This window comes from Mercenaria mercenaria, chromosome 17 (assembly GCF_021730395.1).
Source record: "Mercenaria mercenaria strain notata chromosome 17, MADL_Memer_1, whole genome shotgun sequence".
NCBI lineage: Eukaryota > Metazoa > Mollusca > Bivalvia > Venerida > Veneridae > Mercenaria > Mercenaria mercenaria.
The window spans coordinates 71,806,051-71,878,139 of record NC_069377.1 but is presented as its reverse complement, the minus strand read 5'-3'; the positions used below and the strand labels follow the sequence as shown (position 1 = coordinate 71,878,139).

At 36.3% G+C, this 72,089-nt stretch overlaps 2 protein-coding genes across 6 annotated transcripts in view; one reads left to right on the top strand and one right to left on the bottom strand.

Moving 5' to 3' along the window:
• LOC123536868 (uncharacterized) overlaps positions 1 to 15,175 on the bottom strand; it is a 16,420-nt gene extending 1,245 nt beyond the window's left edge. Inside the window, exons 1-2 of one of the 2 annotated variants that reach the window (XM_045320356.2) lie at positions 15,104 to 15,175; positions 1 to 8,146 (exon numbers count right to left, since the gene is read on the bottom strand). The exon at positions 1 to 8,146 is cut by the window's left edge and continues 1,245 nt beyond it. In XM_045320356.2, the coding sequence (XP_045176291.2) occupies positions 6,053 to 8,038 (1,986 nt within the window). In that variant the 5' untranslated portion in view covers positions 8,039 to 8,146; positions 15,104 to 15,175 and the 3' untranslated portion in view covers positions 1 to 6,052. Of the gene's footprint in view, positions 8,147 to 15,050 lie in introns of both variants that reach the window. The other variant, XM_045320355.2, reaches the window with a different exon arrangement.
• Positions 15,176 to 25,011: 9,836 nt separating this feature from the next.
• On the top strand, positions 25,012 to 64,519 carry LOC123536632 (uncharacterized). Of its 4 annotated transcripts, XM_053528587.1 has the most exons (8): positions 25,012 to 25,372; positions 26,197 to 26,277; positions 31,338 to 31,563; positions 34,023 to 34,199; positions 36,743 to 36,807; positions 37,698 to 37,749; positions 49,602 to 49,850; positions 59,843 to 64,519. In XM_053528587.1, the coding sequence occupies exons 2-8, from the start codon at positions 26,272 to 26,274 to the stop codon at positions 62,080 to 62,082; spliced, it is 3,015 nt and encodes a 1,004-aa protein (XP_053384562.1). In that variant the 5' UTR covers positions 25,012 to 25,372; positions 26,197 to 26,271; the 3' UTR covers positions 62,083 to 64,519. The 4 variants fall into 4 exon arrangements, with proteins under 4 accessions (XP_053384562.1, XP_053384563.1, XP_045175896.2 ...); XM_053528588.1 differs by having other exon boundaries at positions 25,012 to 26,277; XM_045319961.2 differs by lacking the exons at positions 25,012 to 25,372; positions 26,197 to 26,277 and adding an exon at positions 28,631 to 28,701.
• The last annotated feature ends 7,570 nt before the right edge of the window (positions 64,520 to 72,089 follow it).

Here is a 72,089-nt window from a genome sequence, read left to right as displayed (position 1 = left end):
AAAGGTTGATCTAGTGAATTAGTTTTTGACCCCACGTGACCCAGATTTAAATTCATCCAAGACCTCATAATAACATTCTGACCAAGGTTTATGAAAACTGAATAAAACATTTGGCCCATGGAGTGTAAACAAGCTTTTTATTTGATTTGACCTTGTGACCTAGTTTTTGACCTCAAGTGACCCAGATAAGAATTCATCCAAGGTTTTATGGAGACAATTATTCTGACCAAGTTTCATGCATTTCAGATGAAAAGTGCAGCCCCTATTGCACACACCAAGATTTTTTTATTTGACCTAGGTTTTGACCCCACATGATCTATATTCAAACTTGACCTAGATGTCATCAAGATCACCCTGACCAAATTTCACAAATATCCAGTGAAAAATGCAACCCCTGTTACACACATAGTTTTTCTTTTACTTGACCGGGTGACCAATTTTTTTAACCAAGATGACCCATATTCGAACTTGACCTAGATTTCATCAAGACAAACATTCTGATCAAATTCCACAAAAATTCAGTAAACAACCTAGGTCGCTTACCTGAGTAACACACCATAACAGTGTAAACATGTTTGACATAGTGACCCAGTTTTTGAAACTAAATTACCCAGTTTCAAATCCGTCCGAGTTTTCAAAAAGATAAACATTCTGACCTAGTTTCATGAAGATTGGAGCAAAAATGTGGCCTGTAGAGTGTAAACAAGGTTTTTCTTCGATTTGGCCTTGTGACCTAATTTTTGATACCACATGACCCAATTTTTAAACTTTCGGAGATTTTATTAAGACACATATTCTGACCAATTTTCATTAAGATTGAACCAAAAATGTGGCCTCTTGAATGTAAACAAGCGTTTTCTTTGATTTGACCTAGTGACCTAGTTTTAGAGCCAAAATGACCCAAACCCGTCCAAGATTTCATGGAGATAAGCATTCTGACAAAGTTTATTGAAGATTGGAGCAAAAAGCAGCCTCTGGAGTGAAAACAAGCTTTTCATTCTATTTCACCTAGTGACCTAGTTTTTGACCCCACGTGACCCAGATTCATAATCGTCTACGATCTCGTGATAACAAACATTCTGACCAAGTTTTATGCACATTGATTAAAAAATGTGGCCCCTAGAGTGTAAACAAGCTTTTTCTTTAATTTGATCTAGTGACCTAGTTTTTAACCCCACGTCACCCATATAAGAGCCCATCCGAGATTTCAACAGGTACAAACAATATAACAAAGTTTCATGCACATCAGATGTAAAACAAGAGCTGTCACAGGAGACAGCATGCTCGACTACTTCGATGCTGGATAGTGAAACTGGGCACATCTGAGGAAGCTGGAGTTGTCACTGGAATGTTTAATGACTCCAATGTGGATGAAGATATTAGACAATAACTTGAGTCTGTGTCAAAAGTATTAAGTAATAAGAGAGATTAAGATAAAGTGTATCAAAACATTAAATAAGTGTAATTCTAAGCAAAAAGGGGCACAATACGTGAAATATTGATGCAACAGTGATGCACCTTGTGTTATATGATGAGGTGTTAATGTGGGACAATTACTTTAAGTTTGAATTAAATCCATTTAGTAACAACTGAGATAGTGTGAAAGAGAAAAAAGGGAGATAATTCATGAAATACTGGTGCTAGAGTTATGGTTCTTGTGTCATATGATGTGAGTGATGATGTTGAACAACTATAAATCCTCTCTGTAATAACAGAGATATATAGAAAATGCACCAAATTTAACCTTAATTTCTAAGTAAAAGGGGGGCATAATTCATGAAACATTGGTGCCAGAGTTAAAGTCCTTGTGTCACATGATGTGGGTGATGATGTGGAACAACTGTTTTATGTTTGAATCAAATCCTCTCTGTAATAACAGAGATATAGTGAAAATACATCAAAATCAACATTAAATTCTAAGTAAAAGGGGACATGCAAGAGTTATGTACCTTGTGTCATATGATGTGGGTGATGATATGGAACAACTATTTTATGTCTGAATCAATTCCATTTGGTAATAACTGAGATACAGTGAAAGTGCACCAAAACTTTAAACTGAAATTCTAAGTAAAAGGGGGATAATTCATGAAATATTAGTGTGAGAGTTAAAGCTCTTGTGCCATATGATGTGGGTGTTGATGATGAATAACTACTTTAAGTTTGAAACAAATCCACCAAGTAATAACAGAGATAAAGAGAAAGTGCATCAAAACTTTAACCAAGGTGCAGACGCGCAAGGACACAGACGCTGGGTTGAGTAGGACAGCTCTCCATACTTCGTATAGTTGAGCTAAAACAGCCCCTATTGCAAACACCAAGTTTTTCTATGATTTGACACAGAGTTACCTATTTTTTGACCCCAGATGACATATATTCTAACTTGACCTAGATTAAGTTTCAAACTAAAAATGTGGTCTCTAGAGTGTTAACACGATTTTCAATTGATCTGGCCTAGTGACCTAGTTTTTCATCCAACATGACCCAGTTTCAGAATTAGCCTTAAGATCATCAAGATAAATATTCTGGCCAAGTTTCATGGAGATAGGGTCATAAATGTAGCCTCTAGCTTGTTCACAAGCTTTTCTTTTTATTTGACCGGGTGACCGGGTGACCTAGTTTTTGACCCCACATGACCCAGATTCGAAAGTGACCTAGAGATCATCAAGATAAACATTCTAATCAATTTTCATGAGTTTCAAACTTAAACTGTGGACTTTAGATTGTTAACAAGATTTTCCTTTGATCTGGCCTACTGACCTAGTTTTTGAACCCAAATGACCAAGTTTCAAACTTGACCTAGAGCTAGAGACCATCAAGACGAACATTCTGACTAAGTTTCATAAAGACTGTGGCCTCTAGTGTTAACAAGGCAAATGTTGATGGAGGACAGACGTAGCATGACGCATGATGACAGACAACGGACAATGACCGGTAACAATAGCTCACCTCGAGCACTTTGTGGTCAGGTTTGAACTTAACCTAGATTTCATCAAGACAAATATTCTGATCAAATTTCATGAAGATCCAGAGCAAAATGCAGCCCCTATTGCATACACAAGGTTTTGTTTGATTTTCAATTGGGTGACCTAGTTTTTGAACCCACATGACCCAGATTCTAGCTTGACCTAAAGGTCATCAAGAAAACATTCTGATCAATTCTCGTGAGTTTCAAACTTAAAATGTGGTCTCTAGAGTGTTAACAAGATTTTCATTTGATCTGGCCTAGTGACCTAGTTTTTGACCCCACATGACCCAGTTTCAATTAAAGACTTAAAAATCACCTAAAATAAACTATCTGACCAAGTTTCATGAAGATATGATCATAAATGTGGCCTCTAGAGGGTTAACAAGCTTTTTTTATTTGACTGGGTGACCTAGTTTTTGACCCCACATGACCCAGATTTGAACTTGACCTAAAGATCATCAAGATAAACATTCTGACCAATTTTCATAAAGATTGGGTCAAAACTGTGGCCTCTAGAGTGTTAACAAAGCAAATGTTGATGGACGCCTGACGCTGGACGGCAACGGACAATGACTGGTCACAATAGCTCACCCTGAACACTTTGAAATACTGAGTCCAAGTACAGGGAGACTCTTTACAGCTGCCACATGACACAAATACTGCTGTTGCAATTGTGAATACAATCAAGAAGATAAGACTAGTTTGAACAGATGTATAATGGATCTTTTAGTTGATTGTGACTCAAAAACTTTTGCATGACTTACAATCAGGTACACATTAAATCTAGTTAGAGCACGTATGTAACCTACAACATGTCTTATTTTGGTATAGTTGAGAATCAAGTACATATTATGGTAGTTCTGCATGTTTGGATCAAAATTTTTTCTACAATGTAGAATTTGATAAAACCCTGATTTTTCAAAACTTCAGAATATACTTAGAAAACTTAGCAGATAAAAAAGACAAGGGCGTGTGCTTGATTTTTTGCTAGACTGTCTTAAAAGTTTGGACCTCACGCAATTTTTCATAATGGAAGTTTAAGGGAAACTCACAACTTTCATAACATTTTTTCAAATAGAAATTTTTCTACAATGTCGATTTTAATGAAACTTCTCATAGTAGTAAATAAACATATGGTCTATAATGTGGTGAAAGAAGAGCACCGCCTTGCGGGTGCTGACGCTCATCTGATTTTTTTTTTATAATAGAAATATTGTCCTAACCATGATTTTCTAAGTCTAAAAAGGGCCATCACTCTTGCAAAAAGCAGGATAGAGTTATGTTTCTTGATGTACAGTGTCCACTTATGATGGTGAAAAACTGTTGCAAGTTTTAAAGCAATAGCTTTGATAGTTTATGAGAAAAGTTGACTTAAACATAATATTCAACCAAGAAAATGATTTTTCTAAGTCCAAAAGGGGCAATAATTATTGCAAAAAGCAGGATGGAGTTATGTTGCTTGCTGTACAGGGTCAGTTTATGATGTGAACAAGAGTTGCAAGTTTTAAAGCAATAGCTTTGATAGTTTAAGAGAAAAAGTTGACCTAAACATAAAACTTAACCAAGAAATCTGATATTTTCTAAGTCCAAAAGGGCCATAAATCTTGCAAAAAGCAGGATGGAGTTATGTTTCTTGCTGTACAGGGTCAGCTTATGATGGTGAACAAGTGTTGCAAGTTTTAAAGGAATAGCTTTGATAGTTTAGGATAAAAGCTGACCTAAACATAAAACTTAACCAAGAAAACTGATTTTCTAAGTCCAAAAGGGGCAATAATTCTTGCAAAAAGCAAGATGGAGTTATGTTTCTTGATGTACAGGGTCTGCTTATGATGGTGAACAAGTATTCCAAGTTTCAAAGCAAAAGCTTTGATAGTTTAGGAGAAAAATTGACCTAAACATAAAACTTAACCAAGAAATCTGATATTTTCTAAGTACAAAAGGGGCCATAAATCTTGTAAAAAGCAAGATGGAGTTATGTTTCTTGCTATACAGGGTCAACTTATGATGGTGAACAAGTATTCCAAGTTTCAAAGCAATAGCTTTGATAGTTTAGGAGAAAAGCTGACCTAAACATAAAACTTAACCAGGCAACGCCAACGCAGACGCCGACGCCGACGCTGACAACCGCTCAAGTGATGACAATAACTCATCATTTTTTTTCAAAAAATCAGATGAGCTAATAAAATGTATAGGTCGGTGCGCTTATTTTTGAGATATCTGACCATGATAAAAGTGAACCGCACATTTCAAGCTAATTTTCAGACATTATTTTGAATAATTTAACGTGTCAGATGTTTTAATATCATATTTTAACTTTAGAAAGATAGTAACAGTGCCATTGTAATAAATTTACTCGCAGGTTGCCATTTATTCATAAAATGAATTTCATTTCCGACCGCCTTATCCAGGCTTTATTCTACGATTTCTGGATAAAGGACATTACGCCACCACTTCATGCAGAACTAGCTTTAAACTATATGGGTTTTGTTTTTTTTAACTATATAGTTAAGAGCACAACTGTTTACGTTTCATATGTACCCTATCATAGTAACGTAACAAATACGTCAAAGCAAAAATAGTTGAAAACAAACACAAAACTTTGAACAAAATATATTCATACAATTTTCTTTTTATGAACACTGCAGCTGTCTTACTGTTTTGTATTGAAATATTTATATAAAATCCTTACATATTCCCTGCAGATTCAATCAATTTATTTGATACATTCCATACACTACAGGTATAACTGTTAATTCCAGTTTAATTCATGCACATACAAGTAATGAGGTAGTCTTCCGTACCATTTCTTGATCAACCAACTGAGCGGCTCCCTACAGGTAACTGTACATGGTTTCGAACGTTACATGTGTCACATCAAAGTATACACAAAACTGCTATGTTCTGAATGTACACACATGCTCCTTCAAATATAAAGTCAATCCTATATACACTATTAAGACCTTATGAAACCTACAACTGTCAGCAGACAAATAAACCTGTAGCAGTATTCAATCTCAACCTCACAAGTATATATATGAATGTCTATCCTGTGTGTTCATGTACCTAATTACTGCTATTGTTTTACAATCAGGGGACTTTTTTTAGTTTCTTTAAGAAGGATACAGGTAGCCATGTTTCATGGAAAGATAAAATTTTGGACAAAGGTGGTGCCACATGCTCAGTCACAGTAATTTTCTTCTCGTTGAAATCTGCACTCTTCAAAATACTCAACTTCCGTGGATATACTTCAAACTGCCAAAAGCGATGTGTTCCATTTAAAGGCACGATGCTTGGGTAAAGATATGTTCCGTAGCTGTCATACAGTGTTTCACCTGGAATATACTCAGTGTCAAAGTTGATCTCATCCGACAGGAATATATACTCGCAAATCACGTGTGTTCTATCGTTATCTTCCCTCACAACCAAGAACCTATCATCCATTTCAACTATATGGCATTCCCTCAAAATTTTCTCCTCATCTTTTGTGTTTAACAGCATTGTCACAGTGCAATTTATTTCTCCAAGCTTAACTAAGTAAATTGCAGAAGAAGGGCTTAGGTCAGTGTCAAAAGTTGAATGAATAATCAGCATTTCATTTGTCTTTGAACTGATTCTAATTTCCATATCTCTAACCGGGTCATGGTCTTTGTCATGTCCAACAGAACCTGGCAGTGGTTCCGTTTCAAACAACTTCGCTATATTCATCTCATCATCTAAGCGAAATCCAATTAAATGAGTCTTGGCATTCAAATCAAACTTGCATGAAACTCTGTTAACCACGTAAAATGTGTCATTATGAACTGTGGAAAAACTGTCTTCTGGTCCGAAGTAATTGTGTAGATTCACCCTTATGTCTTTTACTGCTGTGGAGCCTGGTTTTCTCTTGGTGTGATGGAAAAGCAGACAATGGTCATCGTAACTATAGCTGACGAAATAATCTCTGAACATAAAAAATTCACCAATCTTCTCTTCAACAAAGTCGCTGGTAAATGCAATACTTTCTACAGGAACTGTGCAATAACTGAACCAACACTGTGAACTAGGCACGTAGATACAGACATGTAACGGCTTGCCAACGTATGGTCGATAAGACTCTTCACAGTCATCGGAATCATCAATATTTTCATCATCATCATCATCCTCCTTGGTTTTCCCCAGAGCAACTAGGACCATTTCTTTTTGTTTTTTGTTAGCAGGTTTTCTCGACTTCCGTCTTCTCCCTTTACGCTTTGGGACACTTTTAGCTTCATCAGCTAAGGCTTTCTTAAAAGTTTCTACGAATTCAGCTACCATTATGTTATCTGCAGGAGTCAGTCCAGCATCTTTCAAGTTTGACAGCATCACTGTAAATGATTTTGTAACCTGTCTCTTCGTGACTGAAGATTTTCGGCTGATGTTTTTGCTTTTGACAAAAGCTGAAATAACATGACATGCCACTGTAATGTGTGTCTCTGTGTGATGTCTTCCCACCCATTTAGTTATGAAATCCAGAAATTGTTTAATTTCACAGAAATTAAAAAATCCCTTCTCATGGAAATCTTTCAAGTCATCAGGTGTTATAGCTAATGTTTCGTCCATATTAATGTGGTAATTATGAAACTTGGCTTTCAACATGAGAGATGCCATGCCTTCTACTTCAGGTAATGCTCCTTCTGTTGCCAATAAGTAATACTGCAGGCATGTATCACTGGTTATTTCCTTCATCATATAATCTCGAATTTTGATAAGCAAATTTTTCATCAGGAAGAAAGAAGCTATCCTGACAAGCTCAGGCAAATTCTGTTCAGTAATTTCAATCTCACATGTATAGATGAAGTTGATTACTTTCTCAAGATCGTCAGCATTATCAACAGTTGCTGTCAAATCAATTTCATGTTTATTCGAGTCCGAGAACTGGCAATGAAACAATATTCTGAAGTATTCGCATTCAGCTGCTAGAACACTTTTATGTGCATGAACAACTGTTCCACTGGCAACTAACTTGATATCACATAAACTCTGTTTCTTTCTCTCCTCATTCAAGTACTCAAGAATGTCTCTGTGATGGTCATTTAAAGAAGTTGAATTTGACATTGTACCAAGATCTGTTAACAAACATTAATTCCAGGACCTCTTCTACAACCTGTTCTCAGAACTAGTAACTTAAAACCTCCTCCAGGCAATGGTTCTTCAACGAACAGCCTGAAAAAGCGAAATAATTCCAATGTTTATTGGGATAATGATACTATTCTCCAAAACACAACATAGGATTGATAATAGTACAACACATCTTTAGGACCTTAACCTTTAGCCTGCTGGTGGCAAGTGATTCTGCCTTTGCGAACAGTGCAGACCAAGATCAACCTTTATATCTGTGCATTTTCAGTGAACACCGCTTTGAATAATAAATGGTAGTGCCCAAATTGAATGACGGACCAGTCCACTTTAGAAATTTAGCAGGGTAAAGGTTAATTATCGGCCTGACATTAAAAATAAGGGATATCTGTTTAAACCTTTCATGCATTATTTTCAACTATTTATGCTGTCAAATTTACAACACAATCAAATCTGAAATGACAAGGTTCCCTTAAGCCTTATATGGCCTACACAATTCAGAAAATTTTCAACTTAGTAATAATGAAAAAAATATAAATTGTTTGCTGCCACAATATTTATCTTCTACAGAAAAGTTTTTTGAAACAGATTTATTATTTTGTTTAAAAGATGTCACTGAGTATTGCTGAAGCCACAGATTTTTGAGAAATAAGGCTGTTTCAGCCATACTTAGGTCACATAGGAATGTTTTTAATAGTGAGCACAGTCATGGACCATAAAAATATTTTGCCCATAGATCCAGCTTCTTTCACAGAATTTATGGTCGTTCTTTGGTTATGGTCGACAGCTGTACCCATATTGAAAGCTTCTGATTTGTTTAAAACTTCAGATAAAAAATTAAGGTTTCCCATACCCATAATGTTAAAAGAATTTTCATTTACATCAGATATTTTCTTCAATAATAAATAAATGGTAAAATATTGAATACTTCTTGATGAAAGAAAACTTGTAATTTTCTCATTTTAGAGACTTTCAGTTTTGAAACAATTCATGATTTTTCAAATGAATGTTTTCTACAAGACAGTCCCTAAAAGATAATGAAATCATTCTTAAAAACAATATGATAAAATGCTAAGAAATGTGTACAAGTGCCCTAATTTTACATTTTGGGAGAGGACTTTATAACAATGCTACAGACATATTTTGATGAAGAACCATCAAGTGGTTCACAAGAAGTGGTCCTAAAGTGGTGGTCCTTTATTATGATGCTACAGACCACATTTAGTGAAGATCCATCATGAGAAGAGGTCATTTTAAGATATTTCTCTTTTAAGCTTTTACAGACCCTAAAAGGGCTCAGCTGTCCCAATTTGGGCAAATTTGGGAGAGATCTTATTACAATGCTACAGATCAAGTTACCGCCTCGGTAGCGTAGTGATAGAGCGCCCATTTCGAGTGAGGGAGGCCGTGGATTTGATCCCTGGCCACTTCATACCAGATGTAAACAAGAGCACCGCCTTGCGGGTGCTGACGCTCATCTGATTATTTTTTGTATAATAGAAATATTGTCCTACCCATGATTTTCTAAGTCTAAAAAGGGCCATCATTCTTGCAAAAAGCAGGATAGAGTTATGTTTCTTGATGTACAGTGTCCACTTATGATTGTGAAAAACTGCTGCAAGTTTTAAAGCAATAGCTTTGATAGTTTATGAGAAAAGTTGCCTTAAACATAATACTCAACCAAGAAAATGATTTTCTAAGTCCAAAAGGGGCAATAATTATTGCAAAAAGCAGGATGGAGTTATGTTGCTTGCTGTACAGGGTCAGCTTATGATGGTGAACAAGTGTTGCAAGTTTCAAAGCAATAGCTTTGATAGTTTAGGAGAAAAGTTGACCTAAACATAAAACTTAACCAAGAAATCTGATATTTTCTAAGTACAAAAGGGGCCATAAATCTTGCAAAAAGCAAGATGGAGTTATGTTTCTTGCTATACAGGGTCAGCTTATGATGGTGAACATGTCTTCCAAGTTTCAAAGCAATAGCTTTGATAGTTTAGGAGAAAAGCTGACCTAAACATAAAACTTAACCAGGCAACGCCGACGCCGACGCCAACGCCGACAACCGCTCAAGTGATGAAAATAACTCATCATTTTTTTTCAAAAAATCAGATGAGCTAAAAATGGTACTTGTGGCTTCCTCTCTTGGCGCTCAGTATTATGAGGATAGTGCTAGGACTGGTCAGCCTGGTGTCAGTATAATGTGACAGGGTGGGGTATAATATTCCAGTGAGGCAGCACTATAAAGTAAAGCACTGTGCTCACTGCTACAAGTAGACACCATCGTTTACATGACTGAAAAAAACGTTAAACCCGAACACACAGACGAAGTTTTATGAAGATCCACAAAGCGGTTCATGAAAAGAAGTTGTTAAAAGCTTTTTTCTATTTTTTGCTCTAGCAGCCCTATAAAATGGGGTCAAACAGAACAATTTAAAAAAAAAAACTTGAGAGAGGACCTTGCAAGGATTCTACAGACCAACCTTGGTGTCATTCTGACCAGTTGTTTCAAAGGAGATATTTATGTAAATTGTGAATGACAGACAACTGACGAGGTATGGATGACTGACGCCGGACCACTAGTGTGTTTTAGTTTCAATCCATTCCCATTATAGTCGGTACTAAGATACCAGCTTACATAATAAAAACTTACTAGTAACCAAAAATTGCTAAGGGGCATTTTTTTGTAAACAAGAGCTGTCTCCATAGGATGACACATGCCCCCGATGGCACTTTGAATAAATAGTTATGGCCGATGTTAGAGTTTAGGACCTTTGACCTACGGACCTGGGTCTTGCGCGCAACAGGTCGTCTTACTGTGCCACACATTCATGCGTAGTTATTTTAAAATCCATGCATGAATGACAAAGATATGGACCGGACACGCCCATCAATGCACTATCATGAAATATGACCTTTAACGTCTAAGAGTGACCTTGACCTTTGAGCTACAGACCTGGATCTTGCGCGCGACACGTTGTCTTACTGTGCCACACATTTATGCGTAGTTACTTGAAAATCCATCCATGGATGACAAAGATATGGACCGGACACGCCCATCAATGCACTATCATGAAAAATGACCTTTAACGTCTAAGTGTGACCTTGACCTTTGAGCTACGGACCTGGGTCTTGCGCGCGACAGGTCGTCTTACTGTGGTACACATTCATGCCAAGTTATTTGAAAATCCATCCATGGATAACAAAGATATGGACCGGACACGAAAATTGCGGACAGACCGACAGACGGTTCAAAAACTATATGCCTCCCTTCGGGGGCATAAAAAGCAAAATAGAGTTATGGAATCTATGCAATGCAAGTCAGTTCTTACAACAATATCTTCTTGGTTTTATTTTCAAGAAAACAAAAATCAATAGTACAGCGAGACCTTTCCTCCCTCCGCCGTTGGTAATTTATTACCAGTGTTGATGTTAATCATTCTTTCATTTTCAATCTACCTCAAAATTGTACAAAAATATTTTTTCCCAGATTTTGGACAAAAATCTGGGTGCGTATTATACACAGGTGCGCATTATACATGGTATCTATGGTAACCTGAATTATTTATTTATTTTGTTAGATTTAACTTCGCACCAACACAATTATAGGTCATATGGCGACTTTCCAGCTTTGATTGTGGAGGAAGCCCCATGTGCCCATCCGTGCATTATTCTATCACGAGCGGGCACCTGGGTAGAACCGACCTTCCGTAAGCCAGCTGGAAGGCTTCCTCACATGAAGAATTCAATGCCCCAAGTGAGGCCAGAACCACATCGATAAGGGGCAAGTAATTTGAAGTCAGCGACCTAAACCACTAGGCCACAAAGGCCCCATACAGTAACATGAAATTCTAAGTAAAAATGGGAGATTATTCATGAAATATTGGTGCAAGAGTTATGGCCCTTACGCCATATGATGTGGGTGATGATGAGGAGTAACTATTTTAAGTTTGAAATAAATCCATCAAGTAATTACAGAGATAAGAAGAAAGTGCATCAAACTTTCACTAAGGAGCAGACGCAGGAGGACGCCAATGTTGACGCCAGGGTGAGTAGTACTCAATACTTCGTATAGTCAAGCTAAAAATGGGTAGTGAATAGCCTGATAGGTACAAATTGTAGCAAGACGACTTGCTTTCAAAAAATTTGTTGAGCCCTGTTACTTTACATATCATAAGTTTTAAATATGTTTAAAACATTATAATGACTTCCTTTTTGGCTGCTTTATCATTGCTAATCTCTGTTTTATATATGTTTGTAAGAAAATAGCTCATGAGCTCAGTAATGTTAATTTGTTACGTTGTATCCTGCGTAAAATAAAGTCTCTTGTATGCTATTCATTTGTTTTAAATTTTGGAAGTATATAGCCGTATGGTAACCCGACGCCTAGCTTGCGTTCTAACCATCCATTTACCGAATGCCTAGCCTATCCTAAGATGGTAAACAAATGCTAGATTGAATTCAGAGCATAACTTGCAATGCATAAAAATGTTAGTATGACTAATTTAATTTTGTAAAGGAGAAATGAATAAAACAAACCAAAATAAGTTGCCAAGGTTTTGTTCTGGTTACCATTTATAACTTAACAACACTATCATGACTATGTTAGTTTTGTGATGGTTGCATCCATTAAGTTATGGCGTAACCTCTTTTGGCTACCTAATCAGTATCGAACTGCAGCATCTGCACACTCACTCTTGTCAGAAACTGATGATGTCACTGGAAGTCTGTAGAACGTGGTTATTTTGAATATCAAGATCAACATTCTGTTTATATATGAAATTAATTAAATTATAATTTTTACCATTTTCAACAAAGTTCAAGGAAAACACACCTTAGAAGGTTTAAATTCACAAATAGGTCAATAAAATAATGAATCTATATGCCTATTTGTTTTCAAAATGAAGCGTACCTAGTCAGATCACGACAAATTACTGCAATGGTGGGCAAAATATTGCAGACAGCCATACCCATTTGAAACTTTTGTGCATAACTCATCTTCACATTGTGTTACATGGTTTAATTTATGTTAGATCAAAACAACAATTGATTTTTTAAAACTATTTTGAAGTTAAATGTGAGACCATGGATTGGTATTTCATTTGATGACAACAGACTTCTGGCATTATATTTCTGGTTATAGGCTTCAACACCAGCTTTCTTTTAGTTCAGAGAAACTGAAATTATTAAAACATTTCTGCAAAGTGAATGTTTTAACCCATATATAATTGGCACTATATATTTATACAAGTTTAAAAGGTTAATTTAATTAAATTTAATTTCTTAGACATAGTACAAACACAATTTTGTGAATAATATATATTTCCTTGAAAGGTTCTTGGCCTACAAAGTCAACTAATAATGATAAACAAGTGTGCAAAGTTTCTAAGCTGTAGCTGTAATAGTTTTTGAGAAAATATGCACCTAAACGAAAATTTTTACCAAGAAACTCAAATTTTATAAGAACAAAAAGGCCATAATTCTGACAAAATGCATATCAAAGTTATGGTTCTTGGCCTACACAGTCAACTAATGATGATAAACAAGTATGCAAAGTTTCAAAGCTGTAGGTCTTATAGGTTTTGAGAAAAGATGGACCGTGGAACTAAACAAAAATTTTAAACCTAGAAACACAAAAATTCTAAGTACAAAAAGGGCCATAATTCTGACAAAATGCATATCAGAGTTATGGTGCTTGGCATACTGGTACTGATGATAAATCCGAACAGAAAATGAGGTTTTCTACCTGTAACTTTTCTATTTCTGCAAATTGTAACCAATGGTCGGTATCAAAATAAAGCTTAACATCTGCTGAAAACTTTACATAATTCGAAGTTATATTTAGTAAGCAAACTCGCACAAAGTGAGGCCCTAAAAGGGGTTTGTAAAATGGGGACTGTATGAACGTTGACTGATGATAAATTCAACCACTTGGTGATTTACAAAATTTTCTTCGTAGTATTATATTGAAACATTCCCCAAAAAGCTGCAACAGTCATTCCTGCTTAGGTAATGAAAAGTGATCCAATGTCAGGCCTTCATGCATCGACAGTGAGCATGCGCAAAAAACACCCTCTTCCCCAGTAATTTTGGATAAATAATTTTTACACAGATAAATGTAAGTCATTTATTTATGCGGAATATTTACCAATTTTGTTTTTGTTTACACCTGTTGGTGTTGTAAGTGGGAACTATTAGATGGTGTGTTCAATTTTATAAATAACCGATAGCAATCAAATATTTCGAAGGTGGTCGACTTTATCATCTGTTCAGGTTTATCATCAGTACCAGTACACAGTCATCTAATGATGATATACAAGTATGCAAAATTTCAAAGCTGTATGTAGACCTGTGTTAGCTGCCTTTGAGAAAAGGTGCACGTGGCCCTATTAATAAAAATTTTAACCTAGAAACTCAAATTTTCTAAGTACAGAAAGGGCCATAATTTTGACAAATTGCATATCAGAGTTATGTTTCTTGGCCTACACAATTATCTAATTATGATAAACAAATTTGCAAAGTTTCAAAGCTGTAGCTCTTACAGTTTTTGAGAAAAGGTGGACCTAAACAAAACATTTAACCAATGCCAACGCAGACATCAAGTGACAATTAACAATACCTAGCAGATTTTTTTAAAAAACAGCCGGGCGGAAAATACTTGATTAATATAAAAAAAAATGGTTACCGGACGCATAGCAAACAAGACTGGACAGATACAGATTAAGCATCCTGTTACCAGACGGCCCTGTTACTTTCCTTAATTTTATGGCAAAGACGTTTCATTCAGTTGCGATGATATGAACTTACAGTCAAACAATTAATGTCAGATTCTGTGACCGACTATCAGGCAATCTGTCAGTTTAACCAAGTCTTATTATGCTCGCAATATATCCGAATTATCGAATATCCGAACTCCAAATATTTAACTTTTTTCAATATTTACAGTAAAGGAAATATTTATGCAACATGGGACTGTCTGCAAAAATATACATACTTTGAAGAATAAATCTATTCGAAGTCAATACTTCGTTAAATTCGGTCACTAACCAATTCTGCTGGAAAAACGTGTTACAGTTAGCTGAACGGGCGCTGCTACGAATAAAACCCGTACCAAATGGCACGATGGTCCTAAGAGGTTACAATACACTAAATAGCTGTTCATCTTTATTCTAAATAAAATTGACATATTTCCAATAGCTGCATCACACATCAGTACCCATTTTAAATATCTATTACTTATATTTTCTTGAAGAATATTGTCAGTGCTGAATAAAAATCAAAAGAAATGTGGGGGTCATTTTTAATGCAAGAAAAATATTTTCAGTCAAACACACAAACTGCAAAATCAGCTAAAAAATGAGACCCTAAAATGTAGTTGGGGTGTATCATCTAAGTATCAAGAAAAATTCTCTCATGTTATCATTGCATTATGAAAATGTTACCTACATGTCAAGCATAGATCTGTCATTTGTTTTCAGGAAAATGATGCAAAGAAAATAGCTAAGCAGAGCAAAGAAAATGAGGACTATTTGAATCCGCCATTTTGCGACTACCATTTGATTCGCGCCATTTTGCTATTTAGTGTCTGTATGCCTATAAGAAAAACTTTTTTCTCTAAGACTGTGCCAGTTTCATTTGAAATGTAAAAGCAACCTAAATGCATGAAAAAATACAAGGTCTTACCTTGATACCAACAGTTTCTAATTTTTTATGGTATTTTCAGTAATGTAAGATGATGCATCAAATTCTGCCAAAAATAGCTGTCATGACATAACTTTCAATCAGTTATCCTAACTGTAGCCTAGTTCTGCCCTGTTTTGTCAATTTCTACTGTGATCTGCATACAAATCATACATTTAAACTGTTAAGTATGCTCAATTTTACATCTGACTGCTAGAAATTAGCAATCTTTAGGCTATAAATATGCAGTTTTTGAAAATATACACTCAAAACATTGAAATGTGATATTTTTGTGTTTTATCCATATAAAAAATAGAAAATGTGGAAACTTCACAGGTCGCTCAACACGACAAAAACGAAAATGTTGCAGGTTCGGTTTGATTGAGCCTGTTCATGGACGGTAGTGGAAATGCATGCCACCGTCCACGCCCTCTAGCCCGGGTTGAGCAAAACTCAACATTTACACATGCTAAAAGTACAAAAAGCAATTTAGAGACATCCGCAGATGTATTCAAGCGGCGGTGAACATGGAACCTTCAATGATACACGGGTTGTGGCGTGTAATTCCATGAAAAGCGGCGTTTGTTCCCCAGGTAAAGTAACGGGTTTGCCCCAAACGAGAAAACAATGGGCAGAACTAAACAAACTGGAATTTAGAAAGGGGATCTGAGGTTATGGTGCCTGCATATCAAAGGAACTGTCAAAAGACAAAATTACAAAGCAGGCACCATATCCAAGGGGTGATCATACAATACCCAAGGCTATGAAAGTGGGAGTATTGGAACCACCCTGGCCGAAATGGCCATGCTGAGAAACTAAACAGTACTATTAACACGACATAAAAATCGTGCTGAACAATCTGAGAAGATCGAAATATAACAGCCCTGATTGAATGTACGGGAGACTTTTTACGGCCACCACACGGCACAAACAACGCTGCTGTGATAATAAAATAGAAAATGTGGAAACTTCACAGGTCGCTCAACAAAACAAAAACGAATATGTCGCAGGCTCGGTTTGATTGAGCCTGTTCATGGACGGTAGTGGACATGCATGCTACCGTCCACGCCTTCTAGCTACGGGTTGAGCAAAACTCAACATTTACACATGCTAAAAGTACAAAAAGCAATTTAGAGACATCCGCAGATGTATTCAAACGGCGGTGAACATGGAACCTTCAATGATACACGGGTTGTGGCGTGTAATTCCATGAAAAGCGGCGTTTGGTCCCCAGGTAAAGTAATGAGCTTGCCCCAAACGAGAAAACAATGGGCAGAAAAATTGCAATATATTAGTCATTTTCTATCAAATTCTAAGCAAATTAGCATATTTCCATCCTCATCTGGCGATATTTCAACTTTTACTAATGTTCCCTTATAGGTTACAACCAAAGAAGTATTAAATACACAGAATGGCAACAGGAGATAATCTCGCTCAAGCTCATATCAGCGCGTTATCTTATTGAAGCGTTTGCTGACTTGATCAACAGACACTTATTAAAGTATTACACTGACGATACGGCCGGCACGTAAAAAACCGAATCAGGTCCAATGTTTGCATGCAAACCAGGTATCAGCATACCATATATTGCTTCTCTTACAGTTTTCAATCTATCTTCAATATTCACTTTGTTATGTGGTTTTAAGATTATTCCAAGATGTTTAATTTCATTTGATTGTTGTAATTCTTTATAATTCATGTATATCCTTTCAGGTTACTAGTATTTATTTTTTATGTGGCTAGTAGTGATGTGTCATCGGCGCAAGTTGGTGCGGCTACCGATACTTCTCTGAAATTCACTCCTAGTTCACTTACTGATAAGCAATCTAACGTGTTGTTGTGGTACGCCTTGTAAAGTGTTGTTGAAAGGGTAGCTGTCAGACAGTTCTTCATTCCATTTCACTTTCACGGTTGGCATTGTTATATAAGTTCCGAAGTAGTAACCATAAGTGTCCAAATATGACTTGATGGAATAGCTTGTTAAATAAAATCAAACTCAGCTGAGACCGAAAAATAGTTTGTGAACACGGGGCCAGAGCTCAATATTTACACATGTTATAAGTACCAGAATATAATTTAGAGACATCCGCAGATGTAGTCATACGGCCGTGTACATAGAACCTTAAATGATGCACAGAGTGCAATTCCATTAAAAGCTGCGTATGGCCTCCAATAAAACAATGGCTTTCCCCTAAATGAGAAAACAATGGACAGAACTAAACAGACTGGAATTTAGAGAGGGGATCTGAGGTTATGGAGCCTGCATATCACAGAAACTGCCAAGAGACAAAATTAACAAGAAATATCTTTAAAAATGATGGTCGGCGAATTGTAATAAGGAAAGAAGTTTATGAATTTTCCATCTAACATTCATCTTTCATCTAACATTTTTCAAATTGCAAAACTAAACACCGCACTTTAACAATTTAAATGATTCTCTTTTAATTTTTCGTAAAGGTTTCGTAGAGTTGCAATTTTGTTTCGTTTATCCTTAGACGAATAATTACAGCAGTAGTTTAATGAAGATTCATGAAGCGGTTTATGAAAAGAGGTCATTAAACGTGTTTATATTTTTAGCTGAATTGGTCCCTATCCGCATTTGTAACAAAATAGCAGGAGACCTTACGATAGTGTTACACATCGAATATGATCAAAATCCATTACATTTTAGTGGTTAATGCGAAGAAAGGCATATCTACTTTTAGCTATAGTGGTCCCTAATAGGGCCCAAGTTCCTATATAAATAAATTTGGAAGAGGACTTTATAATGGTGCTCCAGACCAAGTATGACAAAGATCCACCAAGCTGTTTATGAGACGTTGTATAAAGGCATTTCTAGTTTTAGCTCTAGCAGCCCCTAAACGGGGTTAAATGTCCCAGCTGAACAAAGTTGGCTGCGGGCCTAATAAAGATGCTACAAATCAAGTTTGTTTAGAATGCATGTGAAAAAATCAATTAAAGGATTTTTATTTATTATTTTTATTTATTTCTAAAAATAGGCCAACTGATCCCGCTTTAACAAATGCATATTCGCTATTCATGAATCTCTGGACAATGACGTCACACCTATAAAAAAGTGAAGGTCAAGCAAAACATACAATTGTAACTATTTCAATATTTCTGTTTCATAAGCAAAGTTTGACCGTAGTCATATCACATAGATAAACTGTATGCAGCGTACCTTCATTTCAGTGTAATGAGATTCAGTCATTATATAGCATATATATAATAAAACAGATTTCAACTGAGTTCAATATTTGCATACCATACTAAAGAAAAATTTTCATATATAATAAATCAGTTAAATAATTTATAACAAATATATCAAAGCAAACAAGTACTCATTTTAATATGCAATCTGAATAAGTCACAAAAGCAAGAAACCTTTTCATATACAGACGACAATTGTAACAAGGAAAATCTTTTAAAAAGCACTTCTCTATATAAAAGACTCTTATCACACCCTTATTCATGTGATACGCAGACCGTATTCAGCCCTTTCTTTAATTTGATATATGTTGGTATTTGAACAGGTTTTTATCATATTTATTAAACTTATTTATCATTTTGAGATATATCAATATTCTTGCTAAATATACTGAGCCAAAGTTAGCTTTAAAACTGTGAACAGCGTCGTTTAGGATAAACGCTTTGTCTACATTTCACTCAGCGTAGCACAATCAACAGAGTGAAAGAAATTGACACTCTCGTCCAATCAGGCAGAGTGTTGCATAAATCTTCCATTTTGATAAATTATTTATAATGCGTTATCAAGTAGTTTGATTTGCAAACTGAAGCCACGTGGCATAGGTAACGAAAACAAATATAGACGGCGTCGCCGAAAAAAAAAATAGGCACCATATCCAAGAGTAGATTAAACAATATCCAAAACTTCTAATGCGGGAATTTGAGGGGGAGGGACGGGATGAAATGTATGTTGCACATTTCAATATCTACCATGTACAGACTCAATTAAATCGAGTCATTCTATGTTAACAAAGGATATTAACTATCATAATAGTAGACTTTATCTTACATGATTTTTGCTTTCATGCTATATAAGTATGTTATGTAATGCATTTGAGTTGTAAGTTTGTCTTTCTCCCTCAACCATGCCATATTATATAAGTTTCTTCTTCATATCTTTATATAAATGTTTCAAATGATTATCTTTCCTTTTATATACTTTATCCTTTACATATGTTAATAATGTTTGTCGGACGCTACATTACAGTTGGACACTACGCTTCCCTCTTTGATTGCGTCTGACGGAAGAGGGGGAGGACTCTATGATAAGCAGTTTTTAAATCCTACCAGGACTGAACTGTTTTGATATTTGTCTTCTGGCCTGTTTCGTCGGGCCCTTAAGGGTGTTTCTCTTGTTGCTCTGTCTTCTGAAAAGGCATTGAGTACATACGTTTTTGGTTCTTAAGGTTTGTTTTTTATATATTTATACACGAGCATTTTTGTGTTTTACATGCCATGCCTTTTTGTTTCCATTACGTGTGTAAGAGATTCACCTGGAGGGGATTACTTTTATTTACACCGTCCCATGTCTTTGGAACATGGTAGGGGTAAGAGTGAGGTTAGGTGCACCATAAACCGGTTTAAGCTCCCCAGTGGTGTTTTTGCCACTGACCGTTCCAAGGCGGTGCCCCACTGTGTTCCTTTGTTTGTTCGTTTTGTCCTTATGTGTTGGCTTTGGGTGTGTGTGTATGTGTGTGTGTGTGTGTGTGTGTGTGTGTGTGTGTGTATGTGTGTGTGGGGTTTCGTTTTGAGGAGGCTACGTTTTTGGTGCGTGGCATTCCCTGTTTGATATTTTTCTTTGTTTTTTACTCGTCACATTAGATTCGGTCAATTTGGCCTTTGTATCAATAGAATGATTGAAGTATAGGATCAGTAATGTTTGTTAGTTGGCATTAGCCAGTATGCGGACCACTAGACCACTGGTAATGATGTGATATACATGTGCTGTGTTTCATTTATGTTTAGCTGATCAACAGATAATAGCAGAGCTACCGGCGCCGCAAAGCGGCGCCGACAGCGTCGCATTACGGTTAAACGTGTGAAAAAGAAAATGAATAAAACTGTATATAGAATTACTATCGAGTTGAAAATTCGTGGTACTGTTTTGGAATCGGTCGGGTTTCTTCCAGTTCACAATTCTCATAGTAATTAATCAGTAAGACGTCAGTAGACGCTTGCTGTTTACGGTTGACAAAAGCGTTTCGCTCACTGCTTTGAACGTTGAATAAAAGTGTAAATGAGCGTCTGATAATAAGAATTTAGTGCTAAATACATTTTCTACGAATGAAAAAAAAATACAATATTTTCAATGGGAAACGATTTTCATCACGTTGCCATAACTGAAATTTACCATGTATACTTATATTTGTGATAATGACGTCATACTTCCACATTGGTGCAGTGGTTACCGAGTTCGCGTTGAAAACCAAAGGTCGGGAGTTCGATCCTCACCGGAAGCCTTTTTTTTTTTAATTTCTTTTTTATTTCAGTGTTTTTTGGCGTTTTTTATGAGTTTTGAAAGCATTGTAAAAATTAAGTAATTCATGTGAAATTTAACAAGTGTTTTGTTAGTGATGTCAGGTTCCAATGTACTGTCTGTAGATGAAACTTATTTTTTAAAAAGGTTTTGGTAACAAAATATACAGGCATTGGACTGTGAAAAGCACATAATGGTCTTCTCTCCGTTCACATATATTTCATCCACAAGCTTAAAAATCACTGACTAGAGTTTATTACTAGGAAAAAAACTGTTGGCTATGAATTATCAATAAACATCAAAAAGACTCATTCTACCATTCCTATTCTATACCAGTAGTGCTAAAAGATTAACTATAAAAAATGTCATAGACTGTTAACTTAGCAGTTCAGTAAATAAAACAGGAGTTCTCGAGAATTTCGGCAAACAGTTACTTTCTCTGGGTAAAATTCTCATCACTAACTTTTAAAGATGGCTAGCCATTTGGGTTTTAAATAAGCTTTGTACATGTAAATGATTTTTATTCTCCATACCAGACGTCTATCATAGCAGTATTTTTGCCTTAAAGTTGGACACATTTTTCCTTCTAAAAAGGAAACTTAACTTTCTTTAGTTCGTATATAGTATATGTAGAGTTTTCGCATGTGAAGATTAGTGCATTCTAAGACATTCATTCCGAAATCATGGATTATCATCAATTCTTAAAATTTAAATAGATCTTAAAGAACATAAACTTCTTAAAACGGATCCATAATTCCAGATAATTCCAGCAGCACTCCTTTAATTTTCAAGGGGCACTGGTGATTTTTCAAGGGAGCTCTGCTTTCTAGGTAGCACCTAAGTTCATATTAGATTAATAACGTTGTATAAAAGTCGTTGATTCAATATTGTAATTGATACATATTTGTCTGTATTATGATTTTAATCTCCGTTGAGTTACAAGGCAACAGGAAACGTCAATATTTTTCCATATTGACGTCTGAATTCCAAATCGGGTGCTTGACGTCATTATAATGTGTGTTGTTGTGCTATTTTTCCTTTACATTAGTTTTGTCAATTTTATTCAGACTTTTAAACAAACGCATAATATTTATATAACATAAATATGTGTAGATACGTAGATGTAGGTAATAAAAAGATTATTAGCTTTGCATTCGTTCTTTTGCAGAATAATATTGCGCTCCTACAGTCAAGCAATATATCCGCTGCAGAAATCATGCATATTTGTCGATACAAAAAAAGCTAATAATCTATGCAGCCCAAAAGTTATTATTGCAACAAGAATTTTCTTTTTTTGTGGTAGGGACTGCCCAAACTAGTTTGTGTTTCAATTTCATGATGGAATAGGGGCACTTCAAATAGCAATTATGAAGATCCTAAATTACGTGGGACTATAGGAGAAGCAACAGTTAAAATAAACAACAACTCAACTGTTTTACTGAACAATAGAAACTGCATTAATGGTATTTGCGAAATACTTTACGATGGACATCTTCAATGGTCAGAAATAAAATATCTTACTAAAATATTGAATCTGTATTCTGCAGACGGAAACAAACTACATAGGTTATATTGAACAGAAAAAGAGGAAACTCACAGATCGCCCAGCACGACAAAATTGAAAATGCTACATGTTCGACTTGATTGAGCCTGTTCATTGCCGGTAGTGGCAATGCATGCTACCTTCCATGCCCTCTAGTCCGTTTTTGAGCAGGTCTCACCATTTGCTCATGTACCAAAATACATTTGAGAGACATCCGCAAACGTGTTCTTACAGCGATGTACATGGCACCTTCAATGATACACTAGACTGCAATTCAATGAAAAGTGGCGTATCGTTCCCATTTAAAAAATGAACTAGTCCTTAACGCGAAAACAATGTGCAGAACTAAACAAACTGGAATTTAGGGAAGGAGTGCGATGTTATGGTGCCTGCATATCACAGAAACTGTCAAAAGACAAAAAGCAGGCACCGTATCCAAAAGGTGACTAAACAATCCCTAAGCCACAGAAGTGGGAGAATTTGAACCACCTAAGCCGGTGTATTCAAGCTGGAAAGCTTAATAATGCCACCAACACAGCATAAACGCACATGCTGAAGAACAGATGGAATTCTGAAATCAAAATATCTACCATTCTTTAGTTTTGATTATGCCTGAAACAAAGTACCTGTATAGTGTAAAACTCCAATTCTTCTGGATACAAACTTCGTAAACGAACTTTTGACAAACTGCTAGAGCAACTTTTGTGAAACATTTTAACAAATACACTAGCTTTATATGCTTTGGTACCCTGTATTTAGATGATTGGCGCTTAAAAGAAAAATAGACAGAATTTCATTGTAAGATTAGATGAACTAAACATGATTATCATAAGATTGAACCAGCTAGTAGATATAAAGGATTACAGGTAAAGAGTTAAATTTCCATGACACTAGAATCCTACAAGAAACAGAGGAAACTTCGTTACCAAAGTTCGTTGGCATACCTCCATCCAGCATACACTATTCTCAGAAAGAAAACAATGAAGTGTTGGTCAACATTTACTAAAACAAATGTATTAGTAACATTCTATAATAATATCCCAAAAAAATTCCTTTGTGAAATTCAACCAGTGGCTATCGGCTATTCAGTATTTCAGAAGTTATGAATTGAGCAAGATTCAAACATATTTGATATTTCATGGTATTTCAAAATTAGGTGAAGATGAAAACAAGAACTTCTGAAGAAACATATAGACATCGACATCGACACAGATATCGGTTATTGTGATGTAATAAAGCATCTTCTTTTATTTAGTCGACGAAGCCTCATTTATAGAGAGACATCGCTGTATCTCAACTGCAAGGTAGACGAAGTACGTACATTTAGAACAGCTGTTAGCTAATTGTTATTTTCAAATCAAGGTCTCCTTTGGGCATCAGATATTGTTTTAGTCCATAAGAATAATGGAAAGCTCAGGATGTTTATCGACTATCGCAATTTTAACAAAAGAACAATGAAGAAGTGTATGATTATCTTCAAAAATATTTAGCGCAATCGATATGAAAAGCGGATACCATCAAGTTCTAATTGAGGAAACACGTAAAACGTGGATAACTTTGGATCTCTTGGATTATATCATTTCCACAAAATTTTCTTTGCTTCCAATGGGTGTTCTTACAGATTTTATTATCTGTGTAGACCTGTAAAGTAATCACTGACCTTGTCAATTCAAAGCTAACAATTTCAGTTTAAAAAATGGGTAATGTCTACCACATGCGTCCGTGCGTAACTCAAACGGAAGACTAAAATCTGTATATGCTCGGATGTGAGGCGACGTTAGGTCTTCGCTTCTATGTTCATTTTTCTTTATATTACCTTTTTTCTTAGATGTTGTAGAAGGAAATATATCATTAAGCAGCTTTGTTATTTTCTAGAAGTCATTCAAAAATCTGCGATAATACCCCGGGAAGGTCAAGTACGAATGAAAGTAGTAATGGCCAATTTTTAACTTTCTGTGTCTTTTCAGGTTCTGTTTTACATCAAATTCACTATCAATGTGACCCATCCCTCCACCGCCCCTTCACGCCTCTTGCACGGGTACGGAGCTCTATCAAAGTAAAATTGAATCCCAAAGGACCAGAAACTATATCAACTTAACCTATTTATGTATCATTTAAAGTAAAAATAGTCCATTTCCACGAACTGATTATTTTTAGATTGGCTACTTTCGTTTTGTTTTGACCAATGAGACTGGAATATATGTTGTTTCGTGGTCATGTGATCTTGGTTTGCGTGAGCGACCGCCATATTTAAGTTTAATTCATTTATTTGGAGTTCTTTAGCTTTTCAAGCTTTATTAAATGATATTTAGATAAATGATTTGGTTTATATATTGATATTACATATTATCGATCGTTTTCTGTGATTCTTGGTTTTGTTGATTTTGTTCAACTCGTTCATTTTATGTATTTTGTTTGATTGGAATCTGCGTAAAGTTCTGTTATCGCAGGTCTACAACTACCATTTACTTCTGTTTTAACATCTTACATGAATATCATAATATTGACATTACAGCACAGTTACAGCTCTTGATGTATCAGTTATTTAGCACATTTGAGCAGTCAGTAATGCAGGAGAGTGTGGACACATGTGGGTATTTATTCTGATATATACTAAAGGCATGGTGAAATGTCATCGTGTTTCTGTTAGTCAATGTGTTATTATTCAGACAAAATGGAAACGAAAGATGTAGTTTTATTAGAAGTATGAAATTTTATCAACGGTCTTGGAATAAGGGGAAGATACGAGAGGGAGAGCTATTAATTGGCTTGCCCCCGGCCTTTCTACAGTACAAATATTTTGTAAGAATGTAATTTTGTATCCCCGGGAGTCCATATTCAGATGACACTAGGGAATCGATCCACATAAATGCAAAATAATCAATTGGAAATATTGAAAAAGATACATACAATGAAAGAATTAATCCTCCGCTAAGTTTTGCATTATCTTTTATCATTAATGCATTCCAAATATAGTCCCCAGAGCTTTAATATAACACACAGGTAAATCAACAATATGTCCGCCATTTTGGTTCTTGATCCATAAAGTGCACTGTAATCTAAGGAACTCAGAATAAATTTATGGGTTAACTAGCCTGTACAAATTAATCAATAAAATGGTCGAACAACATGAACTTGCAGAAAATAACAAATTCAACTGTTAAACTGTTCTAACTACTATATAATTTTTATGCATGTTTAAGCTACTCTCTAGCAGTGGGGGCACAGGAATATTGTCTCCCCTTCTCACAACACGAACTGATGTACAAAACATCAGATGTACCCAGTGATTTCAAGCCTGGCCATTTTTCACACCATCACACATTTTTACAAATATTATAGATGTACTTCTGGCTATTTCTTCTGGGCTAAACCTGTTGCAAACACAGAAAAGATCATCATTATTAATTTCAGAATCTGCACTGTCACTGGCAGAATCAAGCGCAAGATTTACAAAATGTATATGAAACGGACCAGGTTGCGGAGAACATGCAAGTACTGCTTTTTGTTTCGACTTTACTATTTATGGAGACAGATTTCACATTGGACTGCTTTGTTGACTTTGTTACCTTTCTCTGGCTAATTTCATGCTCTTTCATTTTTTTCAGCAACACCTTCATTCAGTTCTTTTCCAGCACCAACTTTACTCATTGTCTGTCTCTGTTTAACTTGTTTTTTTTTTACTTTACTTTTCTCAATTGCTTTTCTTTTTCTTCAAACAAACTGATAGACATGACTTTAACATTTACATCACATAAGTCATGAAATTTGAAAAGTATTTTCAATCGGTCACCAAGTTCAACTAAGGTGAATTTTGGAGAGAGAGAGATAGGGCTAAAAAGGGGCATATCCCCCAGTAAATTTTCAGTCAGAATTATTTTGTTTAAATGTAATTTTAGCTGGTGAACTTTGAGACATATGAAATTTTATCATCGGTCAAAAAATAAGGTGAAGCTACGAGAGAGGTATGCCACCCAGCTGGCTTACGGAAGGTCGGTGGTTCTACCCAGGTGCCCGCTCGTGATGAAATAATGCACGGAGGGGCAACTGGGGTCTTCCTCCATAGCTTAAACATGAAAGGTTGGTCCCTCTGGTCAGATTGCTCTGTGTCTGTTCTCGTAGAAGATGAATTCGGCGCCTTTAGTGCCTGCCTTTGTCTTAAAAACACTTAAATTTGGTATATATAGTAACATAGTATAATATATATGTGTACTGAAATATGAAGGAACAGAGTGATTGAAGTATTAGATATTTGGATTTTATTTATAGGGGACATGAGGGGTGTTACACAGTTTATTACCTGTCATGAACAAACTCTGTCAAACTGAGTCTACAATTAGTTTGCTTGGTTGCGTTTTTTTCTTCCAAATGATCTTCTTACATATTTTTATTAAATCATTTATATTAATCTGTTCAACGTGTAATCTATGTATGATCAACAGATAAATTAATGGATCTACTTTTTAGTATGAAATAACTGAAGTATAGTTGTATGATTCAATACTGTAATTGATATCTATTGCATGCATGATATCTGATCATCTGTAAAATATCCATTTGATATCATACCTATCTTTGACTTTTGCTATTATGTATGCAAAGTAAACCTTGAGGAGAAAGTACCAATGTCCCTACCGGGTATCGAACCCCAGACTTCTTGGTCCGTATGCGGGTCCACACTCTAACCACGTCGCAAATAAAATGGTTAACCCAACAGCAAGGCTTATGAAATGGCCTATAAACCTGCTGGTACTATCAATACACATGTACCCCTTTACTTTTTCAGAGTTGACCACCTATTCAGACTAGCTCTCCATTCCTACCGCATAAGTCCGTCAAACACTTCTGACACCATTAAAGTAAATTTATACCAAAGTCCCTACCGGGTATCGAGCCTCAGACCTTTTGATCCGTAGGCGGACACTCTATAACCACTTCACTAAAATGGAAGTGGCCTGTAAACTACTATTGCTATATACAAATGTTTCACACCCAGTCATGCTAACAGTGGTTTAGATGGTGAGCGGTCTAGAGAGAAATATTTTACTTTTATGTAGACACTCGGATTGTTGTTTAGTGCGATACATAGACTGAATATTTAAAGGCAGATACTGTCTATAAGAAATAATATATTTGTCCTTTTAGAGTTATACTGTATCTGACGTTAGATACAGTTTTTTGTTGTTGTTTCTTTTTGTATCTTGTCCCATGGGTATGTCTATTTCTCGAAATTCCGAGCCTTCTCATTGCTCCGAGCCTTTGGAAAATTACTACTTGCACGCATTTTCCTGTTTCTAATTTTTTATACATGCTATGTTAACCCTGTAACAGTTGAAACATGAGTAAAAAGAAAATAGTATCATTCGCATTAAAAGTAAAATGCTCATCTGAAAATTTTGGCATATGATTTGATTATTTAAAATCACTGGGGTAAAACATTACTTTCTTATAGGAAATAGTATATTCACTTATTGTAAAAATTAGTTGTTTGTAAACACATTTGTGTACATGTTCTTCGTTCAAAAAAATACATTTTCAAAGGTCTTAGTTTTTGAGAGCTAGTATAAATGATCTTAAGTCTCGGTTCAACAAGAAAGCATCTGGCTGTTTCAGAGGATGAGGGTCATCATGTGAAAGCTTGGATTATTCACTGACAACAATTCTTAGAACTTTTCTTCTTGGGTATTTTCTATGTTTAAATGTTGGAGTATCAAAATGTAGCAAAATATCTTCTGCAGCTGAAATCTATTATTGACAAGAGCTGAAATACCAGTTAAGGGGCTCGGAAAACGAGAAAAGGGCATACTCCGTAACAGATAATGTTACGTTACGGTACAGACTTTTAAACCACCTGGACAACTACAACAACAACATAACAGAATACGAACGTGTAACAGAATTCGGACTGTCCTTTCTAAGGTGCCGTGAGACATTAACTCATTTTTCGAAAATATATTGATTACTTGTAGATCTATATTCTTTTTAATATAATACGTTGAAAGTTTTCGATTACCTATATTATAAACATAGTTCAAATGGATTTTTCCCGCCAAAACATAGCCCAGCAAAGGGCCCAGAAATGTCACAAATTAGTTATACAGTATAGCTAAATCTAACAATATATAGCTAGAAATATCTATAAAACAAATAACAGTATTGCAAAATAAGTCAAACTCAAATGCAAAATGGTCATTATCGCGTCCCAGTGGTTTATAAAATAAAAGAAAATTATACACTAAAAGTAAAACCAAAGAACTAAAAATACACAGAATGGCAACTGGGGATAATCCCGTGTTAGAGCGTTATCTTATTTCAAAGCGTTTGCCCACTTGATCAATCGTGATCAAATCAACGGATGTTAGTCAAAACGTCCCCTAGCCAAAACACCCCCCCACTGTTCTGATGTTTTATTAATGTTTTATAAATAAAGTTATAACTCTGATCAGCATTTTGTTCATTCTATACAAATTTTGATTGTATAGAAGAAAAGACCTAGAACATATGTTTTAACAAGGAAAACAAATGCTTTTAGCTCATCTTTATTTGTTGTAGTCTTGTCAACTTAAAATAAATCTTACCTTTCAAAGTATATGGAGAGCTATTCTACTCTACCCGGTCTCGGTGTCCTTCCGCGTCCACACCTTGGTTAAAACTTTGATGAACTTTCTCTTTATCTCTGTAACTACTTGACGGATTTGCTTCAAACTTAAAACATTTATACCAAATCATCACCCACATTATATGGCATAAGGGTCATAACTCTCACACCTACTTGTCTACATAAATGCAGGGATGACACTGGGTATTTTTTCCTCTGAGCCACTGCTTTTTCAGAAAAGATAAAATAATATGAGGCATTGACGTTTTTTGTAGAAATACCAATGTACTCGTACCACTCAAGAAATTAATTTATTACGTCTTTCTACCCTTCAAAAGGCTATTAGAAATATGAATTGTAAAATTATCATTTTTATAAACATCTGCCATTTAATAAAACAAATTCTGAAAATCACATTTAAAATAAAGATGTCAATAAGGAAGAAATGTTTTTTAAGCTTTTCAAATTTTAAGTTTTCTTTTTTTGTACATTGCCTAAAAGTTGGTGGAGTTTGATGCCTTTGCATGTTTTATTCTTGAAAAATGCTTCAAAACAAGAGCTGATTTTGCAACAGTTATCATATTTTCTTAAATGCAGACTTTCTATTGGCTTATTATTAAGATTGCACAAGAAAATCTCGTTGGACATGACAGAAATGTCTGAAAATCATGGTCGCAAAAATGGGCGACTTTAGAATTAAATTCTTGATAAAATACCTGTCTTTTTCTACCATCATAGCTATTCAATACCTAAAATTTCTGATTAATTAAAGTATTTTTTATTTGATTCTGCCCAAACTAAGCCTTGGCAATTATAGAAAAATTGCAATAGAATAGATCATAACGGCCGACCACTCATATAATCGTATCAAGCACACAAAACAGTGATTATAATTATCCAGTTTCAGTTATTGCAAATTGACTGTCTAATCAAATAAAACTATTGCAAATTGGCTCCCTCTTTTCAATAACGGATGTTGTTTTTTATACAAGTTTTGTATACACAGATTGATTTTTCACACCTTTTGGTCCATAAACACTGTGAAACAGTCAAAATTCATAGTTTTTCAGACACACATAGCTTCGGGCCATATTAGCCAATTAGAAATTTACGGAGCCACATTTAATTTTTGTTAAAAATAGCTCAAAATGGTGATCAACAGCGTGACCCCTGTAAATGTGTATCTCTTGACAATATTATATATATGTATTTTGATTTCCGCAAAAGAGATAAATGTAAAAGGATATTATAGTCAAAACAATACCCAAACCAAAATGTACCCACATAGAGAATATTGGTACATTCTGACTATTCTGGGTACATTTTGACTGTACCATGTGGCATGTGGCTACATTTTGGTTTTGATACGTTCTCACTTGCACCCATGACCAATGTAAAGCACTCTTGAATGTGTGTGGTAATTTTAACCCAGAAAGTATTGTTACAGAGCCAACATGTATGATGAAAAATCGGGATCCTAGTTTGATAGATAACTAATTAAAAAAAAATCTTTTTTGTAATATTGTAAATTTCAATAATTGTGGTCTTAGTGATTGTCATAATGTTATTGCAACTTCTTTGAAAGAACGATGCATTTCAGTATCTACAAAAAAAAGTAAATTTTAGAAGCTACAAATATTGATGAAAATAGATTTAATGAACAGCTATCTATATGCCCCCCTTCCATGTAGCCCATGTTTTGGATGATATAGCTGATATCTGTTAGGCCAATGAACACTTGTTAAAACAAGTAATTGATGAACATGCCTCTGTTCAGATGATTCTGCTTAGCCATTTCTAGGGGCAGCCAGTGCTGAAAATAGAAAAATCTTCTTAGATGTGTTACCCCTTAATCTGTAGAGAACATGTATTGTTTTGCAGTATGTTTTGTTCAAAATCTCCCAAGACTGGGGATGTCAGTAACTATGTTGCAATTTCTTCTTTAATTTATTTTTAGACTTGCTTTAAAAGCCACTTAAACAAGATGTTGAAAGTGAAATTTGCCAGATTGCCTCTACGGGGTTACCATGTATACAAGAAGACATTAAAAGAGCAAGTTAAGCGTGGGGAAAAGTTACAGCTACAGATTGAGACCACAAAATTTCAGGGAACAAGTACCTTCCCTGTAGCTGCTGTCAGATGTAAGGATGGAAATTCTGAAAAAATAGGGACGATACCGAAAGGTAATTAATATTATTCGCTATACTAATATATATTTTTAGGTTAATTGTGAAGCAAGTCTTATATTGTTGCTCTCAACACCTCATTCCTGTTGAAATCTATCTTCCATAGAATATAGATAATGATTATAAGATTATTTCGCTGGTGGTAGGTGCAGATGGGAATATCTGGCTCGAGGGTAATTGGTTTTGGCAGTAACGAGGCTCTGCCGAGTTGCCACTTAAACAGTTACCTGAGAACTACACCTACCACTCTTTTTCTTGAATGCCATATTCAACAAATAATAGTAAAAATAAATTCAAACAAATGATTTTCTTATAGCACTTTCTTCTTACAGTAGCATATTAACAAAGCGCAGGAACTTTACGTCCGTAAACAGGAAGTACATCATGACGTTACAAAAACAGAAACGATGTAATAGTTCTGGTCTGCAGTGAAACGTTATAAATGTTTTTTCTGTTAAATGACATTTTTTTAATCGAGAAATATGTTATATGGAACAAAGAGAAACTATCCAGGTATTTGATTTTTATCCTGTTTTATGTAAAACATAATTATTTCCACACAAATCTACTAATACAGATGTAGTTCATTATACGTCATTTACTGCATGAGAATCATCTTACACCCAAGGGTGTAAGATGGAGTTTTCCAGCACTGGTGAAATCGCCAGAAATCCCAGTCTGGTATACAAGAAAAGTGGCCAGTTTCCATTCTAATGCTGAGCATCATGAAATGAAGTTACTCATATAATTTTTCATGCCTTTGGTATGACACGGCCAGAGATTGAACCCACAACCTTCCAGAACTGAAGCAGATGCTACCTCTAGGCTGTGGAGGCAAAGCTTAATAACTTGCTAAAATTGACATTTGTTATGCAGATGAAAGTAACTTTCGTCAAACTTTATTTAACGCTTAGCCTGCTAAATTTCTGAAATGGACTGGTCCATCATTCAATTTGGGCAATACCATTTATTATTCAGTGGGGTGTTTGCTGAAAATTTACTGACTGACTAGCGAACAGTGCAGACCATGATCAGCCTGCACAGACGTGCAGGCTGATCTTGGTCTGCACTGATCGCAAAGGCAGAATCACTTGCCGCCAGCAGGCTAAAGGTTAAAGTATGTAAGTCTGAATAACAACGAAACATTTTCCAGCTTTTGAAGTGAGAGACGGACCAGAATGTATGATAGCAGGGTTTTTATGCCCCCGAAGGAAGGCATATAGTTTTTGAACCGTCTGTCGGTCTGTCAGTCTATCCACAATTTTCGTGTCCGGTCCATACCTTTGTCATCGATGGATGGATGTTCAAATAACTTGGCATGAATGTGTACCACAGTAAGAAGACATGTCGTGCGCAAGACCCAGGTCCGTAGCTCAAAGGTCAAGGTCACACTTAGACGTTAAAGGATAGTGCATTGATGGGCGTGTCCGGTCCATATCTTTGTCATTTGTGGATTTTCAAATAACTTGGCATGAATGTGTACCACAGTAAGACAACGTGTCGCACGCAAGACCCAGGTCCATAACTCAAAGGTCAAGGTCACACATAGACGTTAAAGGTCATTTTTCATAATAGTGCATTGATGGGCGTGTCTGGTCCATATCTTCGTCATTCATGCATGGATTTTAAAATAACTACGCATTAATGTGTGGCACAGTAAGACGACATGTTGCACGCAAGACCCAGCTCCGTAGGTCAAAGGTCCTAAACTCTAACATCGGCCATAACTGTTCATTCAAAGTGCCATAGGGGGCATGTGTCATCCTATGGAGACAGCTCTTGTTCATACAGGCCTTGCCCATTCAAATTGGGAAGAAATTTCATGTGCCAGAACTGCCTATTTTGGGAGAAGTGCATTTTATTGAAAAAGCCGATCTTTAGAATTACATAAAGGTCTATAACAGACATGAAAATTTGGTGTTTTTTCAATCAGACATTAATTTTGTTTGAAGAGTATTTATTGATATACCATATACATAAATCACATTCATACAACCAAGTTTACAAATAAAAATAGTGCAAAGGATCTGAAAACAAGCTTTAATTGAAAGCTTATACTGCTTCATTTCCAATCTATTATAAATACTATTTCCTTATTTTTGAAAAAGCGCTTCATAATTTGGAATTTTCTGTCACAGTTTGGCAGAAGTAACCGTTTTCTCATTTGGGAAGAGATAAATTAATAATATCCGTTTTCATTAAATAATTTGAGGACAGGTTGGTACAAGACAGAAGGTGGAAGGTCAAGTTGCTGTAACTTTAAGACTGAAAATGATATCAGATCAATGCCTAGAGAATGCTTTAAATGGTTCATATTATGCTTGTTAATGGAAAGTAGGTGACTTCTTTGTTTAGGGGCTCATTAGGATGGATGTCGAAGTCACAGCATACTTGAGACTCTAAATTCAGATCAGTATGGATGGTATATGAGATTTTCAAATGCTCTTGTTTTTCAGACTATTCCTGGTGTTTCAAGGTGATTTTAAGAGCAGGCTGGGAAATTTTTGCCGAAGTTGCAAATGAAAACCCTGTATGGAGAGATTGGGAATATGGAGAAGAGATTATATGTGATTTCTTTTTTTCTGGAGAATATGAAACAGAGATACGGCAGGCTTTCCACAACCTACAGAAAGGTGTGTGCAAAATTTAAGATAATACATTATATAAGCAGAGAGTTCTGATGAGCAGAATGAAACAAATTAACTGTTTTTCCATATTTATATTCAAGTGAGCATGCACTCTGTCACTTTTGGGTGGCACTTACATAATCTTATCCTGAATTTCAAAAATCTGTCATTCCTTACTGCAGAAATGACCAAAAAATAGTTCTACCTCCACCAAACAATCTTTTTGCATTATCAAGCAGTCATAATGTGGTAGACATATTTAACATTTTGTATATGATATAGACTCAGTGTATATACTATTGGCATTTATTTTACAGTACCGTATAGCGGGTTATTTCTGCGGTCAAAATATTCTGCGTTTTGGCCCCAAATAATGTGAAACAAATTTCTGCGTTTTCACTTAAAAGGAAGAGAAATTTTTGCGTTTTCGATGCCAAGGGGGAGATAATTCCTCGCATGATCGGACGTTGTGAGAATGATAGCGTATGAAAACAATAAAATAAATTACTGGTAACTGCTGTAAAGTAATTTGCATTTAATGAATACATTGTAGGATATAATAACTTGCGAAATGAAAAATTATAAGTCCAATAACAATAAATTATTGCACAAATAACAACTGCAAACTACGGTATATATATAACGGGTAAACTTATGTAAAGGTTACTAAAGTATACCTAATTTGGAAGATCGCCACAAGAGATTAATCAGAACAACACAAGTGAAATTCACTCAGTTTATTTCATTCACAAAAGAATGTTTTCTGAGGGATTAACAGTTAGGACTTTGATTGACCATCACACCTAATTATCATGATTATACGATTATCGGTAATTATTAGATAGCGACGGTAATTTTCAATAATTAGACCAGGCCATTATGAACTTTGGATTACCTCGGGTAACATAGCGTGAAACAACGTTGATGAAAAAAATGCAGATTTTTTTGCGTTTTAAATTTTTGCTGCATGAGTATTCCATGGTTCGCACAGGTCCTTGAAAGTCCTTGAATTTGATCCTAAGTCCTTGAAAAGTCCTTGATTTTTTTCTTCCAAAAATCCCCTGAAAAAGTACTTGAATTTTGAAAAAAAAGGTAAAAAAGTCCTTAAATTTTGCTAAAAACGGGGGTGCAATCGTATGTTAGGGGAAAAATACAAAAAATAAATAATAAGTAAGTCAAAACGAGCGAAAAAACGGTGTAAAATAAAAATACATGCACACCCACGGAGGGAACGCTAGTTGAACACCGTTTCGGTACGGAAGTTAGATACAGAATAGCGATTTTCACAACGTTAAAATATTATGCGCAAGGTCATTGTAGCGTGACTTATCAACAACAACAATGAGTGGCCCAAAAAATAAATGTAGTTTCACCAATAAATTGCTTACACAGGATGATTATTCATCGTGGTTAAAGGAGTTTAAGTCAGACAAGCATAAGTGTATGTGATAAACTCATTGATGTCGGAACTATGGGAGAAAGTTCGTTGAAATCACACGCGAAAACAAGAAGTGAAGTCCCTTGAGGAGAAATTGAAAACTAGTCTTGAGAGCTTGAAAGACTTATAAGAAACATGTACTAAGTATGTATACAGGCAAATATAGCTCATAAAAGGTAATCCCATTGAAGATCTCATAAAGGTTAAGATATGAAATTGTAGCTTATGGAAAATAAAACTGTTCTGTAACTTTTCTTCTATCATAATGCCTTATGAAGAGCCTAAATGGTTTTGTAATTGAAGATTTAAAGCGATTAAAATAGTCCTTGAAAATCGATAAAAAGTCCTTGAAAAGTCCTTGAATTTTTTTTGCCAAGTCCTGTATGAACCATGGTATTCTGCTGGAAATATTTTTGCGATTCTATCGAGAGACCGCAGAAACGCAGAAATATGCCCCACGCAGAAATAACCCGCTATACGGTATTTGTTATAAAACACAAAAATGCAGTCTTTTTGTATGCTAAAAATTAAGCTTGTTCATTAAAAATAACCATGTGGATTTTCTGAATTTGACTGAATGAAATTGTGTGTTTATGGTGATGAAACAACAGTATGGTATGGATAATAGGTATGCAAGCTAAACTGCAGTATTCAACTCTTGAAACTAGATAATGTTGATCAAGTCATTAGCTATGGTTTCAACACTACAAACCAAAGGTTGAATGCAAAGCAGTCATTACTCGTTCATTTAATATTGCTAAAAAGTTTGGTTGGTACAGAACAACTGATAAGCTGCATATTTGTATAAATGCACAATTAAATTGGTAAAATTCACTATTCAAATAATAGCAATGAGTATCAAACACATAAATCCAGTATGTGCAGTTCTTGATTTGATGAGTGCTTGAACTTGAAAATCAAACAGACCACTGTTATTGTTCTGGGGTCATTAGGTCAAAGGTCAAAGTCACAGGATACTTTAGACAGAAGACAGCATGCCCAGTTACCTTCAATAAGCCATCATTGGGGACATAAAAATATGTGTTTTACAAACAACTCGTTCTACACAATATTCAGATTTGATTGTTCTAGTTACACTTTTCCTTTTCAGTCCTGAAGGATCCGTGTTGGGGCTTTTTCAATCCCAGAATTTATGTAGAAATAGACAATCCAGAGGTACATGTTGCTTGTGCTAAATATAAATGTATCTTGCTTGTTTGATATAGGGAGTTTTGAAACAAAAATGATTACTCATAGAAGAGTGGGCAGATTGATTTGCTAATCTTTTCTGTTAGTCAGTTGACCATTTGGTTTCTGATCAATAGCTAGAGAACACTTGGGCCTAGAGCAGACAAACTTCATAGGTCGACTACCTGTAGTCAGTAAATAAATTTTGGTACTGTTTTGAAGGTCAGAAGTCAAGGTCACAGTGACCTGCAGACTATAGACACTTGCCCCATTTCTTGAGTGATCTTCTTGAAACCTACACAGAGTGTATTATGGTCACAAGATTTTGAATGAATTTGATAATGGGCAAGATTGCACCTAAGTTATTTTGCCCTAGAATTTGTCAAAATTGCTGGGTAAAAAGGTCCAAGGTCAAAGTCACACTTGGAGGTCAAATAGCTAAACTTCTTGTCCACTCCGTATCTTCTTAACTACTGCAATCATTTTCATAAAACTGGTATCAATTGTTAACATCATAAAGATGATGTGCAGAGTACACAACCTAGGTCACTATGTCCAAGGTCAAGATCACAGAGTTCAAAGGTCAAATAGCTCAAAAATCTGTCCTCTCACATTTGAAGGCCAAAGGTCAAAGGTCATAATTACAACATTTCACTTACCTTGTTTTGAAGTGGTGTCTTGAGGTAAAATCACTTTTTATGAAAGCTCTAGTTATTGTTAAAATGGATTTAGGGCCTTCATGGCTCATTGTAACGTTCAGTTTCCATTGAAGTATTTAATAAAGATTCAGTTGCTAGGTTTCTGCTTAATTTGTGTTTTGCCAAAAGGAATGTCTAGTTTAAGAAAAATGGTGTAACTGAAATTTTTTTTCTGTGCAGGAATCTTTGAAATGGGAAGAATCTGAGAGTCTAAAGGTCGATGGAGTTCAAGGTACATATAGGTTTTAATTTTGTATCAGTAGTGAACATAATAACAATACCACTGTAGCTATTGAAATGTAGTATGCTAATATATCATTCTTGGAAAACTAAGCCTGCCTTGAAGGAGGGGTATATTATTTTGCAGATGTCGGTATGTTGGTCGGTCTGTCTATCCATAGATCAATTGGTTTCCGGATAATAACTCAAGAATGCTTGGGCCTAGGATCATGAAAGTTGATAGGGAGGTTGGTCATGACCAGCAGATGACCGCTATTGATTTTGAGATCAGTGGATTAAAGGTCAAGGTCACAGTGACCCGGAACAGTTAAATGGTTTCAGGATGATTACTTGAGAACCCTTGGGCCTAGGATCATAAAACTTGACAGGGAGGTTGGTCATAACCAGCAGATGACCCCTAATGATTTTAAGGTCAGTAGGTCAAAGGTCATTGTCACAGTGACCCGGAACAGTTAAACGGATTCCAGGTGGTAACTCGAGAATGCTTTGGCCTAGGGTCATGAAAGTTGATCGGGAGGTTGGTCATGACCAGCAGATGACCCTATTGATTTTGAGAACAGCAGGTCAAAGGTCAAGGTCACAGTGACCCAGAACAGTTAAACAGTTTCCAGACGATAACTTGAGAACGCTTGAGCCCAGGATCACTAAAGTTGATAGGGTAGTTGGTCATGACTAACAGATGACCCCTATTTATTTTGAGGACAGTAGGTCAAAGGTCACGGTCACAGTGACCCAGAACAGTTAAGTCTGTCTATCCGTAGACCAGTTGGTTTGGGGACAATAACTTGAAAACGCTTAGGCCTAGGATCACCAAAACTTGATAGGGAGGTTGATCATAACCAGCAGATGACCGGTATTTATTTTTGGGTCACAAGGTCCTAATTGGTTAAATCTATTTCTGATTATTATCTTGAGAACTATTTAACCTTGAGCCTTCATATTTTATTAGATGTTAAGTTTCCTTATAATTTCTGGGTCATGAGGTCAAAGGTCAAGGTCTGTTAGGATCAAATCTATTTTAAAGCAATATCTTTAGATCTGTTTGGCCTACATACTTCAAATTTCATAGGTTGATTGGTCTCTTTTAGAAGATGACCTTAATCAATTTCGGTTTACTGGGTCAAAGATCAAGGTCACTTAGCATCAAATCCTTTATAGATCAATATCAGCAAAACTGATTTACCCAGTCTCCTTGAGAAGATGACCCTTGATAATTTTCAGGTCAAAGGTCAAGGTCACTTAGGGTGAAATCCATTTTAATTCAATACCTTAAGGTCTGTTTGACCTACATACATCAAATTTTATGGGATAGTTGGTCTTCTTTACAGGGTTTGCACAGACTTGAAAACTCCTTGAATTTCAAGCTGCTAGATGAAAAGTGCTTGAATTTCCAAAAACCTCCTTAAAACTCCTTGAATTCGTTTCTTGCCTTGAAAACTGCTTGAAAAGTGCTTGATTTTATGATAAAAGTCCTTGAATTTCCTTCTTCAGAAATTTTGGTCAGCTTAATAAAAATAGATCGTAAAAGACGCTTTGTTATATGTACGCATCGCTATGTTTTATGTCTACATAACCTATGTGTACCGTACGATGCGGGTTTTAAACAGACTGGGACTAGGAAAATTACGACGTGTAAAAATTATGGACACCATTTCCGTTACCGATATTGAAGAAAATGGGCCAATTCGTTTCACTCAACCCGGGGCACGCCGGTCACGTGGGTGGCAAGAAAAAAATCTCGCCGGTTTATCAATAAAACGAACGCTTCAGCATACGCCAGCCACGAGAGCTGCAGAAACAAAAAAAAAAAGTTTCCAATTTATTATGATTTTCTCTTGCGGCCTTTTCCAAATAAGTTAGCAAATAGTTCTTGCAGCATGTTTCTACATTTACTGGTACTTACCCAAATTTTCAAATGTTTACTCGATTTTGTATCGCGAAAATATATGATTTGCCAAGACCGGCGCACATCGGCGTACACCGGATAGACCCGTGTAGTGCCGGCAAGCCAAACGAACGCCTAGCCGGTTATACGCGGCGAAACGGCGTACGCCACAAAAGTGAAACGAATTGACCCAATGTCGTGTATTTTCAACAAAAAGTGGCTTGTATCCTATCCATGGCTGGTCGAGCACGAAAACAAACAGAAAGCCATGTGCAAATATTGTAACAAAGTTATTGACATTAGTTCAGTGGGTGAATCGGCGCTGAAATTGCAGGTCAAGTCTGAGAAGCACAAGAAAAATGTACCTGATCGAGAGTCACCTACGGCCACTCTTGATGTGTTTACTATTCCACCTTCGCCCCCAGCAGCCAGATGCACCTAAAACTTGATCTTATATGACATGATAAGTCGCTGTTGATGTAAGAAGTGTTGATCATTTGTTTGCCAGTCATTTTGTGTGTGATAAAGTGTTGATCAATTGCAAATTGGAACTTTATAGAAAAACTTATATCACGTGATAGTCATAGTAAGAAGTGTTCACCAATTGTAAGCCAGTCATTTCGTGTGTAATAAGTGCTTGTTCAATTTTTTGTTTATCCTTGAAAACGTAATAAAAGTCCTTAAAAACCCCTTGAATTTTTTGTCAGTCTGTATGAACCCTGCTTTAGTAGATGACCCCTATCACTCTTGAACCTGGGTCAAAGGTCAAGGTCATTTAATATCTAAGGCTATTAGGGGGCATATGTGTTTTTCAAACAGCTCTTGTTTAAACTCACCCAGATAGTTCAGTATATACTAGGTAAAGAACTAGACTATACGTCAACGGGTCACAAGTTGATGACTGAGATAGGCATTGTCCTTTATTATTATTTGACAGAAGACAATTGTTATTTAGTCACATACAGCCTATAGTGGTTTGTTACTTGCGAAAAAGCAAGTCCGCACAGAAACCAGGAATTCTTGTTAGGTTGTTACATAACTGTATCACATATTTGACATTGTTGGAGTGAAATAAAGCCATTACATAATTATGGTATTACACTTGTGTAACAAAGCTTTGATATTGACATCATTTCAAGTACAGGAGACTTTGATCGAATTGACTTGGTCTATAAAAGGTAAAGATAGAAAAAAAATTGATTTTCAGCACCAAAAGTTTGTGACAAAAAGAATATAACATTTGTGTCTTACTACATTGAATTTACTCAACTTGTTAAATAAAATCGATAAAATGCCGTAAATCTTTGTCAGGATAACTGCTACAATTTCCAGATGTCTGGCCCAAACTTACAGGAATATATCTCTATGAAGTTAAGTGGTGCATTTTGCCAGGACATACATGTACCATGCCTGGTTAAGGAGTTACGGTCCTACGAAGTTTACAAAATGCTGAATTTTGTTATTTTTATGGTCGCTTATGTATAGCCTCATGTTTAAAACCAATCTCTGACAACTAGCTAGGGATTTGACTCTTTGGCACAGTGGTTGGAGCATTGGCCTTCCACCCTTGCAACCCGGTTTCGAATGCCGCCTCAGGCACTTCGGATTTTTCATCATAAAATTCTCTTTTCTTTAATTTCTATTACGCTGTTAAGTCGTTATTCATGTACCAGTTTTCAAGGGACCTAACCCAAACAACAGAATATACATGTACTTCTGTATATTCCAGTATAAAAGCTTGCACTTACCCTAATGAATGCAAACCCACCTATTTTTTAAAAAAAAAATATTTCATATTTCTTATTCCTGTTCTATGGTATACTTCAGTACCACAGTACATGTATATATTGATAGGATATACATGCACTAATGTATTTATATCCCTGAGAAGAGCCCCTCTCCCTCCTTTTTGTCAGAAAAAAGTTTTTAACCAGGTATGGATGGGCAGTGTCAAGATTCGGTTTCCCTTAAATAATTTTAGTTTTGGTTGAAATATTGAAATGAAACTGGGCCTACAGCAATGGGTTTTTAGCTCACCTGAGCAATGCTCAGGTGAGTTTTTCTGATCGCTCGATGTCTGGCGTCCGTCGTCTGTCGTCCGTCGTCTGTCAACATTTAGCTTGTGTATGCAATAGAGGCTGTATTTTTCAATTAATCTTCATGATTATTGGTCAGAATGATAACCTTGATGAAATCTAGGCCGAGTTCGAAAATGGGTCATCTCGGGTCAAAAACTAGGTCACTAGGTCAAATCAAAGAAAAACCTTGTGTATGCGATACAGGCTGTATTTTTCATTTAATCTTCATGAATATTGGTCAGAATGATAACTTTGATGAAATCTAGGCGGAGTTCGAAAATGGGTCATCTCGGGTCAAAAACTAGGTAACTAGGTCAAATCAAAGAAAAACCTTGTGTATGATAGAGGCGGTATTTTTCAATTAATCTTCATGAATATTGGTCAGAATGATAACCTTGATGAAATCTAAGCCGAGTTCGAAAATGGGTCATCTCGGGTCAAAAACTAGGTCACTAGGTCAAATCAAAGAAAAACCTTGTGTATGCGATAGAGGCTGTATTTTTCAATTCTTCTTCATGAATATTGGTCAGAATGATAACCTTGATGAAATCTAGGCCGAGTTCGAAAATGGGTCATCTCGGGTCAAAAACTAGGTCACTAGGTCAAATCAAAGAAAAAACCTTGTGTATGCGATAGAGGCTGTATTTTTCAATTGATCTTCATGAATTTTGGTCAGAATGGGCGGAGTTCGAAAATGGGTCATCTCGGGTCAAAAACTAGGTCACTAGGTCAAATCAAAGAAAAACCTTGTTTAGTGATAGAGGCGGTATTTTTCAATTGATCTTCATTAATTTTTGTCAGAATGGTTACCTTGATATAATCTATGCTGAGTTCGAAAATGGGTCATCTGGGGTCAAAAACTAGGTCACTAGGTCAAATCGAAGAAAAACATTGTGTATGCAATAGAGGATGTATTTTTCAATTGATCTTCATGAAATTTAGTCAGAGTGATTGCCTTGATGAAATCTAGGTAGATTTTGAATATGGGTTATCTGAGGTCAAAAACTAGGTCACTAGGTCAAATAAAAGAAAAATCTTGTGTATGCGATAGAGACTGTTTTTTTCAATTGATTTTTATGAAATTTGGTCAGGTTGATTGCCTTAACGAAATCTAGGTCGAATTTGAATATGGGTCATCTGAGGTCAAAAACTAGGTCACTTGGTCAAATCAAAGAAAAAACTTCTGTATGTGATAGAGGCTGTATTTTTCAGTTGATCTTCATGAATTTTGGTCAGAATGATTGCCTTGATAAAATCTAGGTCGAGTTTGAACATGGGTCATCTAGGGTCAAAAACATGGGTCATCTAGGGTCATATCTAAGAAAATGCTTGTTTTATCGCAAGAGACCAATTTTTTGGTCCAATCTTAATGAAAATTGGTCAGAATATTTGTTTCCATGAAATCACTAGGTCAAACATGTTTTACACTGTTATGGAGTGTTTCTTAGGTGAGCGACCTAGGGCCATCTTGGCCCTCTTGTTTTTTTACTTTTCAAAACAACCTATGGCTTTCTGAAGGGGAAAAAGGGGGAAAGTCTAAATCATTTGATTTTCATGATAACAGGCACAGTACTGATTTGCTGAACTGATGTCAATGTCCTTATGAATTTGGCACCTGATGAGTAGTAAGCACAGTTAATGTGACATAATTATCAGTCAACAACAGCTGCGCTAGTTGTAAATTTGAAGCAACATGGGTATAAATGAAGTTGAAAAATGTATAAATGCTGCATTTTATGGAGCATTTCTTTACATTCCAGGGAGAAAATATGACCTACTTTAAGGGAAAACAGCCTTTTTTGGCTAGGGAAAACAGCCTGTACTGGGCTGTAAAACATAGCAAAAAAAAGTATAGATAGCTAACAGTAAAACCAAGGTCAAAATCAATGTTACTAAAGCAAGAAAATGTTTGAAAACCCCGGTTTTCTGGAAATTTCCGCATTTCTTATTATTTTTATGCCCCCGAAGGGAGGCATATTAGTTTTCAACTGTCCTTAGTTCGTTTGTTCGTTCGTTAGTTCGTCACAACGTTAACTTTTTGCATGAAGGCACTTTACTCGCGAACCACTGCACCCAGGACCTTCAAACTTCACATGCTGATAGTACTGAGTACACCACCGCTACTGACTTTGGGGTCAAAGGTCAAGGTCACAGGGGCCAACGTTAACTTTTTGCATGAAGGCACTTAACTCGCGAACCACTGCACCCAGGACCTTCAAACTTCACATGCTGATAGTACTTATTGAGTACACCACCCCTACTGACTTTGGGGTCACCAGATCAGAGGTCAAGGTGCTGCGGGGGCATTTGTCACCATTAGTGACAGCTCTTGTTTGTTTCATTGTTAATATATGCAAGACTACCAGATACTCTAGTATAAACCCTTTCCTTTTCCCGTGATATATGCAGATTCTTCATATTTGCAAAAAAGCAAAAAACAGTGCTGTTTATAAAATCTGTACTACTGTTTACTACAGTATAAATTGCTGGGTTATACATGTACCACCTTTATACCCTAATATTTACATTCACCCTATTCTTTTCCATTGAAAATTATGAAGTTCATTTCGTATGAACAGCAAAAGGAAAGGAGGGAAAGTTACGTCACTGCTGCTTAGTAATAACGGACAGCTGTTTTGACGATATCCGTGTGTAGTCTGGAAGAACGTTCCTTAGATGACGTTGCAGTTGTTCCGTCTGGTGAACAGAATGGCCGGGAAGCTGATTTTAATGTTAAATACAACAAAATTAATGCAATTTATAATATTATCTCATTTACAAATGGAAAGGAAATGTAATATTAATATAAGAAATGAAATAACTTTTTTGATGTTCATGTGAAATGAACGACAGAATTAGGATCTGCAAATTAAACAAGGATTTGCCAATCCTATTCTGTCATTTATTTCCCATGAACATCAAAAAAATTATTTCATTTCTTAAGTATAAACATTTCCCTCTCCTTTTTGCAAAAATAACGCGTAATTTTTGTCAGGCTCGCTTGTCGAAACGAAGGCAAAGTTGTCCAAATGGCTGTTCGGTGTATGTGCATTAGTGCATCCATCCAGAATTTTTGGCCAGACAATAACTTTGACATGCATGAAGCAATCTTGTTTATATTCTAATAGCATGAATGTCTACCTCAGTGAGACAAAGTGTCATGCACAATCCCAGGTTCTTTTCTCAAAAATCAAGGTCACACTTGGAAGTCAAATGTCATGTCAGATCTTGTCCATAACTTTGACATGCATAGAGGGATTTTGTTTATTTAGCATGGATGTTACCCTCCATGAGACAGAGTGTCACGTGCAAACTCCAGGTTCCTGTCAAGGTCAAGGTCACAATTAGGGGTCAAAGGTCATTTTAGAGCTTATCCGGGCCAAAACTTGGGGGTATGGAGCAATCTTTTTATGTGTCTCACACAACTCCCAGCCCCCGGCTTCAAAGATCAAGGCCACACTTAGGGGTGAAAGGTCATTTTAGAGCTTGTCCAGGCTGTAACTTTGCCATGCATACAGCAATCTCAAAGGAACATAGAATATGTAACAACACCGAGACCATTTAAGAAATGATGTAACTCATTGCAGACTTGGAGCAGTCTTCTGCGCATGCCTGAAAGTGATTATCAGTTGTAGCGCACGGCAAAAATATGCATATTTTTGCATGTCCGCATGCATTTAGTGTACAATATGCATAAAATACTGACTAAAGGTTAGGGTTAGTATCACCATGGTTACAAAATATATACATTTAAAATATTTTCGTTCAAATTTAGTTAATCCGGTATGTACCGGAGACTGTAATTTATACCGACTCTCCAAGTCTGCATTGAGTCACAGTCTTTAAGAAAAGACTTACAGCCACCACAAGGCAATGTCTGGCATCAAGTCAAATGTCAGGAAAATTCCTTTGCACTTTAAATGTAAGAAGGTTCTGGATAAAGAATAGGTACAGCATAACTAATAACAGGAACCAAGTCACTATCAGTCAAGACAAGAGCTATCTGTAAACTTGTGATGTATGCTTCTCAAATATATCTATCTGTGTCTAGGATAGGCAGTAAGTGTAAGGGGTTTTGCACATTTTCTTTCAAAAGTTTTTTTTTAATAATCTTAATTTTTAGCTCGACTATTAGAAGAATAATCTAGCTATTCTACTCACCCTGGCGTCGGCATCGGCGTCACACCTTGGTTAAGTTTTTGCATGCAATTACATACAGCTATCATTTAAAGACATATAGCTTTGAAACTTATTTATTCTTTTTCTAGGTCAATTACCAACCTCAGTGGGTCAAGTTCCATAACTCTGACATGTATTTTGAGCAAATTATGCCCCCTTTTGGACTTAGAAAATTCTGGTTAAGGTTTTACATGCAAGTTACTATCTCCAAAACTAATGCAGATATTGAATTGAAACTTCACATGTGTCTTCGGTGTTATAAAACTAGTTGATAGCAGCAAGTCCCATAACTCTGACCTGCATTTTGGTCAAATTATGCCCCCTTTTGGACTTAGAAAATTCTGGTTAAAGTTTTGCGTGCAAGTACATACAGCTATTACTAAAAGGCATATAGATTTGAAACTTATTTTTTCTTTTTCTAGGTCAATAACCAACCTCACTGGGTCAAGTCCCATAACTCTGACATGTATTTTGGGTAAATTATGCCCCCTTTTGGACTTAGAAAATTCTGGTTAAGGTTTTACATGCAAGTTACTATCTTCAAAACTAATACAGATATTGAATTGAAACTTCACATGTGTCTTCGGTGTTATAAAACTAGTTGATAGCAGCAAGTCCCATAACTCTGACCTTTATTTTGGCCAAATTATGCCCCCTTTTGGACTTAGAAAATTCTGGTTAAAGTTTTGCGTGCAAGTACATACAGTTATTACTAAAAGGCATATAGATTTGAAACTTATTCTTTCTTTTTCTAGGTCAATAACCAACCTCACTGGGTCAAGTACCATAACTCTGACATGTATTAGGGTAAATTATGCCCCCTTTTGGACTTAGAAAATTCTGGTTTAGGTCTTACATGCAAGTTACTATCTCCAAAACTAATGCAGATATTGAATTGAAACTTCACATGTGTCTTCGGGGTTATAAAACTAGTTGATAGCAGCAAGTCCCATAACTCTGACCTTCATTTTGGTCAAATTATGCCCCCTTTTGGACTTAGAAAATTCTGTTTAAAGTTTTGTGTGCAAGTACATACAGTTATTACTAAAAGTCATATAAATTTGAAACTTATTTTTTCTTTTTCTAGGTCAATAACCAACCTCAGTGGGTCAAGTCCCATAACTGTGACATATATTTTGGGTAAATTATGCCTCCTTTTGGACTTAGAAAATTCTGGTTAAGGTTTTACATGCAAGTTACTATCTCCAAAACTAATGCAGATATTGAATTGAAACTTCACATGTGTCTTCGGGGTTATAAAACTAGCAGATAGTAGCAAGTCCCATAACTCCGATTTGCATTTTGGTCAAATTATGTCCCCTTTTTAACTTAAAACTCTTTTGATATTTAACAATTTTGGTAATATTTTCCTGCTTCTGGGACAATATTTCGAATAGTCGAGCTTGGCTGTCTTACGGACAGCTTTTGTTCTTACCAAAACTTACATTGATATGTTATTTTACTGCTGCATTAATTAACCCCTGTAATATCAATTAAGAATTAAAAACTGCACACCTCTGCTATCTTCTAAAAGGAATAACTTCACAGTAAGAAAATGTACATGTAAAAACGTGTTGTTGTTTTTTTCTACAAAAGTGAAACAACATGAAAATATCTGTCACCTTGTAAAAAAATACTGAATTTTGATGCATTAAAATCTTCAATGTTTAGCTATGTTAAAATAGAACTGATTGAAGTTCTTATGTGCGCTATTTATAGAACTATGTCAGGTCATGCATATTAAATGAAAGTAGTCCAGCAACAGATAAAACAAAAGGTACAATACGGATTTTTAGCTCGACTATTCATAGAATAGTAGAGCTATTGGACTCGCCCATGCATCGGCGTCCACGGCCCAGTTTGATTAAGTTTTTGTATGTAAGCTGGTATCTCAGTGGGAATGGATTGAAACTTCACACACTTATTCACTGTGATAAACTGACTTACATTTCACAGGTTCCATAACTCTATTTTGCTTTTTTACAAAATTATGCCCCTTTTTTGACTTTGAAATTTTTGGTTAAAGTTTTGTATGTAAGCTGGTATCTCAGTAACCACTTGCAAAGGGTCAATAACTCAACTTTGCATTTTACAAAATTATGCCCCTTTTTCAACTTAGGAGTTTGGGGTTGAATTGTTATATGTAAGCTGGTATCTCAGTACCCACTAATGGGAATGGATTGAAACTTTACACACATGTCCACTGTCATGAGCTGATAAGCACTATGCAGGTTCCATAACCCAATTTTGCTTTTTTACTAAATTATGCCCCTTTTACAACTTCCGTATTCATTCAGTCGACAAGGCTGTTGAATAGTCGAGCGGTGCTGTCCTCCGACAGCTCTTGTTTTTCTGCCTGTTCATATTTACTTGTGAAATATATGAAGTTGAATTTTGGATAGAATTTATATAGGCATATAATAGATTTATTTATAACTATTTGCTCCTTAAACACTGTTCTACTTTAATTTATAAGATACTTAACAATTCATTTCATTCATTGTGTCTTGTTGTGACTTATCACTCTTAGATAATGGTAATGGTGTGCAGCTTATTGTACCCCCCCCCCGACAACAAAGTTGTAAGGGGGGGTATACTGGTTTCAGGTTGTCTGTCTGTCCGTCTGTCCGTAGACGCAATCTTGTGCGCTCCATCTCTCCTTATCCCCTTGACAGAATTTAATGAAACTTCACACATGTGATCAGTACCAACAGTAGTTGTGCATGGGGCATGTTAGGTTCTTTTAGAAAAAAAATTTGCAGAGTTATGGGACTTTGTTTTTTTTGTTACTATACTATATACATAGACATAATCTTGTGCGCACCATCTCTCCTGATCCTCTTGACACAATTTAATGAAACTTCACACAAGTGATCAGTAACAACAGTAGTTGTGCATGGGGCATGTTAGGTTCTTTCAGAAAAAAAATTGCAGAGTTATGGGACTTTGTTTTTTTGTTACTGTAAACCATCTCTCCTGATCCCCTTGACACAATTTAATGAAACTTCACACAAGTGATCAGTAACAACAGTAGTTGTGCATGGGGCATGTTAGGTTCTTTCAGAAAAAAAATTTGCAGAGTTATGTGACTTTGTTTTTTTGTTACTTTACTATATACATAGACACAATCTTGTGCGCACCATCTCTCCTCATCCCCTTGACACAATTTAATGAAACTTCACACAAGTGATCAGTATCAACAGTAGTTGTGCATGGGGCATGTTAGGTTCTTTCATCGACAAAAATTGCAGAGTTATGGGACTTTGTTTCTTGTTAACATACTATGTACATACAGTCTGCATATGCAATCTTGTGCATGCCTAATCTACCAAGTCCTTACACACAATTTAATGAAACTTCACACAAGTGATCAGTACCAACCCTAGTTGTGCATGGTGCATGTTACATTCTTTTAGATAAATATTCTGCATAGTTATGGGACTTTGTTTTTTGTTACTTTACTGTATACATACAGTCTATATACATACAGTCCACGTAATTATGCAATCTTGTGTGTGTCAAATTGCAATGTACTGTGTGAGTGCATGCGGGGGTACATTCATCACCTTTAGTGATAGCTCTAGTTTCAAAATATTATAGGGACATATTAATATGTTAATGCTCTTACATTGTAGTGTTTGCCAATTGGTACATCAGTCTGTGACCTTTAGATTTACAATACAGGTTTGATTGTCTTTTCAGATGCCATACCAGAGGAACTGGAGAATGATCCACTAACAAGACAGTTGTATGAAAAAGCAATTAAGGATGGAAAGGAGAATGACCGGTCAATTAGAGTTATGGTTATTGGATGTTATGGACAAGGAAAGACATCACTAGTGAAAAATTTGTTTCAGGAGTCAGTAGATGGTATTGCCAGTACTAATGGTATAGATGTGATCCAGTTTGAGGTCAAAGGAAACAATTGGAACAGAAATGATACACATACAGGTAATAATGTACAACAAAAAATTTATGAAAAAAACAATGATAAAAAAGGGGTGTCCATACGGACCAGTGATTATGCTTTCTGATGTGATAAAAGTTTAAAAAGAAGAGAGACGAACTTTTAGACATGATATTGATCACTGTAGTGCTTTATGTATGGATGGCAAAATCATTAAAACATGTTGTTGTACCACTCAAACAACAAAGTTGTAAGGGGGGTGTATACTGGTTTCAGGTTGTCTGTCAGTCCGTCTGTAGACACAGTCTTGTGCGCACCAATTCTCCTCATCCCCTTGACACAATTTAATGAAATTTCACACAAGTAAAATCATTAAAACTTCTTGTTGTAACGGGTAAACCCCAAACAACGAAGTTGTAAGGAGGATATATACTGGTTTCAGGTTGTCTGTCTGTCTGTAAACACAATCTTGTGCACACCAATTCTCCTCATCCCCATGACACATTGTAATGAAATTTCACACAAGTGGTCAGTAACAACAGTAGTTGTGCATGGTGCATGTTAGGTTCTTTCAGAAAAAATATTTGCAGAGTTATGGGACTTTGATTTTTGTTACTGTGCTACATACAGAGAGTCTGCATATGCAATCTTGTGTGTGCCTATTCTCCTGTACCCATGCACACAATTAAATGAAACTTCACACAAGTCCAGTATCAACCCTAGTTGTGCATGGTGCACGTTACATTCTTGTAGAAAAAGTTTCTGCACAGTTACGGGACTTTGTTTTTTGTTTCTGTACTATATCAGGGTTCGAATTTAGCCTGATTTTCTACCTGCATTTTTTCGCAAGTGGTATTTTTTTAACTTGCTAAATGAAAAACAACTTGCATTTTCCGCGACATGTTACTTTCTTAGAACATTAACACAAACATCCACGTGACAAATCAAGCCAATCGTATTTGCGCTATATAAATAGTAACTTATTAATAGATTACCAAAAAAAAACCACCGGATGCGGTAAACGTCATCAAAATTGGCACAGGTACTTGTCAGCAGTTTAAAAGACATGCGCACAGGACAAGTATCGAGTGTAAACGTCCTTTCACGACGAAAGATGAAAGAGTGCTCCAAAAGAAAGAACAGTGTAAGATCGAGACGACCGTTAGAAATGCACATTATTCGGCCAAAAATTTTCACTCGCATAAAAATGCTGCTGTCTGAAATCTCACCTTGCAGTTTGAAATTTGCACTCGCATTTTGCGAGTATGCGAGCTTAAATTCCAACCCTGTATATACAGAAAGTCTGCCTATACAATCTTGTGCAAACCTAATCTCCCAAACCATTGCACACAATTTAATGAAATTACACACAAGTGATCAGTACCAACCTTACTTGTGCATGGTGCATGTTAGGTTCTTTCAGAAAAAATATTCTGCAGAGTTTTGGGACTGTGTTTTTTGTTACTATGCTATATACAGAGAGTCTGCATATGCAATCTTGTGCACACCTAATCTCCCGAACCGTTGCACACAATTTAATGAAACTTCACACAAGTGATCAGTACCATCCTTACTTGTGCATGGTGCATGGTAGGTTCTTTCAGAAAAATATAGACTTTGTTTTTTGTTACTTTACTATATTCATAGAGTCTTTATACATACAGTCCACTTTATTATGCAAGCTTGTGTGCGTCAAATTGCAATGTACTTTGTCAGTGCGTGAAGGGGGTACGTTCATCACCTTCAGTGATAGTCTAGTTTCTTGGTGCTGTTACTTTTGCAGAGGCATATAGTTTGTTAGGTTACCTTTTAAGCTCAGCTGTGCACAGATTATATTGTGAGCTTTTAGAACTGTCGGGTGTCCACCTTCCATCAGTCCATCAACAATTCCTTAAAGAACATATCTTAAACTATCAAGCCAATTTCAACCAAATTCCACAGGAATGTTCCCTAGCTTGTCCTTTTTAGCTCACCTGTCACAAAGTGACAAGGTGAGCTTTTGTGATCGCGCGGCGTCCGGCGTCTGTCCGTCGGTCTGTCCGTGCGTGCGTAAACTTTTGCTTGTGACCACTCTAGAGGTCACATTTTTATGGGATCTTTATGAAAGTTGGTCAGAATGTTCACCTTGATGATATCTAGGTCAAGTTCGAAACTGGGTCACGTGCGGTCAAAAACTAGGTCAGTAGGTCTAAAAATAGAAAAACCTTGTGACCTCTCTAGAGGCAATATTTTTCACAAAATCTTCATGAATATTGGTCAGAATGTTCAACTTGATGATATCTAGGTCAAGTTCGAAACTGGGTCACATGCCATCAAAAACTAGGTCAGTAGGTCAAATAATAGAAAAACCTTGTGACCTCTCTAAAGGCCATATTTTTCATGGGATCTGTATGAAAATTGGTCTGAATGTTCATCTTGATGATATCTAGGTCAAGTTCGAAACTGGGTCATGTGCGGTCAAAAACTAGGTCAGTAGGTCTAAAAATAGAAAAACCTTGTGACCTCGCTAGAGTCCATACTTGTGAATGGATCTTCATAAAAATTGGTCAGAATGTTCATCTTGGTGATATCTAGGTCAAGTTCGAAAGTGGGTCACGTGTCTTCAAAAAGTAGGTCAGTAGGTCAAATAATGAAAAAACCTTGTGACCTCTCTAGAGGTCATATTTTTTAAGGGATCTGTATGAAAGTTGGTCTGAATGTTTGTCTTGATGATATATAGGTCAGGTTTGAAACTGGGTCAACTACCATCAAAAACTAGGTCAGTAGGTCTTAAAATAGAAAAACCTTGTGACCTCTCTAGAGGCCATACCCTTGAATGGAACTTCATGAAAATTGGTCAGAATGTTCACCTTGATGATATCTAGGTCAAGTTTGAAACTGGGTCATGTGCCTTCAAAAACTAGGTCAGTAGGTCAAATAATAAAAAAAAACCTTGTGACCTCTCTAGAGGCCATATTTTTCATGGGATCTGTATGAAAGTTGGTCTGAATGTTCATCTTGATGATATCTAGGTCAAGTTCGAAACTGGGTCAACTGCGGTTAAAAACTAGGTCAGTAGGTCTAAAAATAGAAAAACCTTGTGACCTCTCTAGAGGCCATACTTTTCATGGGATCTGTATGAAAATTGGTCTGAATGTTCATCTTGATGATATCTAGGTCAAGTTTGAAACTGGGTCAACTACCATCAAAAACTAGGTCAGTAGGTCTTAAAATAGAAAAACCTTGTGACCTCTCTAGAGGCCATACCCTTGAATGGAACTTCATGAAAATTGGTCAGAATGTTCATCTTGATGATATCTAGGTCAAGTTTGAAACTGGGTCATGTGCCTTCAAAAACTAGGTCAGTAGGTCAAATAATAAAAAAAAACCTTGTGACCTCTCTAGAGGCCATACTTTTCATGGGATCTGTATGAAAGTTGGTCTGAATGTTCATCTTGATGATATCTAGGTCAAGTTCGAAACTGGGTCAACTGCGGTTAAAAACTAGGTCAGTAGGTCTAAAAATAGAAAAACCTTGTGACCTCTCTAGAGGCCATACTTTTCATGGGATCTGTATGAAAATTGGTCTGAATGTTCATCTTGATGATATCTAGGTCAAGTTTGAAACTGGGTCAACTGTGGTCAAAAACTAGGTCAGTAGGTCTAAAATTTGAAAAATCTTTTGACCTCCCTAGAGGCCATATTTTTCAATGGATCTTCATGAAAATTAGTCAGAATTTTTATTTAGATGATATCTAGGTCAAGTTCAAAACTGGGTCGCATGAGCTCAAAAACAAGGTCACTTTGTCAAATAATAGAAAAAACAACGTCATACTCAAAACTGGGTCATGTGGGAACAGGTGAGCGATTCAGGACCATCATGGTCCTCTTGTATTATTATTTCCCCCCACTGGGGGAGACATATTGTTTTTGCCCTGTCCATCCTTCCATATGTCCTTCCGTCACACTTCATTTCTGATCAATAACTGGAAAACCATTTGACCTAGAACCTTTAAACTTCATAGGGCAGCAGGGCTTATGGAGTAGACGACCCCTATTGTTTTTGGGGTCACTACATCAAAGGTCAAGGTCACAGGGGCCAGAACGTGATAAACCATTTCAGATCAGTAACTTGAGAACCACTTGACTCAGAATGTTGAAACTTCATAGGTTGATTGGACATCCAGAGTAGATGACCCCTTTTGATTTTGGGGTCGCTCTATTAAAGGTCAGGTCACAGGGGCCTGAACATGGAAAACCATTTCCGATCAATATCTTGAGAACCACTTGACCCAGAGTGTTGAAACTTCATAGGATGATTGGACATGCAGAGTAGATGACCCGTATTGATTTATGGGCCACTCTATTAAAGGTCAAGATCACAGCGGACAGAACATGGAAATCAATTTCTGGTCAGTAACTTGAGAACCTTTTGACATAGAACCTTCAAACTTCATAGGTTGATAGGACTTAAAGACTAGATGACCCCTGTCGTTTTTTAGGTCACTCCATCAAAGGTCAAGGTCACAGGGGCCATCCTTTTATCACCTCATTTTTGACAATAACGAGAACCATTTGACCTACAGCCTTCAAACTTCAAAGGGTGATAGGGCTTACAGAGAAGATGACTCCTATTATTTTTGTAATTACTAGATCAAAGGTTAAGGTCACAGGGGCATGAACATGGAAAACCGTTTATGATCAGTAACTTCAGAAACAATTGACCCAGAATGTTGAAACATCATAGGATGATCGGACATGTAGGGTAGATACCCCCATTGATTTTTGAATCACTTGATCAAGAGTCAAGATCACAGGGACCAGAACATGGAAAACGGTTTCTGATCAATAACTTGGTAACCATTTGACCCGGAACCTTCAAACTTCATAGAATGATAGGACTTAAAGAGTAGATGACACTTACCATTTTTGGGGTCACTTGATATAAGGTCAAGGTCACAGGGGCCTGAACATAGAAAACTCTTTCCAATCAATAACTTGAGAACCACTTGACCCAGAATGTTGAAACTTAGTGGGATGATTGGACATGCCATGTAGATGATCCCTATTGCAGCCAACCATCAGTGTCTCTTTGACTTCGCTCCTGTCCTCTATTGACTGCTTGCCTATATGACTATGCATTGGGAGAGACATGCGCTTTTCTACAAAAGCATCTTCTAGTTATTATTACACCAGATTTATATAACCCTCTTTTCATGATAAACACGTTCAAAGGCACCTTTACATATAGCAAACGCAGCCACATAGGGCGCGAAGTTCATCCTCTACTATTACAAACACAGCGATCTGACCAGAGGGACAGAGTGAGATAAAGCCCCCAGAACAGATAGGGAGAAATCATTTTTAGATACAGGCCTGTCTGGCTAACTTAGCCTAGCTCTTTGTGAATAGACAGTCTGGTTCTTTAACGTGCCCGGTGTATAGCACCGATACTTGTCATAAATGTTCACCATAATAAGATGACGTGTCATGCGCAAGACCATGTCCCCTAGCTCCAAGGTCAAGGTCACACTTAGAGGTCAAAGGTTAACAGGGTCTGTTCGTGTCCGGTCCATGACTCTGCCATGCATGAGGAGATTTTGAAATTACTTGGCATTAATGTTTACCATAATGAGACCATGTGTCATGCACAAGACCCAGACCCCTAGCTTCAAGGTCTAGGTCTGACTTAGAAGTCAAAAGTTAACAGGGTCTGTTTCTTGTCTTGTTCATAACTCTGCCATTCATCAAGGGATTTTGAAATTACTTGTCATAAATGTCCCCCATAATGAGACGAATTGTCATGCGCAAGATCAAGACCCCTAGCTCTTAAGGTCAAGGTCAGACTTAGAGGTTAAAGGTTAACATGGTCTGTTTGTGTCCGGTCCATAATTCTGCCTTCGATGTAGGGATTTTAAAATTATTCAGCATAAATGCTTGGGGTATTTGTCACTAATAGTGACAGCTCTTGTTCAAACTTGCATTTGTAATGAATTTCAGCTGAATATATAGTTGTTAATGCAAATCTTTAACAAATATAATACAAAAGGTCTTATAATTATATAATTACAGTCGAACTTTGATGGCTCGAACTCGAGGGTCCCGTTGAAATAAGTTCGAGTTTTACGTTGTTCGAGCCATCCAAATGGCGGCCATTTTGAATTTGGGAATTCGAGGGCATGATGTGTTACAAACTTTACATCGTAATATATTGTCATATTGTACCTACATGTGTGCATGATACGATGATTTGTAAAAACAAACGCTGAAATAGTCTTTATTATTTTTCAAACATGACATAGATACGGAAAAAAACCATAGATAAAACACTAATATATAATCATAAGAATTTGGTAAAGACAGCATCAAATAAGAAGACATGAATAGCAAACCTTTATAAATCATAGTCCAGTGCAAATATTTTCAAATATAAACACGTTAAAATGCAAACAATTAATTCACGGACATGTACACAGAAATATTTGAAAACTACTAAATGACATCACATCTAGACATAGGCTATAAATAGACACATGAAATCAACACAACTAATGAGCATACGTCAGTTTCTTCATAATATCAGTGAGTCCTGTACAGTATACATTTTTACAGTTTATTTTTTTTAATAAATCCTTGATGGAGGACTCAACCGCCGAACGTTTGTTGAACTCTAATTTGCAGAGAGATTTGTACATAGTTCTAACACATGAGATTGAGTTTTTCACATTTCATGATGGCGTTATATATTTTGTTTCCAAAGTTTTTTGATTTTATTTTCGTTTTGTTCCTTGCTTTCCAGTAGCCGACTTAGCTATCCCCCCGTTTCCGGGTCCTTTACTAAGTAATTCAGACATGCTAAAGCAGTATGAAAGTTTACATCGAATCTCCCGTTTTTATGCAGAAAAAATAAAGACAGACATTGCTCAATTATTTTAAATAATTCTATTCGTATTAATCAAAGCCCATTAAAGCATTGCAGTGAACGAAAGTCCCTTTGTTTGTCGTATACCGACGCTAATTACATAAGCGTGTGAAAATTACGCACGCGCCGGTAAAAGGGAAAGTTTGGCGAATGTCAGGCAGAGGTGTGAAAAACTTTGTAAACACAAGCCATTCCGACGACAAATTGGCTGTTCGACTGAGTAGGTGTAATTATCACTGTAATTGAGCCGAAGAGACCACCAAATGAGTTCGAATTTTCGAAGTTTGAGCGATCCGAGGTAGAACTATATAGAATAAAGAAGGAATAAATTCGGGATCGGGCGAAGAATTCGAGCGATCCCGGGTGTTCGAAAGATCCGAGTTCGAGCCATTGAAGTACAATTGTACTTAAATTATGTTTATAAACATCATACTTATGCTAGAATAACACTATCCTGGTTGGGCAACAGAATAGGAAAATCAATTTTACCACACCAGCAAAGATCTAGCTTGTATTACCAGTAAGAATTAAGGGTAAATGACCAGATGTTAAAGCTTGGTTTATATTCATTTCTGATTAACCACCTTTAAGAAAAACATAGCTGGCTGGAGTCTGGGCATGTTTTCCATATATAACTATTGCGGACACTTGTAATCTTTCTGTCAGAAAGTTGTTTCCTGACTTTTCAGTTATTTTATAGAAATGTTCCTTAAATGATCCTCTGCCAAATCTCTTGAGATAGTCCACTACATGAGAAAACATGGTGACAGGGGAGAGGGATAGATTTTCCTGATATGGCTGTAGTGGAAACTTGAGAATCTTCTTCTCAGAAATAGCAAGGCACATTTCAAAATAATTTTACTGAAATGTTCGTTTTGTGACACTCAACCTTATTTGTTTAGATCATTCCTTTTTCTAAAACATCATGACTGCCAGGGGACTGGGCAGATTTTCTTTATACAGCTATAGTGGAAACTATGAGCCTGTCATCACTGTCCTTCTGCCCACACTTTTCTTCAGTCAGTATTTCCTCTGAAATCATTCCATGAAAGTTGATGTAACTTGGCCTGGACGTTCCTTGCATGGTCCTCTACCAAAGTTGTTTAACAAATTTAATTATATGCAGACTTCTAATAGACATCTTCTCAAAATAACTTGACAGAAATATTCCTCTACCAAGATTGTTCGAACTATTCCAGTTTGTTGAAAAACATGACTGCTGGAGGGCATGGTCACTTTTCCCTATATGTATATAGAGGAAACTGCATGCCTGATTACATAATAATTTAACAGAAATGTTCGTTGTTTGACCCACAACAAAGAGTTTTACCAATTCGTCAAAAAATGTGGCTGCCATGGGGCATGGTCATTTTTCCCTGTATGTATATAATGGAAACTTAGAAACTGCTAGACCAATTTTGAAATAATCACCAAACATGGTCTGGAGCATCCTATGTGCAATATGTTCTACCATTGAAGAAGACTAGTCACCTTGTGACTTTTTTGGTTTAACCAAATATGGTGTAATCTCTGATTGTGTTTGAACATTTCACAAATTTGTTTTATAGCAATATATCAGGGTTTCCTCTTGGTCAATTTCACTTTGCGCCAACAAATTCGCCAATCAGGAAAAGTTTGCGCCAGTGGCTCTCAAGTTGGAGCCAATAGTCTGTGATGGGCGACATACCATTTTCTTTTTCAATCTCTTTTTCATTTGATTCTTTACAGTAACCATACAATTTGCTCTTGAACCAGTCTATCCTAATATCACATTGAATCAAAAATAGTTTTTAAACTTCTCAACCATTTTCAAGAACATTTTCTAAACAAAGTAATTGCTCAATCTATAAAATTACCCCTTTATATAGCTTTCCATTTTTAATTATCTCCCTTTAAGGGTCATTTTCACTAAATAGAAGTTTTTAAAACATGAATATTTAACCTATTATCACATTAAATCAAAAATAGTTTTTAATCTTCTCAACCATTTTCAAGAACATTTTCTAAACAAAAGTAATTTCTCAATCTATAAAATTATCCCTTTGCCATTTTTAATTATCTCCCTTAAATGGTCATTTTCACTAAATAGATATTTTTAAAACATGAATATTTGTCTCTTTATTCTTTTAACTTTTTATTTCAAAATTTATTTAGGTCATTTATCAAAAACAATGTTGTTTTATATTATTTTATAACTTTTGAAAAGCTTTTTAAAATGCTTACGTTTCATAACTAAATTTCTATTTCCTTTCATACATAATAATGTTAGCGAAAATACCACCTACAGGTATTATTAGCACTTTGTTTTGAAGCTCTGGGGTTGAGCTTTTAAAATTATCCCCGTGTATCAATGCTTAACGTTGGGCACATCAAAGAACCAAAAGAACTGCTTTAGTTCATTTGTATCTCAAAATTTCTTCGACTGAAATTATAGGACCGCGACTGAAATTTACGAACGCTTAGATAGATTTATTTAACAATGCTTGTGCAAAATTATCTATTTACGATTTGAGAATATGTGTATCTTTTGATCGCGCTTTGACGTGTGATTATTTCCGGCATTTTCTCGGTCTCGATTACTTCGGCGAATCGGATTGTCATTAAAATAACCTGTAAATTTATCTTGTGTTTTTTGCATCATAAAAAAGGTGGTGCATTAGACGAAGCACGCAGCTAATATTTCGTTTCATTTGCTTTCGTGTAAGTAGGCGGGGCTAAATTTGGCGAATTAGATTGACTGATAATCGAATTAGATTGACTGATAATAGTTCTTGCGTGGAGGAACGCTCTAGTGACTCGGCGAAGTTTTAATTTATGCCCCGAGGTGTAAATCGATATTGACACGTTGTGTATTGTCTTCTTGTAGTGTTAAATATCGGATAATCCGTTATTGCGTCCTTGAGAAAGATCAGAAGATCAGATCGACGATTATCTTGTAGGCGCCAATGAAATTCGCCAATTGAAGATTTTTAGCGCCAGAATTTACATTTTGTCGCATTTGGCGCCATTGGCGACCGACAGCGGGAGCCCTGTAAATAGTAAATTTTGACTCCATTTTGTGCAATAGTTACTAAACCAACAACACTGAAAGTTGTATTTTCTGAAAAAGTATATACAGTTATGTTGTTTTTGTAGATGCAGTTAGACGTCTTGTATCAGTTGTACACTCGACTCCAAGCTCTGACATGGAACAAGATGAGGACGATAATGTTGGAAATTCCGGTGATTTTGAAGGTAAGACGGATGATGCAACAGATGGATATAAAGCCAAGAACAACCAGAAAAGGAAAGGGCATGAAGACATGACGTCAGTATTAAATACATATGGAGACTGTCCAGAAAATAAGAAAAGGAAATCTCAAGGTACTATCAGTCTAGATGATCGAGAAAAAACAAAGAAAGCTGCAGAAGAATCTCCTAGTCAGTTGGTGAATGAGACACAAAAACCAATTTCCAAGAGTAGCTCAGGCATGTTGAAAGAATTCTCATCTGCAATGAAAAAATCTTCTGAAAAGGACTTTGCTGATATCACTATGACAGGTACTATCTGGGATTTTGGAGGGCAGTTCATATTCTATTCCACCCATCAGTTATTCCATTCAAGGCAAGCAATATACCTGCTTGTCTTTGACTTGTCAAAAGGACTGGATGCTAGCATCAAAGATACTGACTTTCCAAACCAGAAAGATGAGAAAACACAGAAAGATTACATAAAATTTTGGATAAATTCAGTTCACTGTTTTGTTGGGTCTGAGAATGGAGAAGAGCCACAGATCATACTTGTTGGCACTCATGTAGATAAAGTTGACCCTGATCAAGACGTAGATGAGTGTTTCGATAGTATCAGGAAACTTTTTGAAGACAGTAAGTTATTTAATCATATATATCCACAACACTTCGCCATATCGAACATTGAACCTGATTCTAAAGAAGTACTAAAACTGAAAAATATTATCACAGAGTTGGGGAAAGATATGTCAGAAAAGAAGAGTCCAATACCTGCTCGATGGATTCCATTGGAAAAGTCGCTGAAGGAAAAACAGCAAAAAATTACAACCTTTGAAAATGTCTGGAGCGTTAACAATGAGAATGAATTTCCAGTGAAGGATAAAGACGAAATAAAATTATTCTTACAATTTCACCATACAAGAGGAAGGTTCTGTTATTTTGATGATGGCGAACTGTCGCAGCATGTGGTCCTAAATCCACAGTATCTCATTGATGCATTCAGATGTATAGTGACTTCAAAGAAATTTTGCAGGGTTAAACGAAGCTTGAGGAATTCCTGGAATAGCCTTTGTGAAGATGCTATACTTCTGCCAGATCTCATTGAGGTGGTATGGGGTAAGGATTCTGAGGAACACTATCTAGAGCACAAAGAGATTTTACTGGCATTTCTCAAACGGCATGGAATAATATCTGAAGTACAAAGATACAGTGAAACAGAGAATGAATTAAGAACACCAGAACCACTTGGTTACTATATTGTTCCAAGTTTGCTCAAGACAAGGAGGTCAGCTCGACTTGTGTCATGCTTTATTGATGAAAAGCAAAAGACAGAGGCGTCACTAGTGTATAGATTTGAGTATGACAGTATCGTTCAGACAATCTATCAAAGAGTAACAGCAGCAGCCCTTGCTAAATGGCCGCCTATTGAGTTTGATAGACAAAAATTATTATATGAAAACTTGAGTGTATTTGAACTTGTGCTGGATCATGCTGGAATGATCTTTTACAATGAAGATAAACTTGAACTATTAGTTATCAACTTAACTCCACCAGAAAACATTTCAAAAGTGGTATGCGATTCATTTCGCTGCTTTTTCGAAGCTGTTGTTTCAGTTGAATTTCAAAAGCTTCGAGCAAGTGATTCAAATACAAATGAGAGGAAATTGTACACAAACTTGCTGCGGTGTTTTCACCGTACTCATGGGATGTATGGCAGTAATAATTTGCATGATATGAAGAGGGTCCAGCAAGGAGGCCGACCAAAGGTACGTTGTCCAGACAATTTAACTCATTGTCTGAATGTTACAGATGTTATGAATGAATGGTTTAATGATGAAATTGATGCAGAAACTGTTCCAAAAAGAACATTATCAGATAAAGAATGTAGTACATTGGCAACAGCAATTGGAAAAGGATGGGAACTTTTGGCATATCAGTTAGGGTTCAGTAAGGTTCAAGTAGATCATATAAGATCCGATTTTACCAGGACAGCAATCAGAGTCTTTGAAGTGCTTACAGACTGGTGTCAGGAACATGGTGAGGAAGCCACTCTTGATGTTTTGGTTGCAGCAATACGTAAAATTCCTAAGAAACATTTAAAGGTTGATATGGATAAACTTAAAAAAATTATTCATGGAATTGGTTAAGAAGTGATTTAGGTTTATGCCAGATATGAAACAACTGCAAGTTTAAATTGGGAAGACACTGCTTGTAACTTGCAGACATTGGTAAGGTGTTGGAGTTACATTACAACTAAAATATAAAATTGTTTAGTTTGTATTTGACATAGGATAAGGTATAGAGCATTATATAGAATTTTTCATCTGCAATATCCATTATTGTCAGTTTTTATTTTGAGAAATTCTGAGACCTTAAAACTTAGTGTACACATATCTCCAGCTTTGCAGGAACCCTTGTTATTGACCCCAGTCACATTGTGTTTGTAAGAAAAGGAACTTTTCTACCCATATCCTAAAGAATAGATGTAGAAAAAAATGACCTTTACTACCTTCTTAGGTAAAATTTTATTGTGCCAAACATTAGCATAGAGACTTTTTCATAAAGTAAGTGTATGGTTGGATTGAGGTAGGGGTGAGATGTTAAAGTTTTTGGCTCACCTGAGCATAAGGGCTCAAGGTAAGCTATTGTAACTGGTCATTGTCCGGCGTTGTTCGTCAGCATTTGCCTTGTTAACACTCTAGAGGCCACAGTTGTGACCCAACAATTTATGAAACTTGGTCAGAATGTTTGTCTAGGTGATTTCTAGGTCAAGTTCAAAACTGTTTAATGTTGATTCAAAAACTAGGTCAGTTGGCTAGATCAAAGGAAAATCTTGTTAACACTCTAGAATACACAGTTTAAGTTTGAAATTCATGAGAATTGGTCAGACTGTTTTTCTTGATGACCTTTAGGTCGAGTTTGAATCTGGGTAATGTGAGATCAAAAGCTAGGTCACCTGGTCAAACCAAAGGAAAAGCTTGTTAACACTCTAGAGGCCACAGTTGTGACTGCCTAATATTTATGAAACTTGGACAATGTTTGTCTTTATAATCTCTCTAAGTCAAGTTTGAAACTAGGCAATGTGGGCTCAAAAACTAGGTCAGTAGGCTAGATCAAGGGTGACCGGTCAAATCAAAGGAAAAGCTTATTAACATGCTAGAGGCCATGTTTATGACCCTATCTTCATGAAACTTGGTCAGAGTGTTTATCTTGCTGATTTGTAGCTAGAGTTTGAATCTGGGTCATGTGGGGTCAAAAACTAGGTCACTAGGCCAGATCAAAGTGAAAACTTGTTAACACTCTAGAGACCACATTTAAAGTTTGAAACTCATGCGAATTGGTCGGAATGTTTATCTTGATAAAATCTAGGTCAAGTTTGAAGATGGGTCATCTGGGATCAAAACCTAGGTCACCCGGTCAAGTCAAAGAACCAAAGCGCTGATGGTGGCTGCTAATCAATGTGTAAAATATTACAGAAGAACTTTTTTTGTGGGGGGGGGTGCAAAATATTCAGCTTTGGTTCCAAAATTAATCCTTTTTTTCATTGCCAATCATTGTTTACATACACACATTCTGTCTGTAACAAATAGTTTTGATCCTTTTTGATCATTTGTGACAAAAACAACAACTTAATTTATTTTACTGTAAATAAATAATATAAGCTTTTTCTACAAACCATTCAGCTTTTAAGATTTTCATGAAATTTTTGTTGAAGAAAACAGCACAAAACATGCACCACATATGCACCTCAGAATTTCAGTTCTGCAGCCAGTGTATTTAAGGGGCGCATTAATTATCACTCCATCTGTTATACTCAAAAGTCCAGCAGGGTTCGCAAAAATGTTGGACATTTAAGTCAGACAAACTTGCAACTTTAGTCAGATCATGAAAAAAATCGAAAATTAAATTATGTAACTTGCGAAACGAAACCGTTTTAATTTTTATACATATTTGTATCAATCCAGATATTTTGAGCCGCACCATGAGAAATCCAACATAGTGCGTTTGTGACCAGCATGGGTCCAGACCAGCCTGTGCATCCGTGCAGTCTGGTCAGGATCCATGCTGTTCGCTTTCAAAGCCTGTTGCAACTAGAGAAACCGTTAACGAACAGCATGGATCCTGACCAGACTGTGCGGATCCGCAGGTCCGTGCTGGTCACAAATGCACTTAGTTGTTGGTTTACTCTTGGCGCAATTGAAGTGAGCAGAATCTATCTTAAAACAATTCAGTTTTTAAGTTGGTCAAATCTGTTATCCGATGGCTTGATACAGTCTCAAAAAGGCGAGTATTAATATCATCGCTGCGCCCGTTGATAATTCGTGTTTTGTTAGACGAAATTGTACTGAATACATGTGTATCTGTGCATTAATATAGTATCTTATGTTGTACATTTGCTGAAGGAAGATTATCTGTGAAGGAATATTATTTAAAAAACATACATGTCTTTGATTCTCATGGCAGGTCACATTGCAAACAATATTGAATTAATTTTAACTGAATATTCTTTTGTTTTGTTCACTCTCGTATTGCATAGCATGTTTAATTATATTTTGTTCTTAATTAATATAACGATGAACTGTACATGTTCAAGTTTTATCAATAAATTACTGTCCTGTTCTGTTCCGTTCATAAATCATCTTACTAAATCAGTGCGCTAATTAGTGTTAATTGGCAGTAGCAACGCCTGAGGAAATCCGTATCACTGCTGATTATCGATTTTCTATAAATAGCCTAATTAACATGTGGTCATATTTTCCAGTGTTTGAAACGACAACCAGACAATACTGTCTAAAATTCGGTAACATTAGATCACTAGGGTTGCATTAATATAATATCTTATAATTTGATAGCTTATGATTGACGAACATTTAAGTTTATTATGACATACTTGAAAATTGTTACAACTTGCTGGAAAAGCTATGGTAGGTACAAACTGGTATTGTCTGTGGACCGGAAATTCCGTTTCTATTTTTAGCCGTGGATTATCTGTATATGTATATAATCTGTAGATTATTGCTATTAGAAGTCATCGTTCTGTATCAAATACAGTCTTATATTTTGGGAGTTATACATGTGATCATGCATGACAATGTGGTTAGGAAACATGTTTGAATTGTCAGTCTGGATTCCCGGCTAGGTTTCTACCTTTTCTACGTTATAAGCTGCGTGACCTCTAGGGAGCTAATCATCGCTCAGTTCAGGTGACATGAGGTCAACGCTTATTCACGTGATCACAAATTTGCATATTTGTATTCATACACGTGGTTGTTTTAATTAAAAACGTTGGCTTCAGTTTGTATTGATTTTAGTTGCCGAATTTACATTAAAAATGGTATTAAGGCATATATTGTAGCATTGCATATTCTGCACGTTGTGTAGATAATTATTTCCCTGGAAAGCCTGGAACTATTTTTGGTTGTATTGTTAGGATGGTCTTAAGAACTGACAAGATTTCTCAAACAGAGTATTCTTTTTAACACTGGTGGCAGCAGCCACCAAAAACTGTATGTGTGCAATTTGGGCAGCATTTTTGACTGGATATTCATGAAATTTAATCAGAAGTATTTTTTTTTGTGAAATCTAGGTCAAATTCGGATCTGGGTAATCAGGGGTCAAAAACTAGGTCACCTGGTCAAATCAAAGAAAACCTTGTGTATGCAATAGGGGCTGCATTTTTCATTTGATATGCATGAAACGTGGTCAGAATGTTTGTCTCCATGTAATTTCGGATGGTCACATTGGGTCAAAAACTAGGTCACCAGGTCAAATTAAAGAAAAAGCTTGTTTACACTCTAGGGGCCATATTGTTTATTCTGTCTTCATAAAACTTAGAATGTTTATCATAAAGTCTTAGATGATTTGGAATCTGGGTCATGTGGAGTCAAAAACTAGATCACTAGGTTAAATCAAACAATAAGCTTGTCTACACTCTGGAGGCCACTTTCTTTTTTTTTGCTCCAATCTTCACAAAACTTTGTCAGAATGTTTGTTTTCATGAAGTCTTGGATGAGTTCTAATCAGTGTCATGTTGGGTCAAAAACTAGGTCACTAGGTCAAATTGAAGAAAATACTTGTTTACACTTCAAGAGGTCACATTTTTGCTCCAGTCTTAATGTAAATTGGTCAAAATATTTGTCTCCATGAAATCACTAGGTCAAACTTGTTTACACTGTTTTGGTGTGTTACTCAGGTGAGCGACCTATAGTCATCTTGGCCCTTTTGTTATGTGTTACTGTTTCTAAATATCAGTATTTGAAACCACATGCTGTAAAATCAAGATATATTCAGGAGTGATTAATTTGAACTAATCTGTCTATCTAATTATTTGTGATATAAGTCCTCACCAAAAATCACATTTAGATCATGTTTAACAAGAAAATGTATTGCTGTCTGGCAGATAACCTGGCAATATTTAGATAGACATTTATTTAACCTTTATCATGCAGGACATGAATGATTCTGCCTCTGTGACCAGTTCAGATATGATCAGCCGTTCTTGTCGCCATTCAGTCGGTATCTTTTTGGTATGCACCCCTTTTAACAGGTAATTGTACTGTCCAAATTGAAAGATAGACAAGTTCATTATAGAAATTTAGCAGGAAAAGGGTTAATTATGTCTCCCACCACACAGTGGTGTGGGAGACATTTTGATTTACTCCTGTCTGTGTGTCCTTGTGTATGTCTGTCTGTCTGCCACAAATCTTGTCTGCGCTTTAAGTCGAACAGTTCTCATCCAATCTTCACCAAACTTGAACAAAATGTGTTTGCCAATAAGTCCTCGGCCAAGTTCGATAACTAGCCAAATCGGCCTAGGCACTTTAAAATTATGGCCCTTGAATTACTGAAAATCACTCTGTACACAGATGCCAGTGATATATCTATTGGTGCATGGTTGAGTCAAATGCATAACTATTCAGATGATTAGGCAGTTGTTTGAGACATGCGCTTTTCTCAAAAGCAGCTCTAGTTTTTCCATGTATCTCATATCAACATAGAAATGCATTCTTTTGTAATTTGACAGTATGAAAATTTTGTGTCAGTTCTGGAGCAAAAGAAAAGCCATTTAAATAAAGTGAAATAAAGCCATTACAAAAAATGGATAACATACTAGTGAAATAAGGCTTTGACATCGACATCATTTAATGTCTAGGAGACATTCGTCAAATTGACATATTTTTAACAGTTGAAGAGAGTAGATGTTTCACCAGGAAAAACTAACATGTGATAAAAAGAATATAACATTTGTGACTTTCCACATTGAATTTATTAATCTTGTTGAATAAAATTGATAAAATGCTCGGCACAGCCTCGCATTTTATTATTTTATTCAACTTGTTTAAATTCAGTATGAAAAGGCACTCATGTAATTTCCTCTATTTATTATGTCCCCTTCGAAGAAGGAGGGGTATATTGTTTTGCAGATGTCGGTCCGTCTGTCGGTGTGTACGTAGACCAATCCGTTTCCGGATGATAACTCAAGAAGGCTTGGGCCTAGGATCATGAAAGTTGATAGGAAGGTTGGTCATCATCTGCAGATGACCCCTATTGATTTTGAGATCTGTATGTCAAAGGTCAAGTTCACAGTGACCCTGAACAGTTAAACGGTTTCCGGATGATAACTCAAGAACGCTGGGCCTAGGATCATGAAAGTTGATAGGGAGGTTGGTCATAACCAGCAGATGACCCCTATTGATTTTGAGGTCAGTACGTCAAAGTTCAAGGTCACAGTGACCCGAAACAGTTAAATGGTTTCCGGATGATAACTCAAGATTGCTTGGGCCTAGGATCGTGAAAGTTGATAGGGAGGTTGGTCATGACCAGCAGATGACCCCTATTGATTTTGAGGTCAGTAGGTCAAAGTTCAAGGTCACAGTGACCAGGAACAGTAAAACGAGTTCTAGGCGATAACTCTAAAAAGCTTGGGCCTAGGATCAGGAAAATTGATAGGGAGATTGATCATGACCAGCAGACGACCCCTATTGATTTTGAGGTCATTTGGTCAAAGTTCAAGGTCAGATAGGCCAGGAACAGTTAAAACGGTTTCTGGATGAGAACTTGAGAACGCTTGGACCAAGGGTCATGAAAGATGATAATGAGGTTCATCATGACCAGCAGATGACCCCTATTGATTTTAAGGTCTGTAGGTCAAAGGTCAAGGTTACAGTGGCCCGGAACATTTAAACCGTTTCCAGACAATAACTTGAGAATGCTTGGGCCTAGGATCATGAAACTTGATAGGGAGGTTGGTCATGACCTGTAAATGACCCCTATAGATTTTGAGATCTGTAGGCTAAAGGTCAAGGTCACATTGACCCGGAACAGTTAAACCCTTTCCAGACGATACCTTGAGAACGCTTGGGCCTAGGATCACTAAACTTGATAGGGAAGTTGATCATGACCAGGAGATGACCCCTGTTGATTTTGAGATCAATAGGTCAAAGGTCAATGTCACATTTAACCAGAACAGTAGAACTTCTGTTTACAGTGAGCAAATAATTTGTGCAATTACTGAATGCATCAAGGGAGGCATTTCGTGTTCGACGAGCTCTTGTTGTTTATGTTTTGAACTAACAAAATGCGTAAGGACTGGCTGCACTTTCAGTGTGTTTTGCATCTCTGGATGTAAATTAATTGTGATCAGAACATTAAAGGATATAATGTATCATGCAAGAACAGCAGGTTAGATACTAGTTGGCTAACCCAGGCCATGTAAATATAAATTGTTAAAATTAAGGAATTAATCATGCCTTTATAGTTTTCATTTGTGCTTGAAATAAATTAGTATAGCTTAAATGTATATAAAAGTCTGCCAGTACTTGGTCTTAGTGTTTTGTCATTTTCTGGTACTTTGAGTTATTCTGTATAAAAGAGTTCCACTTTAACCAGTGCTAGGGAATTTCAGGAGTATTATACATGACATTGCATCACAGTCAAACTGAGTCTGTTATTTACATTCTATGCTTCAGGATTTTTGACAGGTTTATAGCTCACTTGAGTCAAAGCTCGTTGTGAGCTTTTGTGACTGCTCATTGTCAGTCGTGCATCATCCATTCGTCAACATTTTCTAAAAAAAATCTTCTTGAAAACTACTGGACAGAGTTACACCAAACTTCACAGGAATGATCCTTGGGTGGCCCCCTTTCAAAATTGTTCAAAGAATTGAACTCCACACAGAACTCTGGTTGCCGGAAAAACTTTTAAAATCTTCTTGTTCAAAACCGCAATGCATAGAGCCTTGATATTTGGCATGTGACATCATCTAATGAAAATTGTTCAAATTTTGAAAAGAGGCCCCTCCAAAGGGGTCCCAAGTTTTACATATACTTACATAGGAAAAATCTTTAAAAAATCTTCTTGTCGGAAAGTTCAAGGCCTAGGCCTTTGATATTTGGTATGTAGCATTGCCTAGTGGATCTCTAACAAGATTGTTCACATTATGCCCTTGGGGTGAATAGAGGCCCTGCCCAGGGGGTCACTTGTTATATAAGTTATATTGGAAAAAATACTTAAAAATATATCAGATCATATTTCCTAGACTGTTAAATAATAATTACCTGATGACCCAAAGTGATCAGGGGTCACCTAACTGTGACCTTGACCTACTTTCTTGTTTTTTTTTAAGATACAGCATTGAAATTTGGATGACATGTACAGTTTTGCACACCGATCTTAAAACTGATTTTCAGTGACCATAAATGTGACCTACTGACCTACTTTGTTAATATTTTAGCATCAGTTTGGCATTTGAAACATGTAGCACATATTACTAAGGAGTGTACGGACAATGTCCAGTAAAATGCAGTATGACACTGCGAGGGACAATGCAGCCAATAAAGTGTTTTGATCTCATTTATGCTCCATCTATGTTGATAATGCAATTCAATGGAATTGAAATACAAGCCCTGCATCTAGTATAAATTTAGAAAACTCGTTTTGAATGTGAATATTGTAAATTGGAATCTTGCACCCAGCATGTATACAGGTGTGTCCAACATGTATATGAATGCATCCGACTTGTATAATAGGGTACCTACGTTATTGTAATAGAAACTGGATCTTAAGATCTTGACTCCAATGCATTTTGCAGGGACCTGGCAAAATATATGCGAGCTTAATACAAAATCCCAGATCTAGCTACTATTATAATGACCCTTTTATTATATACCTCCACATTTTTGTGCCCCCCCCCCCCCATGAGTGGTGGGGGCATATAGATTTGGTCTTGTCCGTCCGTCGGAAGTTCGTGACGCGCCTAGCTCGAAAAGTATTTGATATAAATTGATGAAACCTTGCATGTGTCTTTATCATGATATGAACTTGCGCACCTCCTATTTTTCGTCTGGCTCCACCCCCCTATTTTCAGAGTTATGGCCCCTGAAATAGTCAAAAATGTACATTTTGACCTTGTGACATGCCTAGCTCAAAAAGTATTTGATATAGATTCATGAAACCTTGCATGAGTCTTAATCATGATATGAATTTGCGCACCTCCTATTTTTCATCTGACTCCGCCCTCTATTTTTAGCTCACCTGTTACATAGTGACAAGGTGAGCTTTTGTGATCACGCAGCGTCCGTCCGTCCGTAAACTTTTGCTTGTGACCATTCTAGAGGTCACATTTTTTGTGGGATCTTTATGAAAGTTGGTCAGAATGTTCATCTTGATAATATCTAGGTCAAGTTCGAAACTGGGTCACGTGCCATCAAAAACTAGGTCAGTAGGTCTAAAAATAGAAAAACCTTGTGACCTCTCTAGAGGCCATATATTTCATAAGATCTTCATGAAAATTGGTCAGAATGTTCACCTTGATGATATCTAGGTCAAGTTCGAAACTGGGTCACGTGCCATCAAAAACTAGGTCAGTAGGTCAAATAATAGAAAAACCTTGTGACCTCTCTAAAGGCCATATTTTGCATGGGATCTGTATGAAAGTTAGTCTGAATGTTCACCTTGATGATATCTAGGTCAAGTTCGAAACTGGGTCACGTGCGGTCAAAAACTAGGTCAGTAGGTCTTGAAATAGAAAAACCTTATGACCTCTCTATAGGCCAAATATTTCATGAGATCTTCATGAAAATTGGTCAGAATGTTCACCTTGATGATATCTAGGTCAAGTTCGAAACTGGGTCACGTGCCTTCAAAAACTAGGTCATTAGGTCAAATAATAGAAAAACCTTGTGACCTCTCTAGAGGCCATATTTTTCATGGGATCTGTATGAAAGTTGGTCTGAATGTTCATCTTGATGATATCTAGGTCAAGTTCGAAAGTGGGTCACATGCCTCAAAAACTAGGTCAGTAGGTCAAATAATATAAAAACCTTGTGACCTCTCTAAAGGCCATATTTTTCATGGGATCTGTATGAAAATTGGTCTGAATGTTCATCTTGATGATATCTAGGTCAGTTTCGAAACAGGGTCATGTGCGGTCAAAATCTAGGTCAGTAGGTCTATAAATAGAAGAACCTTGTGACCTCTCTAGAGGCCATACTTGTGAATGGATCTCCATAAAAATTGTTCAGAATGTTCATCTTGATGATATCTAGATTAAGTTCGAAAGTGGCTCACGTGCCATCAAAAAATAGGTCAGTAGGTCAAATAATGAAAAACGTTGTGACCTTTCTAGAGGCCATATTTTTCATGGGATCTGTATGAAAGTTGGTCTGAATGTTTATCTTGATGATATATAGGTCAAGTTTGAAACTGGGTCAACTGCGATCAAAAACTAGGTCAGTAGGTCTTGAAATAGAAAAACCTTGTGACCTCTCTAGAAGCCATACCCTTGAATGGATCTTCATGAAAATTGGTCAGAATATTCTCCTTGATGTAATCTAGGTCAAGTTTGAAACTGGGTCACATGCCTTAAAAAACTAGGTCAGTAGGTCAAATAATAAAAAAAAACATGTGACCTCTCTAGAGGCCATACTTTTCATGGGATCTGTATGAAAGTTGGTCTGAATGTTCATCTTGATGATATCTAGGTCAAGTTTGAAACTGGGTCAACTGTGTTCAAAAACAAGGTCAGTAGGTCTAAAATTATTAAAATCTTTTGACCTCACTAGAGGCCATATTTTTCAATGGATCTTCATGAAAATTGATCTGAATGTTCACCTTGATGATATCTAGGTCAGTTTCGAAACTGGGTCACGTGCGG

Bases quoted from the DNA above. Each gene is read 5' to 3' on its own strand.
- LOC123536632 (XM_053528587.1), top strand. The intron at 34,200-36,742 runs GTGTGTGCAAAA...TTTCCTTTTCAG, and splicing joins TTTCCACAACCTACAGAAAG to TCCTGAAGGATCCGTGTTGG. The intron at 49,851-59,842 runs GTAATAATGTAC...TTGTTTTTGTAG, and splicing joins CAGAAATGATACACATACAG to ATGCAGTTAGACGTCTTGTA.